This window comes from Gastrolobium bilobum, unplaced genomic scaffold (genome assembly GCF_033153095.1).
Source record: "Gastrolobium bilobum isolate Gb01-03AN ecotype WA unplaced genomic scaffold, APGP_CSIRO_Gbil_v1 utg27505, whole genome shotgun sequence".
Taxonomy (NCBI): Eukaryota; Viridiplantae; Streptophyta; class Magnoliopsida; order Fabales; family Fabaceae; genus Gastrolobium; species Gastrolobium bilobum.
The window spans coordinates 563,305-633,935 of NW_026898864.1; the positions used below are offsets into that span (position 1 = coordinate 563,305).

General features: G+C 34.3%; 11 protein-coding genes across 12 annotated transcripts in view; 6 read left to right on the forward strand and 5 right to left on the reverse strand.

The window, feature by feature from the left end:
- The window catches only part of LOC133284784 (high mobility group B protein 6-like), a 2,327-nt gene extending 1,178 nt beyond the window's left edge, over positions 1-1,149 (forward strand). The window contains exons 4-9 of the mRNA XM_061481862.1: positions 10-115; positions 211-276; positions 378-548; positions 650-750; positions 837-921; positions 1,018-1,149. Of these exons, the coding sequence (XP_061337846.1) occupies positions 10-115; positions 211-276; positions 378-548; positions 650-750; positions 837-921; positions 1,018-1,149 (661 nt within the window). The remainder of the gene's footprint in view (positions 1-9; positions 116-210; positions 277-377; positions 549-649; positions 751-836; positions 922-1,017) is intronic.
- Positions 1,150-14,105: 12,956 nt separating this feature from the next.
- Positions 14,106-19,871, forward strand: LOC133284801 (probable GABA transporter 2). The gene is made up of 7 exons (XM_061481904.1): positions 14,106-14,227; positions 14,327-14,557; positions 16,055-16,152; positions 18,136-18,322; positions 18,787-18,917; positions 19,021-19,257; positions 19,360-19,871. The coding sequence occupies exons 1-7, from the start codon at positions 14,152-14,154 to the stop codon at positions 19,747-19,749; spliced, it is 1,350 nt and encodes a 449-aa protein (XP_061337888.1). The 5' UTR covers positions 14,106-14,151; the 3' UTR covers positions 19,750-19,871.
- An 8,985-nt stretch (positions 19,872-28,856) lies between these two features.
- On the forward strand, positions 28,857-29,574 carry LOC133284807 (uncharacterized). The gene has a single exon (XM_061481911.1). It carries the CDS (start codon positions 28,958-28,960, stop codon positions 29,486-29,488), a length of 531 nt encoding a protein of 176 aa, XP_061337895.1. The 5' UTR covers positions 28,857-28,957; the 3' UTR covers positions 29,489-29,574.
- Positions 29,575-33,068: 3,494 nt separating this feature from the next.
- Positions 33,069-34,319, forward strand: LOC133284788 (uncharacterized). Its single transcript, XM_061481868.1, has 3 exons — positions 33,069-33,543; positions 33,676-33,693; positions 33,814-34,319. The coding sequence occupies exons 1-3, from the start codon at positions 33,177-33,179 to the stop codon at positions 33,990-33,992; spliced, it is 564 nt and encodes a 187-aa protein (XP_061337852.1). The 5' UTR covers positions 33,069-33,176; the 3' UTR covers positions 33,993-34,319.
- Positions 34,320-34,407: 88 nt separating this feature from the next.
- LOC133284787 (probable WRKY transcription factor 41) lies at positions 34,408-36,185 on the reverse strand. Of its 2 annotated transcripts, none has more exons than XM_061481866.1 (3): positions 35,530-36,185; positions 35,295-35,423; positions 34,408-35,169 (listed from the first exon to the last, which is right to left on the reverse strand). In XM_061481866.1, the coding sequence occupies exons 1-3, from the start codon at positions 35,856-35,858 to the stop codon at positions 34,554-34,556; spliced, it is 1,074 nt and encodes a 357-aa protein (XP_061337850.1). In that variant the 5' UTR covers positions 35,859-36,185; the 3' UTR covers positions 34,408-34,553. The 2 variants fall into 2 exon arrangements, with proteins under 2 accessions (XP_061337850.1, XP_061337849.1); XM_061481865.1 differs by having other exon boundaries at positions 34,408-35,181.
- A 3,046-nt stretch (positions 36,186-39,231) lies between these two features.
- On the forward strand, positions 39,232-40,085 carry LOC133284805 (uncharacterized). Its single transcript, XM_061481909.1, has 2 exons — positions 39,232-39,669; positions 39,785-40,085. The coding sequence occupies exons 1-2, from the start codon at positions 39,298-39,300 to the stop codon at positions 39,788-39,790; spliced, it is 378 nt and encodes a 125-aa protein (XP_061337893.1). The 5' UTR covers positions 39,232-39,297; the 3' UTR covers positions 39,791-40,085.
- Positions 40,086-42,852: 2,767 nt separating this feature from the next.
- Positions 42,853-43,212, reverse strand: LOC133284785 (uncharacterized). The gene has a single exon (XM_061481863.1). The coding sequence runs from the start codon at positions 43,210-43,212 to the stop codon at positions 42,853-42,855; it is 360 nt and encodes a 119-aa protein (XP_061337847.1).
- A 4,612-nt stretch (positions 43,213-47,824) lies between these two features.
- On the forward strand, positions 47,825-48,857 carry LOC133284799 (uncharacterized). The gene is made up of 2 exons (XM_061481902.1): positions 47,825-48,468; positions 48,637-48,857. Exons 1-2 carry the CDS (start codon positions 47,959-47,961, stop codon positions 48,640-48,642), a joined length of 516 nt encoding a protein of 171 aa, XP_061337886.1. The 5' UTR covers positions 47,825-47,958; the 3' UTR covers positions 48,643-48,857.
- Positions 48,858-49,056: 199 nt separating this feature from the next.
- On the reverse strand, positions 49,057-51,556 carry LOC133284798 (uncharacterized). The gene is made up of 6 exons (XM_061481901.1): positions 51,336-51,556; positions 51,082-51,143; positions 50,817-50,952; positions 50,632-50,704; positions 49,548-49,613; positions 49,057-49,338 (listed from the first exon to the last, which is right to left on the reverse strand). Exons 1-6 carry the CDS (start codon positions 51,473-51,475, stop codon positions 49,126-49,128), a joined length of 690 nt encoding a protein of 229 aa, XP_061337885.1. The 5' UTR covers positions 51,476-51,556; the 3' UTR covers positions 49,057-49,125.
- A 5,411-nt stretch (positions 51,557-56,967) lies between these two features.
- On the reverse strand, positions 56,968-57,650 carry LOC133284758 (subtilisin-like protease SBT2.5). Its single transcript, XM_061481823.1, has 3 exons — positions 57,522-57,650; positions 57,267-57,414; positions 56,968-57,144 (listed from the first exon to the last, which is right to left on the reverse strand). Exons 1-3 carry the CDS (start codon positions 57,596-57,598, stop codon positions 57,082-57,084), a joined length of 288 nt encoding a protein of 95 aa, XP_061337807.1. The 5' UTR covers positions 57,599-57,650; the 3' UTR covers positions 56,968-57,081.
- Positions 57,651-64,305: 6,655 nt separating this feature from the next.
- Positions 64,306-65,142, reverse strand: LOC133284786 (ethylene-responsive transcription factor ERF061-like). The gene has a single exon (XM_061481864.1). The coding sequence runs from the start codon at positions 65,140-65,142 to the stop codon at positions 64,306-64,308; it is 837 nt and encodes a 278-aa protein (XP_061337848.1).
- Between the last annotated feature and the right edge of the window lie 5,489 nt (positions 65,143-70,631).

The following is a 70,631-nucleotide window of genomic DNA, read 5'->3' on the forward strand; positions in this document are numbered from 1 at the left end:
TTTTCACAGGAAGGAAAAGGATCCATTGAAACCAAAACACCCTATGTCAGCTTATTTCTTGTTCACTAATGATAGACGGGCAGCGCTTCTTGCAGAGAACAAGAGTGTCTTAGAGGTAATTGAGCCTCATTCTTGTTTATGATAACTTGAGTCATTAATTAATCATGATTGGAAGAAGAACACTTATTTTATGGGATGCGTGTCTTTCAGGTTTCCAAGGTCACAGGCGAAGAGTGGAAAAACATGACAGAAGAACAAAGGAGGCCCTATGAAGAGGTTTGCAACCCTTTTTTTCTCATCCATCATTTGATTATGATGCCATTCTCTTTTAGTGTCTTGATTTCTTACTAAATAAGTACTTATTTTGTAACTCACAGATGGCAAAGAAGAACAAGGAGAAATATATCCTAGAAATGGAGGCTTATAAACTGAAAAAAGATGAGGACGCTGCCTATCTCATGAAGGAAGAGGAGGAGCATATGAAACTTCAGAAACAGGAAGCATTGCAACTTCTGAAGAAGAAGGAGAAGACTGAAAATATTATCAAGGTTTTTTTATTTTTTTTTATTTTCTCATTTAGTCCTTTTCCTTCCTAACTGTTTTCCCACCTTACTTTTCATTGTGGTTAATCAACCTGAGCATCCTGCAGAAAACAAAAATGAATCGTCAGAAGAAGAAACAAAACAAGGAAGATAAGAATTCTGATCCAAACAGGCCTAAGAGGCCTCCATCCTCATTCCTCGTATTCAGGTGATTTTAATTAATTAAGTTACACGAAATTGAAGAGGGTGTTGTAGTGTTCTGAAATGTAACAAGTCAAATTTAATATCGTGCAGCAAAGAAACAAGGAAAAATTTGCAGGAAGAACGACCAGGAATCAGTACCTCCACACTGAATGCACTTGTTTCATTGAAGTGGAAGGTATTGATTGCTTCCTCTCTCTCTCTCTCTCTCTCTCAAATTTTGATTTTGATTTTTGCTTAAAACATCATTCTCACTTTTCATATGTCTGTATAGGAACTGAGTGAGGAAGATAGACAATTATGGAATGGGAAAGCATCGGAAGCTATGGATGCATACAAGAAGGAATTGGAGGAATACAACAAATCACTAGTTGGTCCCAATCAGGAGCTGATAACCGAAGAATAATGAGAAATACAGAAAGCCCCTTGGATTTGACTTCGGCATGTTCAAATTTGTATTGAACATCAATGCTTTGATATTCTTGAATCGGGAATAGAACCAATGGGTGATGCTTGGTTACAATTTCGAATCGGTTATTATATGATTGTTCTAGTTTTTGTTGTTTTTGATGTTGAAACCGTTTAGGAACTGCGGATTATTCATGCATTTATTAGAATTCATATGACTGTATTGATACCATCAAAGGGTGTTTGTTCTATTTGCTCTCATTTGACTCCTAGTCTAATTCGTCGGAAATTTACAATCATTTTCAATTACTATTGCAATTTCAATTGTTAAGATTTATGTGGTAATGATGCAATGTTTAGTAAAAATTTACAATTATTTTTACATTTTAAATAATATTAACGGCATCGTCCATTCGTCCTCCTCTCCTCTTATTTAATAAAAAATAAGAGAATATTGGAATTTTAGTTAAATTCGTTGGAATTTATGATACTAGTTAAAAAAATATAAAATGGAATTTTTAAAAATATTTGATCTTATATTTTTTAAAAAATAAGAGAATATTGGAATTTTAGTTAAATTCGTTGGAATTTATGATACTAGTTAAAAAAATATAAAATGGAATTTTTAAAAATATTTGATCTTATATTTTTTTAAAAAATTGTTTAAGGATTTGAATTACTTCCACCCGTTATACATATTTGCCATGCGGATCAAATTTAATTTTAACACGAAATCTCTGGGAACTCATTTGTTTTGCTTTTCAAAAAAAGTTAGTTTTTATCTTTTATGTATTTCTTTTAAAAGTATCTTTTATAAAAATTAAAGCTATTTAATTTTTTAAAAAAATATTTGCCTTTGATTTCTGCCTTTTGTAGAAGTTAAAATTTGTAGTTTATAATTTTTTTTTTTTGACTTTTTGTGATTTTTTGCTTTTTTTAAAAAAAAAACACACATCCAAATGAACTTATTTTATTTTTGAAAAAAATAACTTTTGAAAAAAAGAAAAATCCGTCCAAAATGGACCTGTTAATCTAACACTTTCAATACCGATCAATCTTACCGTTAGATCGATTATATTAATTCAACGGTTATATTTATTTCCATCATTGTATAGTCATGATTTCCCAAATTTATTTTTACTTTTGTATATTTATGATTTCCCATATTTAATGCTTTCACTTTAAATTTGGGTAATCATAATCATACAAAGATGAAAATAAATATAACTGTTAGATCCACATAATCAATCTAACGATGAAATTAATTGGTAGTCAGTTTACTTAGTTGTCACCGTATACTTCTCCGATAACAATAAGAATTTTACCCCATTGTCTTTCTACTCTTTTGTCTTGGTGTCTTTTCCTCGTCTCTCCTCTTAGTTTTTTATAACACGTTATTATAACGTTTTAATTACAGAAGCCACAAATACACACACCCTTTTGTTCCCTCAACACCACCTCGATTCACGAACTGGGGTGTCAGTTGATTGAAAATATCTTCAATAGTACCGAAGACTCGGTACATTATTTACTCAATTTAAAAATATAATATATTTTCTTTATTATTTTATCTTCTTTATATGGTTATTTTTTCCAAAATCATCAGCAAAAAATATAATATCTTTTTTTTATCATTTTACTTTCCTTGTATAGTTATTTTTCTCAAAACCATGGCATTTTTTACTTTCAGTAAGGTTGTGTTTGGTTTGGAACTTTTCAAGAGATATCTATGTTTCTCAAGTATGGCTTTTAGAAACACCACATTTGTTTCAACATATTTTTACCAAAATCTCATATATCCAATTTATATGGATTTATGAGAAACATAGATCCGCACTGTTTAGAAACCCAGTTTGAAAGTGAGATTTTTTGAAAAACCGGTTATCTCACTTTTAATGCACTGTTAATTTCATAAAAGTTACCTAATTTTCTCAGTAAAGTTTTTCTTCACCAAACAACTTTTTTTTACATTTTTCTACCTATCTCACTTTCCAATCATTTCTCTATCTATTACATTTCCCTACTATTTCAAAAAAATTTCCTCAACCAAATGTCCCTAAGGTAGTGTTTGGTTCGGGAGAAAAAAAATTTTACTAGAGAAATGTAATTGATAGGGAAATGGTTGGAAAGTGAGTTTGGTAAGAAAATGTAAAAAAAGTTGTTTGGTTGACCCAAATATTACCAAGGAAATTTATTTAAATATAATCTTTCGGAGAAACTTTGCACCTGTTTTTTCATTTCCCCAGTTATCTCACAATACCACATCTCAAGTGGTACTCTGTAACAGTGAATTTTATCCCAAAATCAACACAAAAGTCATTTTCCCATCCATCCTATTTGCCTGGTATTTTTTGAAAAAACCTAAACCAAACGTGATATTTTTCAATATCCACTTATACTTTTTCATCAATCCTAAAATAAACCTTTAACCAGACAATACCTAAAGTAATAGATAGAGTAGCACCAAAATGTGATCCAGTTGATTGTGGATTAGAGGCACAAACATATTCCACTTTGACCTTGGAGTCCAACTGGCTCAGAGAGCTCCATCGAACGAACACCGCCGCCGGCGCCACCGCAAATGGAGTGAACTGCCCCAAGAAGGCCCAAACGCCGCCGCAAGCGAACTGCATGAACCGTCTTGCGATCTCCCCCGCCAAAGTAAGCTTCCCGGACACGAGCCGCCACCACGCGCACATGGTGGGGCCCAACCAGTGCTGCTCCGTCGTGATCCAGCCGATAGAGGCCCCCGTGTCCACCGTGTGGCAGTGCTTCGACAACCCGCAGTGATGATCTCAACGTGGTCATGCTGCCACACACCGACGCAGGAGTAGGTGGTACCGAGGTCGATTTCGATCGCAGGTCCTTCACTTTTTCTGGTCATTCTCCGACGAAACTTTGGAAAAGATTCGAGTAAACAAACGATGATTGAACTCCTGGAACCAGAACCCGATGCCTTCTATGGAAGAGTGTGGCGGTGGTGGAAAACAACACCTTTGCTCCGATGGTGCTGAAGTCAGTTTTAGAACTTGAACCCGGAAAAAGTGACCAAACTTTTTGGCAATTTTTTTTACCAATGTGAACATTTTTTTACCAATGTAAACATTTTTTACCAGAGTGTCACGCGTTGAAGTTCGTTATTATTGGTAGTAAATTTGGTAGCTAAATAATTTCGTGACATGTGGTACACTTTCACAAGAAAAATTGATTGTCACGTGTCCCAAGTTTAATTTGGTACGACTGATAGCGAACTTGGTAGCCAATTATTTCGTGACACGTGACATAATTTTGCAGAAAAAACTGAATGAACTAAGTTCGCTACCAGGGGTAACATAATTGGTGTGTTATGTTGCACAATCTCGTTTTCCGCTCAGAATTAATGTATTAATCACAATAAAAAAACGAATACCAATCACCAATCACTTCGGAAGGCTACATTTTTAATTTAGATATCTGAATCAGATGATTTTTTATTTTTATTTCACATAACATTTTTATCCTCATGCCTATAGTCTTAACCTTTTTTTTTTTTTTAATCTACCAGCATTTGAACCTCGACCATTATGGCGTTGTCCTCCAACAACTACCATATCGACCATGAATGTTAATATGGTCTTAACCTTTGTGCTAAATAATTATTCAACAACGAAAATATTTGGCTAAGTTGATTCAAATTTAAAAATCTAACCAATATATGATTAAACTTTTACATTGTGGGAGACAATGATAATTTAAAGATAAGTTACAATATTTTTCTTTGATTTGTTGGTAAAGTAGATTCCTTGTGTCTTTAGTGTTTGATGATGTCATCATCTTTTGGTTGTTGAATTCATTGCTTATGTTTCCAGAAGATATTTACCCAAGGTTGTTAGTAGATATTCATAATTGAATTTTAAATCATATAGTGGTGGTGAACTCCTTTTATATCTTTTATAATTGGTTTCTCTTCTTGATGTGATTCTGTTTTTCTTTTTTTCTTTTTCTTTTTTTTGAGATACAGTTAAAGTGAAAAAACAAAAAAAAAAAATTAGCTAATAGTTATGTTTCAGTTGAACAAGTGGCTTCAATACTCAAGAGAGGAGGTGAATTGAGTTTTATAAAATCTTTTCGCAAAGTGCCTCCTTTGATATTTTAAAGAGCGATTCTTCGAGAAAATGATTTAACAAGGAAAAGTCTAAGTGTAGGAGCAAGTGTTTGATTAATAAAGTAAGCAAGCGAATAAATAAACAATCTAAAAATGCAATTTCAAGACTAAAGTAAGGAGTTTAAGGTTAGAAAAATTGCAAACTGGATGTTTACCAAAAAAAAAAAAAATTGCTAACTGGATGTATCTTGGTTCAGTCACCACCACTGTGACCTACGTCCAGACTGAAGCCGTTCGATCAAACTTTTTCACTAGCTATCAAGCTTGACGGTGCTTGACAAACCACTACAACTTTTCAAGACTTCGGACTGTTGATGCCTTACAATATTTCACTCCAAATTTTCTTAGAAATTTGGTGACCGTGTAAAGGGTTCACTCCTCTAACTATTCAAGAAATCAAATGGAGGTGTTTAACAATAGCTAAGTACTCTAAACGTACAGATTATACAAGTTGAAGAACTATGAGTGTTGACACTATCACAAGAATAAAGGCTCAAAGAGTATTTATGATCAAGAAGAATGAGAATAAGCAAGTAATATGATTTAAATGAAGAATAATGATAAAGAAGAAGTGTCTAATCAATGGAACAATGGTTCCTATTTATAGAGGCCCCTCATGGGTGTTTATTTGACCATTTTCGCAAACTAGCCATTTTATGGCCATTATTTTTGTCTTCTGCACAGTGCGTAATCGATTACCATGCAGTGGGTAATTAATTACCATGAATGGTAGTGGATTACCATTGCTAGTGTAATCGATTACCAACCTATTAAAAGGTTGGATTTCGTCCCAAAATGATTTTCTCATGATCTAAATCAGTTTAAATGCTTTCAATCATTTGACAAAAATTTAAAAATAGATTTTCATGCTAGGAATGGATTTAAATGTCAAACGATGATTTAATACATGTATTTGAAAATTGCTTTGAGATTTGATCATGCCAGAAATCAATTCCCCTTTCAAATAATTTTAAGTCCTAAGATATATTACTTTGAGGTCGCTAGGACTTAGAGTCTTCTCTTGAAGCTTGAGTCTTGATCTTCTTTAAACTTCTTTTTGATTATTGCGCTTTGAAGCTTTCTTTTCATGCTTTGTTTGTTATCATCAAAATCGTTGAGCCTTTATATTCTTTACATAGAGTGCATTGGTTCCACAGTTTCTGGGCCAAGAAATGTCCTGAAAATCATTCTTCAGCCTCCCCAAGCAAGGAGGGGGAAGATCACTGAAGAACACAATATCCCAACTATGGAGATGAGCTTGGGTAGCAAATCAATCAACCACACTATTACTTTCTCTATAGGTGTGAGTAATCTTCACTTCCTAATTTCTATGAAGGAGAGAACGAATTTGCAGAAACAGATTGGAGAGGGCATGATGAGGGGGGACATTCTCCATTAATGAAGTTCTGAGCAGATTCTGAATCACCTTCCAAATGAAAGTTTTTATAGCCAAGATTTCAAGCCAGCTCCAAGCCAACAAAGCATACCCCAAAGCTCAACCATGATAGACGTTCCAATACCAAGATTTTTAGAAAAACCCATAATTCATTTACCAGTAGCATCTCTCAAGACACATCCACAACCTATTCGAACTCCGCCATTAGCACAAGAACCATCTATGTTCACTTTAATCCAACCATATTTCGGGAATTGACAGGAAATAAAAGCTTGTTCCCTGGGTTTAAGATGAAGACCAACTTTACAAAGAAGCTTTTGAGCATTAAGAAAATTCAGCTTAAGACTTTGTGCACTCCTAACAAAAGACTCACCAACAAGATGAGTATTTTCAAAAAAAATTCATTCCTACCAACCCAAAGTTTCCAATAAACGCCAACCAAAAGGGGCCAATTTTGGTCTATATACAAAGAAGGGGAAAGAGATAAGTTAAGAAAGAGCCACCAAGAGAAGATAGAAGGCCAGTCACAAGGATGAATAAAAGATTTTCAAATATTCTTGGACCATGAGATTTCCAAACCTCCTTGGACCATAAGTAGTCTCTAACCATGTGGAGGCAACTTTCACACTCTTGAAGGCATCTAGGTCATGTATCAAAATTCGACATGTATCTTAGATAATGACTCTGATTAGTAAGCAAATTTTCACCTTTAAGAAGCCAAAGAAAGCTTTCAATTCTTTCAGGACCTTTTTAGCTCCAAAATGAAATCCCAATGTCTTGTTGACAGGTTTCAGAAATAGCGTTTTGTTAGGTTCGGGCCGGTGGGACGAACTGAGTTTTTTAGTTCACTCTCAAAAGTGTGGCGGGCTAACTCATTTTTGGCGGGGCAGGGCGAGCTACCCGCTTTGCCACCTCTATTATCACTTTTATGTAGTCATCTCATCCAAATCAATATATCTCAAACAGATATATCAACTAAAGAAAGAAAAAAAAAATTAGTTATACTATATCTCACATCCACACCTATATCTTTCTCTTCTATCATGGCATTTTGACCATTCCAAAACAAATTAGAGAAAAAATTGCTTCATCAACGCACATTAAAGTACGAAACCAGTCTCACATGCACTGTTTACGGGATTCAATGCCACATAAATAGTGCCGCACATGACACATGCAGGACATGTGGAAGTCCTACACTAAAAGCATTTGGGACTAGTCCCGTCTTGCAAACATGTGTGACTCGTGATATTAATTTCAGATTTCATTAAATATGAAGTAGGGTTTACTTGAAGGGGCCAGAAATGCTATGGGCAAAAAATCTGTACTACTATTATTTTTTGAATGTATCTCCATGCTGAAACACATTTGGAAAGAATGTCCACAGTAGAGCAGTCAAACACGTAGGTTTGAGTGACGAGATAAGTCCCGCCAGTGAGAAAGACGAGATTAGAAGCCACATAGGAATCCGCACCAATCGCGTCAGTCCATGTCACGTGTTTTCCACGTTTCCCGTCACTTACTGTGACATGGCTTAAGCCCCGCCATGACATTTGGCGAGACTAAGCCACGTGGCCAATGTCTTGTAGCATTTGTTGACGGCATTCGTTTACAGCCGTTCATTTCCTATCCTCTTCCTGCTCAGTTCTAATCGGTGCCTCTCCCCTCTTCTTCTTCTCCGTTCTCTCCCTCATTTCTTCCATTTTCGTAAGTCAGTGAAGCAAGAAAATTTTTTGGTGGCCAAATTTCCTTCTCCAGTCCCTTGGCACCTCCGCCGGAGCTAAGTGTGTGCGTTCCCATCTTTCCTCCTTTCCGTTTAGTCACGAAACCACAGGTACAATATTGACATTTCATTACCTATTGGCTCGATTTTTATACGTGTGTGTTATGTTGTTGTTTGTATGGTGTTGTGTTTGAACTATTTATAGGTGTATGTGGTTCTTTTTTTTCGGGGACCACTTGTTTGGTTTTTATTTTTTGCATGTTGTGGTGTATTGATGTGGACAGATACATGTGTTCTCAAGTTGTTTTGTTAAACGCATAACGGTTAAAAAAATTGGCTCACTTTTTGATTTTAAAATCTCTTGGGACATAGTTTTGTAATGGAGTCCGGTGTGAAACAAAATTACGACATATGTGGACAATTGAAGAAGACAAAACACGGTGGCATGAAAGGAAACTGATAACATGAACAAATTAAAAATAAAATAAAATGAAATTGTTCTTTTAATAATTAGTAAATGCAATTTTAATTAGTAAATTTGTTTTTTTTTAATTAGTAAATAGTGGCCCATTTGTTTTGCCTAATTAATAAATAAAATAAATATTAATATTAATCAAATATAATAATTATAACAAACCTGCATATATGTTAACTTAATCATCATTAGTTTTGTAATGTCCCACATCGGTTGGAGAGGGGAACGAAGCATGCCTTATAAGGGTGTTGATACCTCTTCTAGTGTAAGGCCTTTTGTGGGGTGTCCCAAGAAACAAAACCGTGAGCCCGAGGGCAAAGCGGACAATTTCATGCTACATGGTTTGGGGCTGTTACATTTTATGGTATCAGAGTCTGGCCTTGGACCGGTGTGTACAGCGGGGACGCTGTATTCCCAGTGGGGGATGATGTAATGTCCCACATCGGTTGGAGAGGGGAACGAAGCATGCCTTATAAGGGTGTGAATACCTCTTCTAGAGTGAGGCCTTTTATGGGGTGTCCCAAGAAACAAAATCGTGAGCCCGAGGACAAAGCGGACAATATCATGCTACAGGGTTTGAGGCTGTTACAAGTTTAATAATTAAATAATAATCATGTCATTAAAGCCCTTTTCAAATATTCTGCATTAATTAAGAAAAATAATTTTGGAATCCTTAGTAGGCATCAAAAAATTATTCCTAAGATAATTAATAATCAATGTAATTTGGCTTTTGGTAAACAGTAATTAATGTAATAATTATGTTATAATTTTAATTAGTGACCTGATTAATAGTAATCATATTGAAATTATAAACATTAATCTGAAATAGTAATTTAGATTTAATATATTTATAATAATTACAATTATTAATTATTGAAATAGTAGTAATTGTTTTAATAATTATATAATTGCAGATTTCATGTTAATGAATAAAACCTAAGAAAAAACATATTAAGTTGATTTAATAACTATTAAAAAAGTAATTAAATAGCCATTACAATTTATTGAATTAGTTAAATATTATTCATGCTATTAAATCCTTTATAAAAAATATACAAATTAACATTGCAATGTTGCAAAAAATGCTTTAGGACAATATAATTATTGTAATTGGCATGATTTAATAGTAATTACTGTTTGTATTAGTATTAATAAATTTGTCTTAGCAATGGCATAGTGACCTGTGTGTAAAAATAAGATAGTATCAATGAAAATTTGTAAAACGTAAATTTAATTACTGTATATTTGCCAAGATTAATTAAATCGACATGAAACTTTAGAGTAAAGTAATAAATACTCTTGAAATTATTTAGTATATGCTGTTGTTATTACAATTGCAGTCATATTTTATTAAATAGTAATTGCAATAGTACCTTAATTATGTAGTCCCTATAATAATTGATAAATTTTACAAATTGTTGTTAGTTAAATGGAGTCATGGACCTCGCATTGACCCCGGTCCGAAAGAGTGGGGTGTACTAGATGAAGATGTGCAGCAATGTCACAGATCTCAGGTGGTGTGGAACGAAGGACATTTAAAGTCTCTGAGAGTGAGATGAGCTTCAAAGGGTAGGGGAATCAGAGATGTACATGACCCAGATGACATCCCCCAGGACCTGCAACAGCATTTGTTGCGTGCAGGTTTTTGGCATGCGACTCGCATGAGAAGATTACCGGTATGTTTCATTTATGAATTTTATTTTATTTATTACAAGTTACCAATAATAACGACCTTTATGCATATTTTTACTTATACGCTCCTCACATGCAAATTGACCATAGGCTGATTACTACACTGGTGGAGAGGTGGAGGCCTATATGACTGGTTTACACCATTTAAACGCCTCCCGACATTGACCGTAAGTCCAGAAAACACGTTGAAAAACCCTAGACCCAGTAATAACTTGTCCATTCATGACACACAGTCTATGTTGAATATGGTAAACAGACCCCGGAGAAAAATTCAACATGTGCGCGAACCATCTTGGCAAGAACGCGTATGACTCGTCCCAATCACCGGAAATCTTAGCAATTGCTTTCTGCTTTCCCTTCCACGCCTTCCTATAAGAAACATTATATCCAAAAAGGGCAGTAACTCATTCTTGTATCAAGATAACGGCCACCGACGGCGAAGCCTTCACCATGTCTGCATACAGATATAGAGCATATTTGTAATTAGTAATAATATCCACCTTCGCATGATTAACACATAAATTGTCGCAGTACGAAAACTTCAACAATGTATAGTACCTAGAATGGCCTCAGATATAAATTGTGAATCGAGTTGTTTGTGATCTTGCGAAAGGGTTGTGCTGACACAAGAATGTTTCCACCCCATTTACTGACTACCCAGCTGTTGCTATTCTTCGGTTTAATTGCCCTTACTTGCCAATTGCAGCCTTCTTCATGCTTACGACATTTCATAGACAACTTCGTGGTAGTACTCTCAACCACTACAGCTTCTTGATGCTCATTCATACAATAATGTTTTATAGCGGCTTGCACATCGCTCTTCAACCGGAACTCTTGTTTCACATACATTTTGTCTCCTCTTGTCCACGGACCACGACCTAAGCCTTCAACATCCAGTATGTCTTCGTTCCGATAATCAAAATTAACAGCCTCATAGTGTGGGATCTCATCCCAAAATGGTGTCACATCTACAAAAAAATAAAAAAAAAGATTTGGCAAATATTAAAGCGGTTAAAAAAAATTTAATCATACAACACGTTCAATGGCTAACCTGATGATGGTGGAATAACCGCATTATTGGACGCAGAGATAACTGTCTCTTGTGTTATGGGATTATCATAATGTTCATCATCACCTCCATCACTATCATTCTGATAATGGTCATTTGCCAATAGAGTGTCTTCATCTTCCTTCTCCTCTTCATTGTCAGGTTCAACATCTACCATATAGTCGCTTTCATCTCCATGCGCAATAGTTGATTGTGTGGGCTGGGGTTCCGACGATGACGACATTTGTGTCTGACTGTTAAGGTCCAACCCACGTGTCGGTGTTGACATTTCGTGTGATGTCTCAATATCCACGTATAACTCAACAAATTGAGACGTAGTAGAGTTTTGGACAAATGTTCCAAGAAAAATGTCAATGTCCTCATCATCAGTTATTTCAAAACCTGCATATTTGCGATTTCCACATGAGACTCGACCCGTTATTGAAGAAATTACCTGATTTTGTTGCACCTTCAACTTTTGACGAATCTTCTGAAGTAGATCTTCAATGGACAAGCCTCGGACAATATACATTGCTCTTTTTTCCCCTTCGAATCTCAACCCGCCTACACCGTTAATTTTAGAACCATTATAATATACAAAAGACCGATATTGTTCCATTGTAATACTGTGTATTTGCAAATAACACAAAAAGATCAGATGAAAGTGGAGATTAAAAAAAGTAAATAAACAACATTAAATCAGCATTACATTACAGCAAGTGACACAAAAAATATTTCGACATTACACAACAAGTGATACAAACAAATTACGACAAGTAAAGAAACTGTCAGTCAAAATCATATACAAAAATAGCAAACATAACCCAAATTCAAAATTTCCCATATTGAGCAACACCGGAAGACCCTATATATAACCAGGCAGGTATCACCGTAAGTGTCAGTGGCGAGATTAATTTTGTTGAGTACGGGACGCTACCCCCACGATTAATTTTGTTGAGTACGGGACGTTACCCCACGAGTATGGCGTGGGGTAGTAGAAGGACAACGTAAACCGGCATCCAATGTGGCGGGTGTAGTTACACGTGGCTGGAACGCGTCACAATAGCTAGCGGATGTGTCACACACGTGGCTTAGTCTCGCCAACAGACATGGCAGGACTGCAACATGTCACAGCAGGTGACGGGAAACGTGGCAAACACGTGACATGGACTGGCGCGATTGGTGCTGATTCCTACGTGGCTTTTGATCTTGTCTTTCTCACTGGTGGGACTTATCTCGTCAGTCAAACCTACGTGTTTGCCTGCTCTACTCTGGACATTCTTTCCAAATGTGTTTCAGCATGGAGATACATTCGAAAAATAACATTAGTACGGATATTTTGCCAATGCTATGTCTATAGCTATGTCACGTTTATATCAATAGCTATTTTTATTTATTATATTTTTCTTTTTATATTTTCATATCATTTGCATGATTCTCTCTCAATCATTTGGAAATTTCTTTAGCGCTAGTGATGCACTGAGTTTTCAGTACATCTTTCACTCATAATATGATATGTATTTGTCAAAAATAAGATACATGTCATATTATAAATAAAAAATACACTGAAAACTCAATGCATTAATATCGCTGAAGAAATTCTCGAGTCATTCACCTACTAGCCAAACTTATTATATATAAAATAAGGGAAATACTACTCTCATTTTACATGAGGTTGTTATCTTCTTTTCTCTCACTTCGAAAATCGTGCCTTCTTTTTTCTTTTTCTTTTTTGCTTTTAAATAGCGGGCCCTACTTGAATTCTCTCTGTAACATGAGAGAACTACTCTCATGTTACATGAGAGTAATATTACCCATAAAATAAAGGTTGTGGTGGGGATTGCAAACAAGCATAATATTATATTTGACTTTTTATATAACAAATTATCTTAAGCAACAATATAGGAATTAGTGCTGTAACAAGCGTAACATTACATGTTGCGTTGACTTTTTATATTATTATATATTAAAATTAATTTAAAAATAATAAAATAATATCAATCTAAAACTTCAGTTTTAATTTTGATTCGATAGGAGGTTATTAAAAAAAAAAAAAAATTATAATAAGTTACCACAAATATGTGGTCCCAAAAAGCATCGACTTTTTGTTCTCACAATTTGGCGTTTCACCACAGGTAGTATTGCGCAGCATGCAAGAAAGTGTGAGGGTCCATGTGGGTTACCCTAGATGTAGGGGGAATGTGGAATAAGAAAATGAAGCACATCCCCTTCCTCCAAAGTAAAAAGTCTTCCCAATTGGACACAGATCATGATTGATACATAATTCGTGTCGCGTGTATATTTATTTCGAAAAATAGCACTAGATGTAAGTTGGAAGTGAACGTGTGAACACGAAGATGTAATAAAAAAAAGTGTCCAAACCAAATCCTAATATAAAACAAGCCCTGCTACCTAGTTTTATACGGCTCAATAAATCATAGATTATTTAGATTCCACCACCCGCATGCTTCGGTTTCTCTTCCTCCTTCTTCTTCCTTATTCAACTCACAACCACGTCAACCATGGCAGACCCACCTAAGGAGAACCGCCGTGATGATGAGGAGGACGCCGGAGCTGCTTTCGTCCTCGAGTCCAAAGGTAAATATTCCAACTCATCATAGTACGAACAATTTTCCGTTTCTTCAATCAAATGGCCACGTGCCTTATTTTCTAACACATGTACTATGTATGATACAGGTCAATGGTGGCACGCCGGTTTTCACTTAACGACGGCGATCGTTGGGCCAACCATATTGTCGCTGCCGTACGTGTTCAGAGGATTGGGTTGGGGGCTTGGGTTCTTTTGCCTTACGGTGATGGGTGTCGTCACCTTCTACTCTTATTACCTTATGTCCAAAGTTCTTGATCATTGCGAGAAATCCGGTCGCCGCCACATCCGTTTCCGGGAACTTGCCGCCGACGTCTTAGGTGATTAAATGCTACCATACTTAATGTCACCGTATAATTTTCTGTCACCGTTTTTATTTTTGTGTACTAATCCTTAGAATCGGTTTGGTAAGATATTCATCTTTAGAGTCAGATTAATTGATTTTATCCTTATAAAATTAAAGTAGAAAATTTAAGATATTATTTTTAGGGTGGTTATATTCCATACCTATTTAGTTTTTTTATTTATTTATCATTATTATCTTTTTATTAATATTAAATTAAATTAAATCAACGATTTCAAATACAATATTTTTTTTAAAAAAAATAATTAGTTACACACCTTTAAATTTTGCTTCTCTCTCATTTATTTTTCTCAACAAGTTATACCTGCGGTTTCTCACCGTTGACTTAAATCCAATCTAATGACGATAAAAGGAAGTAACGGTAAAAAAAATTAAGTAGGTAGATAATATAATCATTCCCAATTTTAGATAAAAATTGGAAAGTTCGCCTTAAGATTTTTACTATATTTCTTAAAAGAAAATCATATTCAGTGAATGTTTGGTTTTGATTATTTTTAATATGGGTAAAAAAAATTGTCATTTTGAATGATATAATTTTATATCATTTTAAGTATAATATATATATATATATATATATATATATATATATATATTTATATAAAAGATAAAATCAACTTATATCGGTGTAAGAAATTTTTTATATTAGCCGTTGATTTTCATGTTTCAGACAATTGTAACTTGTTTGGTTACATTCATTAATGAATTATTGATTTATAATAAATTATCATTGTCAAGATATATGATAATCAACAGTTAAAATTCGGTACAAGATATATTATTTTTACATCAATGTAAGAATATCCTATCCTATATGTATATAGGAGTAATGATCTCTTGACTTCGATGTAAGTTTAACAAGTCTTACTCCACATCTCAACAGTTAATTTTCATCTATATGACAATTATAATTTATTTAGTTATATTTATTAATTAATTTTTAATAAATTATAAATATCATATGGACAAAAATCAATAATTAAAATGAGAAGTAAGATTTGTTAATTTTACTCTGACGTAAAAAATCCCCCTAATATGATAAGATTGAGTTAATAATTTTTTTTCAAATACAAAATAAATTAATCCAATTACTAAATAGTGTGAACTTAAGAAGCAATGATATATATATATATATATATATATATATATATATATATATATATATATTGATGAACTTATTTTTATACTTCAATTATAAAAACTTCAAAAAGTAAAATCAAGTAAAAATAATAATAAGATACAGAAACAACTCATATTTTTTAATAGAAAACAGTATCATAAGCAACTTTGAGCTCATTTTTTTTTTATCCCAAGATAAAAAAATAGATCAGGCATGGTTTAGGCGTTTAGCACCACTCTTTTTTTGTTTTTTGTTTTTTGTTTTGTTTGAGAATTAGCACCACTCTTTTAAAATTGTAAGTTGTGACTTTGATTTTGTCGCTTTTGTTAATGACAGGGTCAGGATGGATGTTCTATTTTGTAATATTTATCCAAACTGCAATCAACACCGGAGTTGGCGTAGGGGCTATCTTACTTGCGGCCGATTGCCTTGAGGTTTGCTTTGCATTTATTCATTTATTATTCTTATCAATTGATTTATTACTTATTATGCATTATTTATCAATTCCTCTGTCTTTTTTCACGTGAGATCAAGTTTCGGTCATTCCCCAATACATAAGAGAAAATATAGCGATTTCGCATGTCATCGGGAAAATTATTTGTCTTTTTAAATTACATAATTTATATTATTTTATTTTTATAAAAAATAAGACTCACACTTTTATTTTTTTCACTTTTTTTCTTTTTATTTATTTATTTCTTTCATTTAAAACGACACAATTTTATATCCTTTAAAATAATACACAATTTCTCCGTAATAGTAATATATACTCATACTCATTCTCACAATCCGTTATGCTTTATTATTTTATTGAAATTCTGAATTTCGTTTACTTTCCATCAATAGGATTGGTCTCTTACTTTATGAGTATCTTCACCTTATAAAGTAAAATCGTTACAGAGATTGAGCTGTGGAAGTTCCCAGACAGAATTTATTACCATTGTTGGGTATTTAATAGGTTTCAGATTTTATTTTAAGGAAAATCTTTATTATTATTAAAAAAATTCACTTTTTCTATCGTTAGTATAGATAATTTATTTAAGTTGTCCAAAACAATATTATTTTGAGACGAAAATCAAGATATTTTTATAATTATAATTTATTTTAGGATTATAATAGTCTTTTTCACTATAATTTTTAATTTTTCAACTCAAAACGATATCATTTTGTGAGCGAATGTAAATAATTTATCAACATTCTCTGTAGAAACATTAACTAAGGTTGTCAAATGTTTATATTAACTATTTATTTACAAATCTAATACAATTAATTTTTTTCGATACCAATCCTAATTATTTCTTTGAAGCGAGTTGTCCCCCGAGTATCCCAATAATCTTTAACTATTTGAACTGGGTATGATACTAATCTTGAGTCAAGACTTAATCACAATTAAAACTCTTCACACCTCCCCAAATATGTATTTGATGAGAATCAAACTAAGATTCTCTCCCCACTCACTCAGTATGTGTATAAATATTTGTATAAAATCTAATAGATTTAATGTTTCTATAATAAATGTAGATAAGTTACCTACATTCGCTATCAAAACGATATCATTTTGGATTGAAAGATTAAAAAATTATAATGAAAAAGACTATTATAACTCTGAAATAAATCTAATTATAAAAATACCTTAATTTTCGTTCTAAAACAACATTATTTTAGGCGGCTCAATGTAGATAACTTATCTATATAAACTGCAGAAAGAATGAACCCAATCTAATATAATCAAATATTTGTATAAAATAATTTTATTTTATATTGAGATAAGATAATCTAAAATAAGATAAAATATCTAAACATTAAATAACAACAAATAATTTCAAATTAAAATTTTCAATTTCAAAGTTAAATTCCAAAATTAAAAATCGTGACATTCATGTTTCAGACTATATTACCCTTCCTAAACCATACAACGTTGAAAGTCTCGTGCACTGGATTACCCTTTAATCAAGTGATTAACGAATGAACTTTCTGATTTATTTAACCTCACTGTTTTCAAGCCATCCAGGATGAGATATTCAGGAAAGGATATATTCGACTCTAAGCTAATAAATTTATTAAATCAATTGATTATTGCAAAATATTTGTTGAAAATTATTTGTCAATTTTATTTTTATTTTTTTGCTTGAAGATAGCCAATGCTAGAATTTGTTGCTCGGATTATGGAGAATTGGGATTTGAACATGGGTTCTTCCATGACCTTGTGGAGTCCTTTGGATCATTTGTGCCGTGCATATATCAAACATTTATATTCTGCTGCAGAAGTGTTTAGCAATATAATGATTTAGAATATTAACAATTTGTGTCAAGTAAATGGCCTTGGTTACAAATATTTCAATTTTTAATCTTTAATTTGGTTAATTCTTTTTTTTTTTTTCTTTTTGCTTTTTTGCTTTTCCTTTATGATGGGGAAGATCATGTACTCCAATATCTCACCTCATGGTTCCCTGAAATTGTACGAGTTCATAGCAATGGTGACAGTGGTAATGATAGGTTTATCTCAGCTTCCCACTTTCCATTCCCTGCGATACATCAACTTGTGCTCGCTGCTTCTCAGCCTGGGCTACACTATCCTGGTGGTTGGTGCATGTATTCATGCAGGTATATTATTAACTCATTGCCACTTATTTACATTTATACACCAATAATCATTCTGTTAACCTTGAATTCTTTAATCTTTTTTGTGCTATTATGGATACACTTTCAAACATAAATCTCAATTCTTCAATTGGATCACATAATTATTAGTCTGTCACAAGGACTATCCTGAAATCTGCTATAACGCCAGCACTAAGTACTTCTCATTCAATTCACTCGGTTCCCTTTAAGTTCCTCTCATTCAATTCACTTGGTTCCCACTAAGTACTACTCATTCAATTCACTTGGTTCCCTCTTGTTTTTTTTTAACTAAATATCATTTAATATATTCGCATGGACACTTTTCCTCCGTGGCTATTTAGAAGTTGCTACTAACTAGACAATGTGGTTTAACAGGATGCTAATACACTGTCTTCCTTCACAATAGAAAGTTTATTTTCTCACCAGCTTAAGGGTTCATGATGCAGGAACATCAAAAAATGCCCCTCCAAGGGACTATTCCTTAGAAACTAAGAAGTCAACAAGGGCATTCAGTGCCTTCACTTCCATCTCCATACTTGCATCAATATTTGGAAATGGCATATTACCTGAGATACAAGTACCTACTGTTCCTCTTTCTAAGTTGAAATATTCTATTTTAATGTTAGTTAACAAATGAAATGCTTATTGTCCTTACATTGACCATGTCATTATGAATACAGGCAACACTAGCACCACCTGCCACTGGGAAGATGGCAAAAGGCCTTGCTATGTGTTATGTTGTTATATTTGTGACTTTCTACTCAACAGCAGTTTCTGGATATTGGGTATTTGGAAACAAGTCCAACTCAAATATTTTAAAGAGTCTGCTACCAGATGATGGACCTTCTTTGGCTCCAACTTGGGTCCTTGGACTTGCCATCATCTTTGTTCTTCTTCAGCTCTTAGCAATTGGCCAGGTTAGCTCACAAAGTTCTCCCTTAATGGAAAGAGCCATTGACCAGGGTTAAGTTTTGTCAATGTGGAAATTCTCTTTGAATGTTTCTACCACCATATCACAGGTTTATTCTCAAGTTGCTTATGAGATAATGGAGAAGAAATCAGCTGATGTTAAGCAGGGGATGTTTTCAAAAAGAAATCTAGTTCCTCGCCTAATTCTTCGAACAATTTACATGATATTGTGTGGGGTTTTGGCAGCCATGCTGCCATTTTTTGGAGACATTAATGGTGTGGTTGGTGCTATTGGCTTCATCCCTCTGGATTTCGTTCTGCCCATGCTTCTATACAATATGACATACAAGCCTCCAAAATCATCCTTTACTTATTTGATCAACATCTCAATTATGGTGGTCTTCACGGGTGCAGGAATTATGGGTGCATTCTCTTCCGTAAGGAAATTGGTTCTTGATGCCAACCAATTTAAGCTATTTAGCAGTAATGTTGTGGATTAAGCCAATGCCTGCATGAATCATGATTGCAAGCATGTAAAGTATATGGGGATATGGAATAGCACACCACATAAACGTTATTTCAATTTTGTAAAACGGGAGACAGCAGAAAGATAAAAGCACCGTCCCCAGCACTGGTGTTGTACTAACACCAAGCTCAGCTCATGAGAGCTTGTAATCTATTAAAGTTCAATTGCATTATAGCAAGTAGAAACTCGAGTTCAAGGTAGCTTAAATCTTCTTGCATATGCTTCATAATTTGAAACTCGAAGCAGGGATGTTTGGTTTGAATTCTTTAGCAAAAAATTTTAAAATATGAAACAAAATAAAAGTAATATGGTATTCTTATAATTATAAATAAAAGTATCAAATGAAAGTAAACAACAGAAAATAAATCAAACAGTCTTTTTTTTTTTTTAAGTTTTGTCCACATACACTTTTGTGTACCGATTAAGGAATTAAAGTAAAATCATTAAATAAAAAAATATTTAACATTTAATTTTTTTTAAAACATTTAATAATTTTTATTTAGATAAATAAAATTATTTAATGAAGGATAATAAAATTTTCCTAATATGTGTTTTTGTGTATAAGAGGCTACGATGTCCTGTTTGTCACGATGAAAGTCCAAAAGTGAGAAGTCTCACATTGTTAAGTGAGGATTATATAAGTGGAACAATCCACAAATTTAAGATCTTAAGATTAGGGGTTGAACCAAAGGGAGTTGATTTAAATAATATATGCTTGATTCCGCTTAAGTAAGGTCTTGAGTTCAAGTCTTATGAATGTAAAAAATCTCTTTTGGGAGAGCTAGCCTCATCATGACATGATATGAATGTTCCCTGTTCAAATAGAATTGCCTCCCGTGAGAATACTTGTGATTTATCCAAAAATAAATTTGTGGTTAAGATGTGGTGTAACGCTGAGACCATCCAAACATAAAATCAAATTAAAGAAAAATGTAGCTTAAGTGAGGACTATGTAAGCATCGATACCTTAATGCTTACAAATTACTCAAATTTAAAGGTTATATTTCATTATTTTATCTTAACAATCCTGGTCATTCTTATATAAAATGTAAGAATTATTTTAACCCCAAATCATGTATATAATTATAAAATACCAAACAATATGAAATCAAAGTTGGGATTGTGCGTACCTTGTTGGGTCTTTACAAAACTGGAAGAAAGGAGGGACTGTTGAAAATAAGGGAACAAAATGCTAGAGTCTTCCTCTCTATTACCTATTTTGATAAAGACAGCCTTAGCAATAGGAGCTTGATAGCTTATGGAGTTTAACTCCAATATAAATAGGCTAGAGAGGGGACCTAGCCAATAACCCATAAAAGAGTCTGTATCCACTGGATCCACCCATCATGAAAAACCAGGGTCACACTAAAGCCTACACTGCTGTCCAACTAGGCCCAATAACAACAGATGTCAGAAGCCCAATTCAATGTGATCACAATGGGCTAGTTACAATAATAATATTGAAATATCCATTAACCCGATTAATATTAAAATACAAAACTAATTAATTAATATTGTCCACATATAAATAAAAATTCTAATTAACATTCATCCACTTGCCAACAATAATAATGTTGATTTATTTGCTAGTAAGATGTTGATTTATTGAATAAAACAAGAGTCTTTTATCTAAAAGCTTTGATAAGAAAGACCTTAGAGTAGCCTCCTTCTTGTATAGAACATGAGTTTAAATTCTTTTGATTTTATTAATTAGTGGGAGTAATACTCAAGCTTGCTTTTGAATATTTTAGATTCCTTTGGTTAGTAGGAGTCATATTCAGTTTGTTTGTTTTTTGATCATTTTTCTATGCAAACTGATAATTATTTTGTGATATTTGTTTGAATTTTCGTAATTGATGATCATCATCATTATTATTTCTCCTGTCGACTGAGAAATATATGTATGGAATAATAGCTTAAATGTGGTTGGATGTCACAAATTTTGAGACCTCATGTTGTATTGTGACATATTGATTTATCCAACCTCATCAATTTCATGTCGTTTGGAAATTGTGTTAATTCAATTTCATGTTGCTTGGAAATTGCAGTAATGTAATTTTATGTTGTTGAGAAATTACATTGAGGACCGATAAGAATTAGTGTGTTATATTATTGATCACATTTTGACACTAATTCTTACTACACTGCTAGGCCTTGATTCATGAAGATGTAATACTCATTGTATGTGAGTAGGGAAGGTATGCCATGATATTTTCGGTATATTGATCGCCATATTCCTATGATGAGGTTATGTTGGATTGAATTGTGTTGAGATGCTGGAATTGGAATATTATTTTTCAAAATAAAATGATTTTCAAAATAATATTAAATTAATTAATATAGCCCAAGTGGGAGAATGTTAGAAATTTTATTTTATGGACAATATTAATTAATTAGTTTTGTATTTTAAAATTAATCGGGTTAATAGATATTCCAATATTATTATTGAAACTAACTCATTGTGATCACATTGAATGGGCTTCTAACATCTATTGTTATTGGGCCTAGTTGGGCAGCAGTGTAGGCTTTAATGTGACTCTGGTTTTTCATGATGGGTGGACCCAGTGGACACAGACTTTTTTCTGGATTATTGGCTAGGTCCCCTCTCTAACCTATTTATATTGTAGTTAAACTCCATGAGCCATCACAAAGTCGGAGAAGAACAGTTGAAAATAAGGGAACAGAATGCTAGAGTCTTCCTCTCTATCACATATTACGATAAAGGCAGCCTCAGCGATGGAAGCATGATAGCTTATGGAGTTTAACTCCAATATAAATAGGTTAGAGAGGGAACCTAGCCAATAACCCAAAAAAGAGTCTGTGTCCACTGGATTCACCCATCATGAAAAACTAGGGTCACACTAAAGCCTACATTGCTGCCCAACTAGGCCCAATAACAACAGATGCTAGAAGCTCTATTCAATGTGATCACAATGGGCTAGTTACAATAATAATATTGGAATATTTATTAACCCGATTAATATTAAAATACAAAACTAATTAATTAATATTGTCCACATATAAATAAAATTTCTAACATAAAAAGGAAAAGAAGAAGAAGAATGATTATTTGTATAATGTTAAAGGGCTTTAAATTAAGTCCAGACGACAGTTTCGAACAATCTCATCTCTAATATGTTTAAGTTTGGGTTGCGTTACTCCTATTTTCTATATATTTGCGTTGACTTCATAATCACAATTAGAAGTGCAAAACAATCTCTACAAAATAAGTGTAAAGTAATTGAACCTGGGATGACAAAAAGAAAAAATTCACTGTAATAAAATTCTGAAGTAAAAACTTTTTTTGATCTCCGACATTTTACTAAAGTTTCAATTTGGTTTTAATTTTTTTTATTATGTTCACATCTTAAATATTACCTTTTCATATGGAGCCTATGCAGTGAACTATAATCAAGTGTGGATTCCACGTCTAATTTAAAACTAAATTAAAATTTTGGTCAAAGGTTAACAACAAAAATAGAGTTTTAACTTCAAATTCATTTAAAGTTACCCGGATTTCTAACTCTTCCTCTAAATTTAAGAAGTATACTTTTGTAATTAAGAACTTAATAACACTTCAAAACAAATTTAAAAATTGAAATGCTGAATATATTTAAATCTCTAAATTTTATTAAAGTAAAATGAAAATTCGTAGGACTTTTCCATATCTTATTATGAAAAATCTATTGAGTTGTATCTAAATTGGGTAAGAAATTCGTAGGTAGGCACGTGCTACTACGTTATTTCTTATCTACTTAAGTAAAATTTTAACATGAATGTGAAAGTACTTTTAACGATATGTGCATTTATACTGGAGTTCATATTATCCTATAACGTTGCACATGTTAAATAATAATTTGAATGCCTATTGTATGCTATAGTGCCCAACTAAGAATTTTCCTAGGAGAGCATTTTTCCACTTGAAACCACTGTTCAACAACTGTTGGTTTGAATAGCCTTTATCAATATTTTCCTCTCTTTTTTGCTTGAATCTTCGTTTTAATTTTAGGGGTTTTGTTTTGAATGAATATTAAAATGTTTTTAATTGGGATGATAATCGCAAGTTACTTAAGCTGGTCATGGCATGCCAGTCAGAATGAAGATATTTAAACCCCTCTCAAATATGATATGTGAGAATCGAACCGAAACCCTTTTCTTTCTATTACTCATCTCTTATTACCAACTAAGCTACTACCGTTTGGTAACATTATAAAACGTTTAATCCTAAAAAAGAATTCTAGTTAAACTTTTAAGAAAAATGAAACCCGCTTTATGTATAAGAGTATTTTTATTAGTCATTTGAAATTATTATACATAATTAAAAACCGAAGATATAAGTAAGTATATTTAAATCGCGCAAACATTCTTTTAATATATATAATACTAATAATATCCAATAATTTATTTTATTCTTATCGTGGAGCTCGTTTTGTCTTGTTATAATCGATCAACAGATACCGGACGAAAATGACCTATTTTATTTTTAACTCAAAGTTGACTGACAGCACTTCCTATCCAAACATATTTATAGAGACCTTTGAATCCAACTCAAAGTTCCAAATTTCAATTTTACAGTTGTTAAGATTATCCATACTTTCCATGATATCACGAGTAGATCAACCACTTTGAACTGTCTCTGTCTGAATGTGTGAAACTGGAAAGTGATGGTTGCGATTTGAATATTTCCACTCTGTTCTTAATTAAGCTATTGCGTATTCCAGCTTCTTAAGCCGTTAACTGTTCCTTTCTCCACAAAACTACCGGTAATCTTAATTATAAATTAGAACGGTTATTAATTAGTTTATATATTAATTAGGCACTCTTTAAATTAATCAAAACTAAATTATTCTCCGAAAAATCTAAAAAATAATAATATCTTATTAACCTAGTGCACTTAAACAAACTAATTCCCACAAATGTCAGCAAAAAGTTTGAACCAAGTTGTCACGATAATGCATTATCAGACGTTACATTTAATAACTGGAGAATGAGAGAAAATGATTGAATCGTTGAAACTCTGCAACCGCATTAATTATAGAGTAAATACCCTTTTTCGTCCCTGGAAATATTTGCGAAGCACAATTTAGTCTATCGGTTTAAAAAAGTCACATTTCAGTGTTTCATTTTTGAAAAAAAGGGCCACGTTTGTCCTTCCGTTAGTTGGCATCTAACGGCCCAACTAACGGTGCACATGTGGACCGTTACTTTGCTGAGTCACTGTTAAGTATGCCAGCGTGGAAGTAAAACGACGCCGTTTTGAAGGTGCCTTATGTCTTGTTGGAGTTTTGAATAGCTGAAGGTCCTATTTAGTCCTTGACAAATTTATCGAGGCCCTATTTAGTCCTTAACACTAAAAAATCACCATTGCAGTAAACCTTTCAAACCACCATTGCAGCAAACCAAGGCTTATGCTATTCGATCAGATTTCCCATTGTCAACAACCACCTGAAACCAAAAAAAGGATTACAACAATCTTTTACAATATATAACGAGCTTTCTACAGTACATATGAAGTGCCAATATGGATACAACCTTACCCAATGAAGCAGTAACCAACCCCTTTGAACGTCTAGGACATCCAATGACCAGTGCCCAGTACCTTTTTTGTAGGATTCTCTTTTTTGTGTCAATCTATTTAAGGATCAAATGGAACAAGGTCAGAAAAAAATGAAACAGATATAGCAACTTGAGATTGTGACCATAATAGACCAATGCTCTGGAGGTTATATCATCCAGGTCAGCCAGCATAAAGCATTTGATGAAAAAGTACAATTATCACTCACATCATCTGACGCCCTGGAAGTTTTCTCGCTGAAGATGGAATGCAAAACTGCAGCACTTGTATGTGTCCTTCCCATCACCAGAATGCCAGAGCAGTCTCTGTCCAGTCTATGTACCTTAATATATACAATCTTGTTCAAGTATCAATCTAATATCTAGTTCATACTTCATATATCCAAGCAACCATCAATAATATTGGCACAGAACTAAAACACAAGGCAAACAATCTCACAAATTTCATGGATGTTCAAGCTTTGTAATGATGATAATAGATGCAACGATCTATGAAAAAAATAATAAATAATTAACTTTTACCATTCTTTTTTACAAAATACCACTTTCCAAAATCATGGCAACTGTCTTGAGTAACAATAAAAGTGTTGTCTAATGAAAAAGGAGAACACATGAAAAAAGAAAAGAAAAGAAAAAAGAACTCATTCTTCCTTTTTCATTTAACGCATTGTTTGCAATTGCAAGGAACTCCTTTAGAAGTGATACCTCTAAAAGGTCGTAAGAGTGAAACCTTTGTAATTAAACCCTGATGCATGAAACAATATATTGCTTCAAAGAGGAAAAAAGTTTCATTGTGGGTTCTTATATTATTGTCATTATTACACAGCCAATGCAAAACTTGAGCAAGTTGAGTACACGATATGATGAGCTCCCCGTCCTCTCTGGACACAAACAGCTAGTGGTGGATTGTGATGTTCAAATCATTAACGAAAAAGTACAATAATTTGAGTCAATGTGATTTTCCTGCGATGAAATGCAGTTCTCCTTCACCAAATACTCTATTCGACTTTAGTTTCATTTTATCATCATCATTTTTATTGAATCAGAGCATAAGCCTTGCCAATAGCATAAGCCTTGGTTTGCTGCAATGGTGGTTTGAAAGGTTTGCTGCAATGGTGACTTTTTAGTGTTAAGGACCAAATAGGGCCTCGATAAATTTGTTAGGGACCAAATAGGACCTTCAGCTGTTCAAAACTCCAACAAGACATAAGGCACCTTCAAAACGGCGTCGTTTTACTTCCAAGCTGGCATACTTAACGGTGACTCAGCAAAGTAACGGTCCACGTGTGCACCGTTAGTTGAGCCGTTAGATGCCAACTAACGGAAGGATGAACGTGGCCCTTTTTTTCAAAGATGAAACACTGAAATGTGACTTTTTTAAACTGAGGGACTAAATTGTGCTTCGCAAATATTTCCAGGGACGAAAAAGGGTATTTACTCTTAATTATATAAGCATATATATTACGCAGGGAGTAAGCGAAAATAAATATGGTTTAAGCATTCATATCTAATTGCCTTGATGCAGTGGGTAGGCCCAGAAAAAAATTGTTTATGTCTGCATATCTTTCGAAATTTTTTTTAAAAAAATTTAAATACATTAAAAAACAAAAAATATAAATAAGAAAAGAAAAAAAAAAACTTTAACTTAACATAAAAAATTATTCTCTAACACCTTTTTTTTTTAATCAAGCTGATTTGTAGTATGACATCATAAAATATCCAATAAAATATATGATATCTCATTTCATCCCAGTATATTCCATTTATTTCTATTTCACCCTTCATTATATATTCAAACAAAGTCTAACCTAACCAATATCATGCTTTACTATTATGCTTAAAAAAAAAAAATTCAGAAATTTATGTCCGCAAGTGGAGATATAGACTTCCAAACAAGTCCGCCACTGGGAAATTTCTAATATACTACCGCCGTATTCAATTTTTTGTACAATCGTCCAATAGAAATTAAACAAGTAAGCTCGCATAGTAATATTTTAAAGAAAAAAACATTGTTTAAGTGTAGGTGTCTAATTTTGAGTGGTGGTAGTACCTAAGACCGACGTACGAAAGATGTTCTCCCGCCACTGCATTAACGGAGAAGCACTCAGTAACTTGCACAACAATGGAAATGTAAAGACTTAAATCTATTGTTGACTAAAAAAAAAAAAAACTTAAATCTATTGAGGTATATATATATATATATATGAAGGAAGATATTCTTACTACCAAAAATTTTCACTACCAACTTACTACCTATCTAATCACCGTTGAATGAGTATTTTCTCTCTCTTCATAAACTTTTTAGCATTCTCTCTCCTTGATCCAATGATGATTAGATTGGTAGTAAGTTGGTAGTGAAAAATTTTGGTAGTAAAAATATCCCTTATATATATATATATATATATATATATATATATATATATATGAGGTAGGATCATTTGACGCCAGTGTCAAATTTGAAATTTGACACCTCATCTGAGAGTCGTTAGATCAAAAAAGATCTACGACTCTGATTTGTAAGCATGTGACACCGTTGATCTTTTTTTATCTAATGACTATCAGACGAGGTATCAAACTTCAAATTTGGCACCGGTGTCAAAGGATCCTACCTCTATATATATATGTGTGTGTGTGTGTGTGTGTGAGAAAAACTACTCTTATGTTGCATAAGAGAGCAAATTTATCTCCTACACACTCATCGAAAATCGTGACATTCATTTTTCTTTTTTTCTTTAAATGACATGTCCCACCACATATGTGTCACAACATGAGAGAAGATCTCTACTTCAACATAAGATTAAATGAACCCTATATAATATATATATATATATATATATATATATATATATATATATATATATTAGCAAAGCCACCACCACATGACATGTTTTTTAATTTAATTTAGTAATCTGGTGGATTATTAATTAAGTAAAATCATACCATTAATTCACGATTGTATATTATTAAACTCCCTCTCTCGATTACCAAAAAAAAAAAAAAAAAACTCCCTCTCTCTCCACATATATGTATGCATACGATACTTACAACACACTTGATTCAAGGGGCCACTTTTATTCCACGTCCAAGTGTCCCACCTTTTCCCACTTCTTCTCAATTATTTATATATTTATAATTGTTTTGAATCCGCATTCCACTTAATTAAACACGTGATCGAAGATTGCTTTTTAAAGTTTTTGTAATTAAAGCTTATCTGGACTGTAATATATATATGTGCCCAATATTGACCTAGCAGCTAGCAACAACACAACAGTGCTGGCACACACACATATCAATTGGGAAAAAAAAAATGAAAAGTTTCCTCACGGATTTAATGATAATGGTCAATATCCGCGGGACGTGAAACGATTATAAGCATAGTATAGCCTTTGAAAGTGACTAGGCATAAATAACTAACGCGTTTCATCCTTTACCAAGCATTACAAAAGCGATCAAAACTCACCCTTGCTAACTCTCTTCTCTCAAACCTTCTCTTACATATATAGTACATATACATACAAAAAGAAACCAATATTTTCACAAGTTCTCTATATTAATTGCAGTAATAGCTTACCCAGCTGATCAAATAAGATACAAGTTATATATACAAAATGGAGAAATCCGGTAAAGAAAAGCAGAAGCAATCTTCAAAGGCAAAAAAGTGTTCCTCTTCGTCGACCAATATTTGGGATTGTGGCAGCACACTATATGACTCGTTCGAGCTCAACTCCTTCAAACGACAAATAGACTCAGCGATAGCTAACTCGCCCAGAACCCTTTCCATGCCTCATCTACCTGAAAGTCATCTTTCACTTCAACCTCAGCCACCATCCTCCAATTACAAGTCTTTCAAGTTCTCTCACCCCTTCCAGAAACTCCTTCGTTTTATTTTCAAATCTAGTAATAAATTTAGGATTTCTAGAAGTTGTAGCGGCCGTGGTAATAGTTTCCAAGTGTCAGAGAAATATTCCAAAGACCGTTTCTACGTGGTTTATGATAAGTCCGAGGCTGTTCTCTCCACAATCCCGGAAGTTCCAGAGTTTGAGATCGGTGGTCTTTCGCCGGAGATCAGTTCCTTGGTCAGAAAGTCAGCGTCGGAGCGTTTTACGGCGCCCACCACTGTCGGTATTTCGTGTGCTTAATTCAATTGTCTCGGTCTTTATAGATCAAAATAATAATACTGTATCTACTAATTAATTACTGTCATTGCTGTCATAACGTAGCAATTAGCATAGGTCTATAGCGTGAGCTAGATTTTTGTTTTTAATATACGCTTTGATGGTTCACGATGCATATTTTTATTTTTATTTTTTAATTTGTGTATGACGTAACGCGTAGGATTCTGCAACTTGGAGGATTATGTAGGATGAGCATATCATTTCTAGTACGGTTTTAGAGAGGGATTCAAATCATTAATTTCGGAACTCAACACGAATCGGACTAGTTGTGAAGTAATAAATTGATTAGAATATTTTAAATAAATAAAAAATGATTATGTGACTTTGTTAATAATTAATAAAGAAATACTGGAAAATTCTAACAGCCCATAAAATAAAACGAAAATGAATTGTCTAAGCACGCGATTAGAATTCAGCGTCAGGTAAAGGACATGTATGTATAGTTTTACTTTGATTATACGAAGAGGTTCGCCGTAGTATCCCGGTCGATATATCATATATCCAATTAATTAGCATTTAGATATAAATATATAGGAACAACTATTATTAAGATTAAGAGTACAATTTATTAAAATCCTATTGTAGATCACCACTTGACCGGTCAAAGATTAATATTGATCCGAACACCTAGTTTACTTCAACCAAAAGCAAGCAACAAGAGCGAAAGATGAACCATCGAGAAAGAACAAGTAGCAAGACGGGAACAATGATGACCAACGAGACGAGCATGGGCAAATATGAAGACAAAATTGTGATCGGTGAGTGTCAAACTTGGAGCGTATAATACTTTGATGTTGATGGTAATACAAATTGTTGAGGCTCCACAGTTGATTAGTGATTTGCAATCTTTGACCTGCAATTTCGTGATTTGCAAATCTTTGATCCGAGTGTTTAATGCTGATGGTGATGTGCAAGGAACTGAGTCCATCTCTTACTGTGACAAATTTTAATTTTTGACCTAACTAAAATTGATTAGTGTGAATTTTATTTTTAGGTAAACCCACCCTAACATGTAATTACCCGTATATACATACTACACCTGAAGTCATTGAATTTACGTACAAATGACTTTATTAACTTAACTGACTAACTAGTACCTTCATAAATCATAATACATATATATATATATATATATATATATATATATATATATATATATAGGGGAGGGTTCTTTTGACTCCAGAGTAAGACTTTTAAGTCTTACTCCAAATCCCAGCCGTTGATGGACGAAAATCAACGGTTGTCATTAATAGTATAATTAATAATTAATTAATTAATATAACTTTCTAAATTATAACCGTTGGATGGACGGAAATCAACGGTTATGATGGAGAGTAAGACTTATAAGTCTTACTCTTGAGTCAAATGATCTCTCTCCATATATATATATATATATATATCTCTTTGTGAATAAATCACATTTATGAGTGTAAATTAAAGATAGGCATATGCAAGTACAGAAATTTTTTTCAATACTATAGGAATATCGAATTCGGTATTCACTTTTATTAAAAAGGAAAAAATATTCATTTTAACCCATACTTTTTTATATAATTCCTTTTAAGTTCCATTTTTTTTTCTTTTTTAACGTGAATGTACCTACAACTATTGCGTCAAAGATTTTCTCGCAATTACGAGCCTTTGTGGATGGCAATGGCACCCATGTAAATTAAGAATATTGGACCCACAAAGTAATTTTACATACCCATTTTATGAAAAAAGATTTCGTGCCTACGTGCCAATTTGAGCCAGCTAGGTCCATTTCGGTCAACTCGTTATAGCTTGAGTTAAATGTGGTTTGATAGGTAACTATTGAAATATATTTTGGTATATGATAAATTGCTAGTTAAATTTGGTTTTATGTGAGTTGTAGACTATTTAGATGGTTTGTTAATTGTTGTATTTTCATAACTTTTTTTTTGGTAAAATGTATTTTCATAACTTATTTGTACTATCAGAGTTATAAATGTTAATTTTAAACATTTTAAAATTAACTTGTCTTAAAAACTCAAATTAATTTATATTAAAAATTAATTGTTACTTAAATTAGATGAATCTTTGTTTTAAAATAACATCTAAATAAATTTATAAAAATGTAATAACTATAATAACTAATTATGACATTTTCGATTTTGCTATTTAACTTGATCCAATGTGAGTTTACTAGTGTTAAACTAGATCAAAGCAAACCAACATAAGTTTAGTCAATTTTGTTCTTCAATTTTATTAGTTTAATTTAAACATATCAAGTTATTTGATCCGGCTCAAAAAAAGGTTGGTGCAGAGATTGACGAGTTTAATAAACCAATTTACCAGGTGTGACGAAAAAAATGATAGAACGAAGGAGAGTTCAGGGAATCATTCATCTTTGAAGGTAGGTTCGTTTATTAATTGGTACTTTGCCGGTGGGCATTGGCTGCCATTCTGCAAGGATATTCATGGATGTTTACTTTGATATGAGTCGCACTTATATGGTTATATTAAACTGCTACGAAACCAGACTTGGTGCTAGTTTTAACAAGTGACAGCTGGTTAATGGGTCACTCTTCAATAAGGGTGTGTTTGGTACAGGAGAAATTTTTTGGTGACCGGGAATCATGATTAATGGGAATTCAGTAGAAATTGAGTTTACTTGGAATCTTACGAAAGATGTGTTTGGTTCGCCAAAATATTACCGGGAATATTGGGTAAAAATTACTGATTCCATATTTGGTTTAGAACGAAATATGACTTGGAATATGAGGTTATTTTACAAAAATAACCCCAAACTATTTTTACTTTTGTAATTGATAGATTGGGTCTAGATTTTTATGTGTATTGGGGTATTTTTGTCTCAAAATTTATTGTTGTGCTTTCCTTTCACTTGGTATTCTGATTGGTATTCCGAATTACCATATTATTTTTGGTAATCTGAATAGTGACTTTTCTTTATAAATCAAATTACCGGTAATCCTTGGATATCCGGGAATCGTAATTTATTCCTTCTACCAAACGTGGTAATTACATTTACCAAAGAAGGATTACCGGTAATCCTCTCCAAAAACTTGAACCAAACACCCCCTAAACTTAATTAATTCAAACAACATATGGTTTTAAGTGAACCGAATAAATCAACAGAAAAATGTTTCTGCAGTTAATACAGATAAGTTATATGCATTTATTTTCAAAATGACGTCGTTTTGGTATTGAAATCTTAAAAAATTATAAATATAAAGACTATTATAATCCTGAAATAAATTAAAATTACAAAAACACCATAATTTCCGTCCCAAAACGACGTCGTATTGGCTTACTGCAAATAATTTATCTGCAGTAACTGCAGAAAAAACGAACTCATAAATCAAATGTTAAAGTCATACAGAACATATCACTCAACTTTAACTTTACTAAATTGCACATAAAAAAGGAAAATATAAAAATAAAAATTTACTTACAATTATAATACTGTATTTGCACAACCTTAATTGATGACATACCATGTATAATTCCCATGAAGATCCGAAATATTTTATTATAAAAATGGGGCTCAACTGGCTCGGCCCAGCCCATTTCGTTAACGCCTTGACAAATTGAACGGTCCCAAACCAATGTTGCATCAAGATATTAGATAGAAGTGAATTCAGTAATGAATTGAAGAGTTCCAATTTGCGAAATGGCATCCACTATTACTATTAATTTCCCACTTGTGTCCCTTTGTAAATCCCCAAAGTTTCTGAACCCTCCTTCATCAAGTTTTGTGCAATACGATTATGCAGGCAGCGTCATAAGAAGCAGGGAATTGAAAAATTACAGAAAGAGAGGAGGGATGATTGTGTGTGGGTTGCCATTGCCATTGCCATTGCCATTTGGTGTTGATCCATGGGCACCCACCATTGACTCACAGAGCATTGCTTCCCAGCTATTTGCGTTTTCCTTGTTTCCTTACATCGGCTTCTTATACTTCATTACCAAGTCCAAGACTGCTCCAAACCTCACCCTCTTTGGTTTCTATTTTTTGCTTGCCTTTGTTGGCGCCACAAGTCAGTTTATTTCTCCCCTTTTATTTTACTTCATGCTTCTTTCTTGCTTTCTTTAAAAATGTCAACTTTGCTGAATTGCTCTATTTTTTTTATTTTTTTTTTGAACCTTTCTTTTATGACACAATTGAGCAGTACCAGCTGGAATTTATGGTGAGTTTTTTAAGTTCACTTGCTGAAAATGAAGTTCATTTGATAGGCATAAGCCATGTGGGTATCTGATTTTTTTCTTTCTTACTTTTTTTCTTTTCTTTTAAATGGCATGCATGACAGCAAAGGTGCATTATGGAACTTCTTTGTCCAATGTGGACTGGTTACATGGTGGGGCTGAGTCGCTTCTCACTCTCACTAACTTGTTCATTGTTATGGGTCTGAGAGAGGGCCTTAGGCAAGCTGGAAATTCAGAACAAAGTGCACCCAATCCTGACTCAGGCTTGAAGGAGGAGGAGTAACGTTGGATGCAAGCTTCATATTTGAATTCCTTCTTACTATTGGCACTATTGTCATTTGTTCTATCAGCTCAGTTGTGGCTCCAAACTTTGGCTGGGACTCTGATTATCCCTGCAGCCTCTTGTGTATTTTGTACCAATCTGTAAATAAAATTTTTGAGTTGTTCCCTTTCATGCTAAAAGAATAACGGCTTGCCCTTCAATAATGTTCTAAAAGCTCTCTTTTAATATTGACTTTTCTTTTTCTTTTTCTTTTTTAGGAATGATGTAATCATGTAACTTAATTTGCTTTAGTTATTTGCTCTCATTATTATGACTGCTCTGCCCTTCTACTAAAGATGTGGATTATAGGTTGTATTTTATCAATGCAAATTCGGAGCACTTATCTATTTGAATGTAAGTACTGCTAAACGGTGCCAAAATTGTAGTTCTAATATTGACTATAAGGACATTTATTAGTGCTACCATTGCTGATTCATTGTTCTACAATTCTAGTACTGTCTGAAGTTGTCCTATTCTATTATGACTTTATCCTTATAATATTCCATTTATTCTTCAGTGCATTTAGGAGAAAAATCCTGGGGTATTGAAAGGGAAATTGGGATCAATTCCCACTGGATCAAGTGAGATATTGAAATCGGGAATTGGAGAATTGGTGGCTGATGTGTTGGTGGAAATGATCTCAGTAATATCAGATTCCGAACGTGGCTTCTTGTAGTCCCCATCAAACTCATTCATCTGGAAAGTTGGAGATGAGAAATAGTTTGATTCCGGTGTTGTTTGAGATAATAAGTGTGCTTGGAAAAGGCTGCTCAAGAAGGAATCATTCTCTAGGGGCAAAGGAATCAAGCTGTGGTTTTCTCGTGGCATGCATCCAAATGAGGTCGAAGGGAAAGTGAAAGGATATGTCATTTCTTCATTTCCCAGCTTATCCGTACTGACAGTCAAGATGTTTCTGAACTTTGCAAGGCTTTCTTGTGATGCCTGTGCATGGTGAATATCATTATTATGACTTTGTGGTCTCTCTTGTTTGTCCGGTGATTTAGTTGGCTGAACGGCATTGTTTCCCTGAGAACAGGTGTGCAATCCTCTGTAAGTTATGTCAAATATAGTGGGATCTTCATCTGATCTCTGTACTTGCTTGGTGGCCCAGCAGCCCTGAGTGTTGCGGAAGGTGCACCTATAGTAACTTCTGCAAATGTGATTATGGGTTCTTAATTAGATGCCCACAAAACTAAAGGAAATTTTTGTACTTAGGAATTTTTGTGATTCCTTTCTAAAGCAGGAAGGGGGAAGTCCTCTCACCTGGGATATTTGGTACCGAGGATGTCTTTCTGACCATATTTTCTCCAGTTGTAGCCATCTTCATATGGTCCTTCGAGGCCACTCTCGGAGCTCACTCTTATTTGATCCACCCATTTGGGAATTATCTTTCTGAAACCCATTTTAAAAACAATTTGTTAGGAGCTTTAGTATAACCAGACATAGCTGATGTTTATGTAGTGGAAAACTGATACCAAGTCTGTCTAGTAAAACTCACCTTTTCTTTGAATCGTGTTTAACCTCCTCGGGATCCTTGATGGCCCCATCAATGTCCTTCCTCAGAGGACTTCCGTTGACAGATATTGGGGACTCTGGTAACAAAGTTGATGTTGCTTGACTCATGCCCTGCAACTCGGAAGTTGATACATTCCATCTTAGAATTAGTAAAGCTTTTTCATAAGAAGATAATATCCTCTGAACCATCATATCCCTTGTGTCAACTGAATATGGTGTCCTCAAGTCTGCCTTCAACTTCCTTGCTACCTCCATCCCTTGAACTAGCTCATTGATGAGTGTGTTCTGCTCCCAGCTCCGGTCATTCTCCATTTTGTAATGTTTATTCACCTTAATAATGTCTGAGTATGATGGTGCTTGATATCTATTTCATGCCCAAGAGCATCACTTTCTACTCTGGAAATGCACTTTTCTCTAGAATCAATAGTTTCTTGCTCTGCAGCAGAGTTGGAAACTGAAGAAATTTAGTAGATCCTTCGAATGGTAAAGTATTATAGTAAGCTATGGACATGGACTTGGCCTGAACGACCTTTGAAATTTCAAATGGATTTCTTATGGTTGAATGGTTTGATGTTTAGAGCAGACAGGGGAGCGGGAGTGGGGCTGAAGAAGCAAAGCTTGGGAGCTAAGTTTTTTTGTTTTTTTTTTTTGTTTTGCTGAATGAAGGAATTGGAGGCCTTGTATTTAAAGGGTTGGGGTTTTGAGTTGCAAATAAGGGAGCAAAGGAAAGGAGTGTATATGAGGGTAGAAAGTCCAAGTTTGACTGATAAAGCGAGTTTTTCAGCCAAGACTAGCATTTGGTCAGTGAATAGTGACCAATAGAATGCTGACCAAGTCCACTCCAACTCGATAAATTATTATTGGTTGATAAAAGGTCCGTACTCTTGCTAGGCATGATTTAATTGAAGATTAAAATGTCAGAGTTCGAATGAACAAAGGAAGGGACCAGAGAATTTTCAAACCTCATGCCGCGTAGTCGCTTGGGTCCTTTACTATCATTACCTCAGAGAAAGAGAGAAATATAAACGATTGCTTACGTGACTTACGGTTGTTGCCATCTACCCGATTTTTATTTTCGCTCTCTTCATCGAAGTTGTCCGTATAGGGTAAAATATGTCAATCTATGGATACTTCCCCACCAGCCATGGTAAGGATTAGAGGTGACAAAGTAGGAAGTGCGATTCGTCCCGTCCCGCCATCAAATCACCAAAAAAAAAAGTTAACTCATCCTATCTCGCTTTTGAGAGTAGACTAAAAAACTTAGTGGGTCAGGGCGGGTTGGCTCGTCAGCTCAAATTTATTTTACACTGATTCGTTCGAGCCAAAAAATGAACTAACTCTTTCTGTTTTGCTTTTGAGAGTGAGTTATAAAACCCACCCCTTCCCACCTCGTTTGACGGGTAGGGCTTGTCAGCCCGTAAAGTCGAGCTCGTTTTGTCGGCTCGATTAAGGACCAAAGCTCTGTTAAAGCTTCTCATGCATTGTTCGTCGAGAGAGAGGGGGGGGTGAAGGTGGCTAGAGTGGCTCTACTAATGTACAAAGTAACAGCTTATGAGATGGATAGAGAAGAAGATGATGTCCCTTCAAGGTGAGAGGGAGTATTTAGAGAGAAAATGTCTCTCTCAAGCGTGGGAGAGAGAAAGTAGAGAATTGCCACCTAGCTAGAAAAAGTTAGACATGCCGAACCTACTGTTTGTGTATAGAGACAACAATACAGGAAAAGAAGAGAAATTCTCCGGTGATAAGTCAGAACAGAAATCAACACAAATACACAACTAAGTTAGATACTCTCTAGTGCCTATTTTACTCACCATTATGGTGGAGTTAATTTTAGTGGTGATTTAAAGATTATAAAAATAACAGTTTAATATATTTAGAGAGAGATATTTTTCTTATGTATAGACTCGATTTCCTCGGCGTGGGTACAATATAGCCAATCGGGTACTTGATAATTGATATAACGTTGGCTGTTACCAATCCAACAAAAATATAATCGTGGTGATGGACTTTGAGATTCCACAATGAATTCTAGAATTATTAATTGTACCCCAATATGTGTCTAATGAGAACAAGCTCATAGTAAGTCAATTTTCATTCGTTGAATTTGGATGAAACATTTTTTTTTTTTTAAATATACGAGAAACTTGAGAGTCTATTATGTGATGGTCAATCCTTTTCAGTTTATTTTTTTTCCCTTCTAACTCGTGTTCTTTTTTTATCCCTTATTGTCGAATTATTATTTGTTCGCGACGGACAAAGTGTGAGAAATTTAGTAAACATAATTTTCATATATTAATCCTCATATTTTGTCTTTTAAATCTCTTATTCGCTTAATTAATTGATCTTGATTATATTTGATTTTTGGTTAAAAATTGGATTTAATCATATTTTTTTTTATATAATTAAGTCATTGAGGAATAACTTAAGTTTTAAAGATTTGATGAATATGAATTTTATATTATGAAGAACATAAAAAGAATTTTACAACTCATGAAGAACCCAAAATTTGGATGGACATCTAGAGAATCAAAATGGGCTTATATGCTGAAGGATGAATGCTGTTATCGAACCTGAACTTATATGTAGTGATTGGTCTATTTTGAAGTTACAAAAACTCCGTTCAAGTTGAGACCCGTTCCATTGAAATGATAATATCAGGATTATAACTGATGCAAAGAACACGTTTTTAAATTATACAATTTCAATGGTCAAGAATGAAGATAAGAGAAAAGTCAAGAATAAAGAAAGAACTTTTGACAAAAATGCACCTATAATTTTTCTAAATTCTCTATAAATCACAGCACACACACAGGATACGGAACTGGAATTTTGAAAAAAAAAAATATAAAAAAAATTAGAGATGAAAATCTCTTCCCTTAATAAATAATGATTTTCTTTATTTATTTTTTTCTCTGTGTTTCATGCATAAAAAACAAAAACTTATAAAATCATTTTTTTAGCAAATAAATCATTTTTACGTATAGTATAAGTGGAAGAAACTTTATCAGGCGTTTACATATCGATGGAATAAATTAGTTAAGTACATCACCTCACCACTATTCATTACCTTTCTGGAGCTCAAATAATGTGGACAAATCAAGATGATTCGATACGTTTTTCAATTGCATGTTCCGTATGAATCGGAAGGTTGTAGAATTGCAAGTGTGAAGTGGGCTAGTTAGGGAAATATCTAATATAATAATGTTGCACTATTTTTTTTTAAGTTACCAGCCAATAAAAATTTATGAATGACTGTGATATTTGTAGATATAGAAGAGAAAAAAAAATTATTATCCAAATATCAGTTGCTCAATAAAAGAGTTACCTATTACAGTTGTATATGGAAGATGTTCTCACTAGCCGGGGACTCACAATTGATCATTACCACAACATACATATATTGGATTCTCATATCTCCTCTATTTTTTTATTTTTCTGAACGAAACTAATTTGGTATATATTCGGTGGGCAAAAACGATAAAAAGTTAGTGACATGATAGAATATAATACAAAGATTCTTGCCATATTATTCGACCTATCAAGAAGAAGAAAAATTAATATTCCAAATTGTGCATTGATGTAACAATTCAATCGGAAAGAGATGGAAGCCCATTCAACCCCACCAATGCCTTCCTATATATATATAAAAGAGCTCGCTCCCTAAACTCTCAAGCATCAAAAGCAAGCAAACAACAAACGATCACAAGCAACACACAACAACAACAACACCACCCCTTGTCTAATTATTACCATGGCCTCCGTTCAGTGCTACAAAACCTGCGAAGAAAGCTGCCAACAGAAAAGCCAGCACAGTTCATTGGGGCAGAAAGTATCTGAATTGTTCAAAGGGCATCATAATCAGCAACCCAAAACCCAGACCCAATGCTGTAGCCAAACCGAGGTGCTGTCCCAATCAGGGCATTTAACCGCCATAACTCAAACTCAATGCTGCCAAACAGAGACCACTCACACCAATGGCACCCCAACTAAAAGCCAAGGGAGAAGAACTAAAAGGGAGCACAAGAGAAATCTTTTCCAGAAGATGAAGGATGGTTTATCGGGTCATAGCAGTGACAGCAGCAGTGACAGTGAAAGCGACAATGAAAATTGCCAAAAGAGGAAGGCAAGTAACCCTCATAATCATATATTATACTATTAATTGATTTCTCTTGTATTGTACTCAATTTGACTTACTGATACTTTGGCACTTTGTTGTATGTGTATATGCACTTATGCAGGACTGAAATTAAGGAGCAGCTGTACCAATAATAAATGGAATTCGAGGATCAGAATTCACAACTCACAGGCCAATGTAATGTTTGGTGTTTGCTTCCTACTATAAACAAACAAGAATGGCAAAAAAAAAAAAAAAAAAAAAAACTAATTAATAGTACCTTAATAATAAAAGTCAATGTATTTTGATGAAAATAAACCAATGTACTTCGCTTATGGTGCAACTCTGAGATTGAGACCTATCAATAAATAACAAATGCTTGTACTATGATAAAAAATCGTTCTTCCTATTATGAATAAAATTGTTTGGTGTTGAAATCAGTTATTCCTCTATTTTTAAATTTTTCTTTGTAATAACTGTATCCTGTCCAATTTATAAGCAATCTTGCCCTCATGACTCATTGACTCGGATATATCCCTCTAAACCTTCGTTAAAGGTGGAAGTAATTGATTAATTGTATATTGACTAAAAAAAGATCGAGCTATATATTATCGTTTGATAACTCATCGACTGAAAAAAATTTCGATCTATAACTTTTTTGTAGTAAGATATTTATATTGTTGTGGTATACAATTTATAATATGTGCCTCTGCATTGTATCACATGCCCGGATTTTGCAAATTCCAGAAAATAAATGAATATAATTGAAAGTGGATTTCTGAAGTGCTTGAAATTTGAAGCTCTGCAATTGTGCTTTAGTTTCGTTCTAAGATTTGGCAAGGTACACTACCTTGATAGAAATATAGGCGCAATTAGATCTACGGAAGTGGTTTAAACCATTGCAGTTTGGGATGCAATGGATTATCATCGTTCACGATTATCTCTTGTAATGCAGATTTGAGATGATCCTACATGAACTGAAGTCTCTTGCGTTACAGCACGAACTCACAAATCAATCTCCCTTGGGTTGTACCACGAACAAATCTCTCTAAGTTCTGGTAAACCTTCCAAGTTATCCCTCGAGTGGAAGGGGAAGGGGAAGTGTGTAGGCACTTTTCAGATCTGAGCTTACCTCTTCTGTTCAATAATAACTTTGAGTAGGGGTGGCAATACGGGTCAACCCGACACGACACGACCCGTACACTATTTGACACGACCCGTTTTGTAAACGGGTCACAAAACACGAACCCTGACACGACCCGTTGCGGGTCACGGGTTGACACGACACGATCCGCAAAATTTAAAATTTAAAAAAAAGTGGGATTTTTTGAAAAATAAATAAATTAAAAACAATAAAAAAATAAAAAATAAAATAAAAAAAGATTAGCTTCTGTTTCTTGAGATTTTTAGTTCCTTGTATTCTTTTCTATACTAAACAATGACTATAAATATCAATATATAAATGAATAAAAATAATATATAATAAAAATTTAATTGAAAATTAAAAAAATGACACTGTGCGGGTTGACACACGAACCCGCAAGTTGACACGTGACCCGACACGAAAAAAAAACGATTCACATTTACACAACCCTGACACGACCTGCGGGTTGACACGACACGTGATTTGGCGGGTCGGGTCACGGGTCAACCCGCGGGTCAATACCTGTATTGCCACCCCTAACTTTGAGGCTGATGACTTAAGTGGTAGTATACATATGGGTGCCAAGAAATCCTAGCCCAAAGCTCTATATGGGGTCTAGGCTTCTTGGACTCTTCTCACACTCTTAGCCCAATTAGGCTTAAGTAAAAAAGCACATGGCCTATTTGGCTTCTATTGTAAGACATGTGCCGGAGCACCCCAAACCCAAATATGGTTCAACTTGGGCTTGTACCCTTTCCATAATTTATGGGTGTCTTTGAAACAGATTTGGACGGAACTAAGTTCAATAAGTACATGACAATTTGTAAGGTATATCCCCAAAAATGAATCAGACAGAGACGAATAACTGAGCATGGACCACACTATTTCTAAAAAGGTTCGATTTCTCTTTTCAGCAACTCCATTCTGCTGGGGTGTACTTGGAGAAGATAGTTGTGAAATAATCCCTTCCTCAGTCAGGTAGGGCCTGCACTCTCCAGATAGGTATTCACCTCCTCGTTCAGACCGAAAAGTCTTGATTTGAACATCAAGATACTTTTATGCCTCAGCCTTCAACTCTTGAAACTTTCCAAAAGCTTCAGGCTTATGACGCATCAGGTACACATATCCAAACCTTGAGTAATCATCAGTAAATGTGATGAAATACTCATACCTGCCTCTGGCCTGGACATTTATTGGTCCACATACATCATATGTACCAATTCCAGCTGAAGTGTGGCATAGTTCCCTTTGGCCTTTAAAGATCGCTTAGTCATTTTATCCTCTAAATAAAATTCACATACTGGTATCAATTCAAAGACCAGGGATTCTAAAATCACACTCTTGACCAAACATTGTATCCTCTTAGAGTTAATATGACCCAATCACAAATATCAAAGATAAGTTTCATTCGAAACCTTTCTTTTCTTAGATAAATGAATATGATTATCGTCTCCTAATTCAACATGATTAACTTCATGGGGTGTAGGACTAAGGAAATAAATAACATTAAGCAATATACTGGAACAAATAAAAGAAGATGAACTTCTTATTGAAACTAAGGAATTAAACTGAACTATCAAACCATGTTTAACCAAACAACTAAAATAAATTAAATTCTTCTTAAAATTCGGAACAAATAAACAGTCTTCCAAAATCATTTACAATTATCAAATGATAAAACAACTTGTTACAATTATCATACTGCTAGTGCAGACACAATCTCCCCATTTCAAGCTTCAAAACTCCTTGTCCTTGACTAATAGGCAAGCTATGTTTGAACCACCGCAAAGAGTAACAAATATGGTTAGTGGCTACTGAATCAATGATCCATTTATTATTGTAATTCTTCACTAAGCAAGCCTCAATCACAAGTAAATTACCCATACCTGGTTAGTTCACATGTGGACAATTTTTTCTTCCAGTGCCCCTTCCGTCCACACTTGAAGCACTTGCCTTTTGGCTGCTTCATTGTAACTGGTTTGGCAACTGGAATACCTGATCTCTTCTTCTTACCTCCCTTGGGTTTCTTCTTAGGTTTAACAGAACTCTCAACGGCAAAAAAATGCAGTTTCCTGCTTGACCAGAAACTGTTCAGCATTCTCAAGCTCGTGCATCAGTTGAGTAAGATCCAGATTCATCTTGTTCATGTTATAATTCATTTTGAACAGGTTGAAGTATTCAGGCAGTGACTGCAGAAGGAGGTCAACTTTTACCTCTTGTTCAAACTTGATCCCATGGTCATCCGCTCTTTTGAAGTTTGCTATCATTGTCAAACAATGATCCCGCACAGTTCCTCCAGCCATCACGGTGTTGGTGACCGCAGTCAGGGCACTCTGCCTAGCAGAACTACTAGAAGTAGCAAACATGTCATCAAGAGTCTTGAGCATTTCTGTTCTGCTCTCAATCATGCTCACTTGCACCTGCAAGTGATAAGCGAGACTAGATAGAATATAGTAATGAACTGCAACATTTGCCTTCTCCTAATTCAAAAACTGCATCTTAGTTGCCTTAGATGCATTTTTTGCAGGCTATTCTGGCCTAGGGATAGTCAAGACAAAGTTGAGCTTTTCATATTGTATAACAATATCCAAGCTGTACTGATAATAAATGGAATTCGAGGATCAGAATTCACAACTCAGAGGCCAATGTAATGTTTGGTGTTTGCTTCCTAGTATAAATAAATAAAAATGGCAAATAAAAAATAATTAATAGTACCTTAATAATAAAAATCAATGTATTTTTTTACCAAAAAAAAAAAATCAATGTATTTTTTACCCCTAAAAAAAATCAATGTATTTTGATGAAAATAAACCAATGTACTTCGGTTATGGTGCAACTCTGAGATTGAGACCTATCAATAAAATCGTTCTTCCTATTATGAATAAAACTATTTGGTGTTGAAATCAGTTATTCTCTATTATTAAATTTTTCTTTGTAATATATGTATCCTGTCCAATTTATTAGCAATCCTGCCCTCATGACTCGTTGACTCGGATATATTCCTCTAAACCTTCGTTAAAGGTGGAAGTAATTGATTAATTGTATATTGACTAAAAAAAGATCGAGCTATATATTATCGTTTGATAACTCAGACTGACAAAATTTTCGATCTATAATTTTTTTGTAGTAAGATATTTATATTGCTGTGGTATACAATTTATAATATGTGCCTCTGCATTTTATCAGATGCCCGGATTTTGCAAATTCCAGAAAATAAATGAATATAATTGAAAGTGGATTTCTGATATGCTTGAAATTTGAAGCTCTGCAATTGTGCTTTAGTTTCGTTATTTACCTTGATAGAAATGCAGGCGTAATTGGATCTGCGGGAGTGTTTTAGATCATTACGGTTTGGGATGTAACTGGTTCACAATTTTCTCTTATAACGCAGATTTGAGATGAGTCCTTTGCGTCACAGCACGAGCTCACGAATCAATCTCTCTTGGGTTGTACCACGAACAAAACTCCCTTGGGTTGTACCACGAACAAATTTCTCTAAGTTTTGCTAAACCTTCCAAGCTATCTAAATGGGGAAGTGTATGGGCACTTTTGAGATCTGAGCTTACCTCCTGTGTTCAATAACCTTGAGGCTGATGGCTTAAGTAATAGTATATATATGGGTGCCAAAGAAAACCCTAAAGTTCTACATGAGCTCTAAGCTTTTTGGACTATTATCATACTCTTAGCCCAATTGGGCTTAAGTAAAAAAAACACAAATCCAACAAGAAAATCAAAATTATATGACATTATAAACAATTTAAATTACCATTACTGGACGATTTCGTAAAATATGATTTGCCAAACGTAGTTCTGCTCGTCCAAATGAATCTTAATTAAAAGACAATGTTTAGAGCTCATACAAAAAAAAATTAGTTGTATTTAATGATATGTTATTACATTATTTAATAATTTTGGTATTTCATATATATATCAGAAAAATATTTCTGCTGCATATAAGTTATCTGCATTTACTTTTTAAAATGACGTTGTTTTGCGATTGAAAGATTAAAAAATTAATGAACCTCATTTAGTAAATTACCAAGACAAGATTATATGGTAATATTATATGAAAGTTATCTGCATGTGTTCGAATCTTCTCAGTACCACCTTTGGGAGGGGTTTAAAGCCTTAATCCTGGACCCGCCCTGAATCGGATTAGTTGCGAAGCAATGAACCGATTGAAATATTTCCAAAAAAAAAAAAAAAGTTTTACATTAATAATGTCAAAATTAAACTCCATATAGTTGCATCTTCCATAATCAGCCCACAAAAAGATAGCACGTCTTTGTTGACTAAAAGACAACCAAATTTTGCTGATAATTTTCTCAACCACATGCAAGCAAAATAGATTTCAAAAAACTGGACTAGTCAGGCAAGTTATTAAATCATGCAACAATGAGACCTCCCGGCCAGTGTTAATTTATATTACACTATTGAAGTATAATATTTATTTTAAACATGAGGAAATACTGCCACTTTTTTTGAAAAGTCAATAGAGGTTACTGGACAAGTTATTGTGCATGTACAAGATTTTCAGTGGAATTGCAATCATTTAAATGTAAAATTTTCTTGCGTGTTTCCGGCGGAACCTCGTAAGAAAGTGTAAGGTCGAAATTTTGCCTGATTTATCTTCTAATCGTCTAGGGGGGGAATTCATAGTGTTTCTCCTATTTTGTAAAGAGATTCAACAATTTTTAGTATGTGTATTTCGTTCTGTATGTCAAAATTAATACTGCTTGTACATAGGGGTGTAAATGGGCCAGGCTGGCCCAGCCCAGCCTACGGCCCAGCCTACATTAAGCCCAGCCTAGGCCCAGCCTTTCAGAAAAGTAGAGTAGGCTTAGGCTTATAAAAAGGCTTTTTTAATAAATAGGCCATAGGCCAATTTTGTCAAGCCCGGCCTATGGCCTTGTAGGCTGGCCTATTTAATTTATTAAAATAAAATAATAAAATAATATTTATTTTATGTGACAAAGACACAAAGTACCAAATACCAATATCTCTTACTTTTTGTGCTATTTTATTTTACGAAAGGAAAACTTGTCTAATGTCTCCAAATTTTATATGCTGTTGCAGCTTAATACCATGGAGCAATGGGTACCTTGCTGGATTATGATGTTATTGATGAAGATCTTTCAATAATGCTCTTCTTTCCCTTGTCTTGATGGTGGTTTAAAGATTTTTAGATGAATGACATTCTCTTGTAGACTTTGTTTCAGCATCCACTAATTGTATTTTTTTTATTTTTCCTATTTCTTTGACTCTATTCCTCTATGATATACATTCTAGAGCTGAGGTATTATGTTGACTCTTTCTTGTTTGTCATTTTTTTCTTATGAGAAGTACTAGTGCATGCATGAATGGAACTTTCTTTGCTCTATACAATTATTTTTTTTTGCTTAGTATATATAGTGGGAGGCCTACAAGGCCTGTAGGCCATGTCAGGCTTTCTTATTTTTGAAAATGGGCCGGGCTTGGCCTACAAATAAAGCCTTTAATAGGCCAGTAGGCCAGATAGGCTGAATTTTTTTTGACGTAGGCTTGGGCCAGGATGGCCAAAGCCCAGCCCAGCCCAGCCCATTTACACCCCTACTTGTACATACTGAAATGTTCTTTGAATAACAACACATGCTTGTTCTTTTTTCTTTTCTTTTTTAGTACATACCCATGCTTGTTCTTGGTCTATATGGTTTAAGAAATATCCTTTGTTAACCTAGACTGATGGACCCAAAATAACAAAGGGACAAGCAAAAGAGGAAGTCCAATCAGACCTTCAGATTTATTTCTTCCCCAACCAAAAATAACTACTGTTTGTTGCTTTGAACTTCAATGGTGTAATTAACCGAGCACATATGGAGTGTTACATTTTATAATAATGTTTTTGTTCTTTCCTTACATTTCAATAGAGATTATAATTTATTTCACTCAATGAAAAAAATTTCTACTTTTGTCCGTAAATTTTCCTTGTAATATGTGTCACACAAAAAAAAAGGTTTTCTATGTAAAAATTATGTGTTAATTCCAATTTTTTCTTAAATCTACTTTAGTTGAGTAATCTATTTCCATAACTATGTAACTGTAACCAATATAACATATGATCTCCAACAAGTACACCTTGACTTCTTAGGACACTATTGAGAGTGCTTTACATTCCCATATAGTCAATAGAGAAATGGTTACAAATGGAGTTCTTAAAATAGGTCCCGACTCATACACTAATTAGTTATTGCTTTAAATTTGTTTATTTAGAAGTTGGTTAGCCTTTAAACAATTCTTTTAATAATTTAGAGAATTTTGACTGGATGGGAATTTTTTTTGGTGCTCCAGTCTCCATGTGATTCTTTCATTCAAGAGGTGATACTTGGACAAAAAATTATTTTTTATTTCTTCTCTCTGTTCATTAGTTGTATGATTTTGATTGGTCCGGACCACTGAATAAATGGTGATCCGGAACCGTTGAAATTCTTCTCGACTCGATGGTTACTAAAACTATGTCTATTTATAAGAAAGGTCAGGCAAACAAGAGGCTTATTTTCAACGTCGAAGATGAGATGTTAAAAAATATTTGTTTAGCTGCATCAAATTAATAATTGAGATTATGATTCTAAATTTGAATTATGAGCTTAGTTAAAGTTCTAATTACCTAGTTTATTATTGTTAATACGCTGGATAAAATACTTTTGAACAATTATTAAGACACCGTATAATTAACTGAAAAGAAACAATTGGAGAAATTTTCATAGCAAATATGCCATATGAGCTGTTTACCAAAAGCTAAATCGCCATACTAGCTTTTCTTTTCTTATATTCTTGGTCTACAAATTGAGTGGGAACTTATTCAACCTGTCAGTGTTATCTACGGTGCTAATGCCACGAAATTAGGTTCTTTCACTGAAATCGTATATCAATATATTTTCAAACGACCCAGAGAATAAATTCCTATTTTCTATATTATTATTTTTTATATAAAAACGGTAAAGACTACTTTTATTCATGGCATATTTCTAAAAGCATAATTGAATGGTTATTTTATTTCTCCACTAGAGGGAGTGGAAGGAGGAGCCTCACTCTCGTTGTGCCAATAAAAGGCCCTTAATGCGTTACCATGCAACTGCAAGGAAACAAATCAGGGGTGAGCAACATAAGCTATTGCAATGGCTTCGGCTCAGTGTCAGAAACCCAATACCACCATTGAAGTTTGCCAACCAAAAAGCCAACACAGCTCGTTTGGCCAAAAAATTTCTGAGATAACCAACAAGGCTTTCAAAGGGCATCATGCCCGCCATGGTAGCAGCCAAAATCAACTTCAATGTTACAGCCAAACTCAGGTTGAGTCGCACGGTCACACTGGCTCTGAAACAAAGACTCACTACTATGACCAAACTCAGACCAAACACGACAAGAAGCATGGCGTTTCCAAAACTCAGATCACAGTTTGTGTGGTCCAAGCCCAAATCACCCAAACCAACGAGGATCCTCGTCCCTATGGTACGACTACAAATTGCTTTGGGGCTCATGCCAGGAAGAATGGAGAGCTTAACAATAAGAAGGAAAGGAATCTGTTCCGGAGGTTTAAGAATGGCAAGTCCCGCCATAGCAAGGAAGGAAGCAGCAGCAGCAGCAGTGAGAGCGAAAGTGATGATGAGAAGTGCCCAAAGACAAAGGCAAGTGCACTTAAAATACTCAAGAATGCTCAAGTCTATCCTGAAGAATAATCACATGGAAACGAAAATCTTTTACATTAAATGCATGCATGTTTTTTGGTTAGAACAAGATTTAACTTGTCTTATTGATGAGTCTTTTTATTTTTGACTCTTTTATTGCATCTGCAGAATTGATGAAATGAGCAGCTGCAATGGCATGCAACTCAACAAAGCTTGGTTAACGAAAAGAAAGACCAAAAAACATCTTTATAAATAAACAGTGTCTTTATGATTTCATAATGCCATTCTTGTACCCAAAATAGTTGGGGGGAATAAATGCCAAGATTTCATAAAGGTCTTATTGTTGTTGTATTTCAATTGGCTATGTGTACCTTATGACGAATAATATATGTTTCTGCCTATTATTACTGGTCTGTTCTCTGATGCGATCTTACCTAGTCCAACACTGATATATAAGACTGCATTTAGCTAAACTTACACAGTCCTCACCAACTAGGTTTTTCAATTCTGTTAGCAAGGAATTAATATGTCCACTCTGCTAAACATAATTACAGCCCACCTACAAGAACAAGGCCTAGATTACTACCAAGCAAGATACAACAAATCATATATACAAACCTTAACACACTACAGGAGCAACAAATGCAGGGGCACTCATCATCCTTCAAGAGACCTGGAAATGAATGCGGCAATTGCCTGCACAGCAACATCTTCAGCTTCATGTTGGGTGGAACCCTTTTCTTGCAGATGCTTCTTACCAATCTTGAAAGAGTGATCACCACCATTGATGACATGCAGCTCATTGAGCGCTTTCATCTTCTGCCGAGTGGCTTCTAACTTCTCAAGCGGGCAGAGACCATCCTTGCTTCCCTGTGAAGACACACACATATAAAACTAGAATTTGGAGAGAAATTAGCATGATACAAACAATTTATGCGTGCAGTATGGAATACCATGCTGATAGAAATTGAAAACATTGACAGTTCATTCAATAGACTAATAGTATGAAACTGGAGAATTATGACTACATGACTATATCATAATATAATGGTTAATGGCATTAGAAAAGAAAAAACTACCTGTACGAACATTGTAGGAACTGTTAGCTGTAACAGTGTTTCATCTCTAACAGCACCATTCATTCCCTGGAACATTGGCAACTAAATTAGTGTAATTCTTAGTTTCTTACGTTATTTAAAATCTGTTTTTTAGTAGCAAGGGCATCTCTGTTTTGCTAAAACACCCCAAGAAAACCAATGTGCCAACCATAATGGCCCAAGAGTGGCATGCCAAAAATTGCGCAAACAGAATTGAAGGTATCACAAGGGCAAATGATAGAGCAAGTCAGGAAGAAATGAAAAGGAAAATACTCAAAGGAGTAGCACAGTAAATATTAAGGCCAAATAAATATAGCTAGCTTAGGCCAAACTGAGATATGAAGTGAAATGCTAAAGAAAGGCACGTTTGAAAGAATAGAGATTCATGACTAAACTATAATTATCAACAAAGGGATAGGTGGATGTTGAATTATCAAGAAAATCACAAATGATGCAAGGAGTATACTCATAGTTGTCAATAGCAGTTAGCGGCCAGTAGCGGCCGACCCCGAAATGGTATAGCGGTGTAGCGGGTAGCGGTATTACCGCTACGGTGAAGTATTAATTCCACATATATTATACTAACAGTCAAGAAACAAGGCAATACCCAAACACATAATTCCACAATCAATGTCAAATACAAGGAACATAAAGGAAGGATCCAAAATTAAACACAACTGAACAATAAAATTGTCAAATAGCCAAGTACAAGAAGTGAACTAATAAAGAAAATCATCATCATCTTCGGATTCTCCATCAAATTCCAACATGGGAGTGGTGTAGCGGGGTAGCGGGTGTAGCAGGTAGAGGTATTGCTGCTACGCTATGCCGCTACCTTCCGCTACGGCCAATGTCGCGTAGCGTCGCGGTTTGTAGCGGCCGACCGCCGCTACCCGCTACGGTAGCGGTTTAGCGGCGCTACGGGCCGCTACTGACAACCTAGAGTATACTCTAATGATAAACAAATAGTTTGAAAATTTATTCAGTACCCCTACCCGAGGTTAAAGGAGCTGAAAATCATACGCAGGCAGTTGATGGCATGAAATTATCAAAAAGAACATCAAACCTTTAATGGGTAGCCCAAGCATACAACAGCATGAACATTAATGTCTTTCAAGCTAGCCACCATGCAGCCAACTCTACAATAAAATAAATACAAGATACATCGTGTCATAAATATCTTTCTACTAATCATCCTAATCGGGACTTCCCCAACCCAACATGTAAGTCGAAATAAAAAACACAACATACCTTGAACCCATTGATTTGCCGGCCAGTATCAGGGGACGACCGGGATACTTAGTTGCAGTTTCCTTGACAATATTTGAGTGAAACTCCACCAGTTTTTCTGCCTTAGGAGGAGCCCTCTTTTTCCCACCAGACATGTCTAGCAAATGGCAAACCCGTCAGATTCACTTAATACATCAATTTCATCAAACCCATCATTTTTTTTTAATGCAAAATCTGCATGATGTAAGAAATGGAAGACAAGGAATTTAGTTGGAAACAAACTCACAAGGATAGTCAAAAGTGACAACATCAGCAGCGTGCAGTGCCTCCTTCAACATAGTCTTCCATCTGTAAAAAAAAATTAGATAGAGCTTTCACTAGAAAGCCTATAACAAGATCTAACCCATTTTATAATTTTAATTTAAAAAAAAAAAAAAAAAAAAAAAACTTGGAATCCTAAAATTAAAAATCACCTAGTTATATAGTTAGAGCTACATGCGAGTGGTTTAAAGCTGCAACAAAAAGGAAATGTTATGTTACCTTAGCATCCAATCAGAAGAGGAAGGAGCACCAGCACCATGAGCGAAGATGACCACTGGTGAAAACTTTTCAAGTGTTGATACTTCATTCTCGTCGTCTTCACTCTGACGCCGTCGCTTTGTAGGAGGTAATGAATCCATGCCTTCGGAATACAAAAATCCCCAAAATTAAAACCACTTATGTTGTAATCGAAACCCTAACCTATTCCCCATACTGCTTATTTTCGCGCCAAATGCGAGGAGGGAGAAAGCTGCATTGACCACCTTGATTTGATTATTTTTGAGAGAAAAAAATATCATTAAAATATATTATATTAAAACTAATGACAACCTTAAAGTTAATTAAAAATTAGGTAAAACTGTAAAAGTTAGTCCTTTTAATTATTAAAGTGTTATTAAATTATAAAACCGACCATTCCTTAAAAAAAAAACATAAATTATTTACTTTTAATGAATAAAAATTATAGAGATGAACATCCAAATAACTACAAAAATATTAGGATTGATACTTGACACAAAATTAAGTAAATAAAATTATACAGACTAAAATATAAAAACATATTATAAAAAATCTAAATTAGTGAAAATTATAGGGACCAACATTTATTTTAAATGTGAAAATTATTAGATAATAAATTTTATGATAATGTATATGTATATGTATAAATATAATTTTTTTGTAATTGATATGATTTATCCCATTTTTAATCTCAAAGAAGGCTTAGGGAGCAAGGAAATGTTTAGAGATTGGATAACAACATATCAGAATCCGAAAGTTTCCTCAACAAGCAATGATTAATGAAGGATAAACATGTGGTTCCATCTAGATCTAAGAAAAATAGTTTATAAACAAGTATCCCATAAATGAGATAGGCTACATAAGCCATCACTATAAGCATGTCAAGCCATCACTTTATAAAGAAATCCATCATAACTTAAGTTCATCGGCGAAGTATTAATTTAAGTGTCGAAGTGTCTTGCAGATGTCCCTCTCCATTTGTCCCAGTTAAACAAAGACATCAAACACCAGTATATTTATTATCTCACAAGAGTATTCCACATCAAGTCTCATCCCCCTAGATTCACTCCAAATTCCAAATAAACTGATACAACGTATGTAATTAGACTCAATATATCTCTTGGACTAATAAGAATTGACCTCAAATATGATAATTTTAAGAATTTCAGAAAAATTCCTACATAATGATGACTCCTAACTTGTTTATTTTATTTTTTTGTTCAACACTCTTTACTTGTTTATGTTTTTATTTTTTAATGAAATAAAATATCAATATTTGACTAGGAGTGTAAGTTGAAGTTAGCACATTTGTGAGTCGAGTTAAATCGAATTAAATATAATTCAAACTATAAATTGTAGGTGTGACTTACTATTCAAAAAAGTATTGGTGCAAGAACAACGTAACAACGGTAGTGTGCAAATAACACTAAATGAATACCCCCTCCACCTCCAGTAACTTTTTTTTTTTTGTGCATTTAAATTATTTTATTTTGTTTCATTTCGTGGAAGCATTCTGAAATTCGCAAGCAATCTCTTTAATTCATTATGTCGCCTCCATGACTTTTGCTGAAAATTTAATTTTCCATGGCATCTTTGGTTTGATAAGGGAATTAGACTACTCTGAATTAACATCTTTTTAATCAAGGTAGTTAAAATTAAAATTTTACATAAAAATAAAAGGGGATACAAAAAATCATAAAACGTAAAAAAAAGCGTAAAAACATAAAAGCGTTTGAAATATTGATAAAAATATTTTGATAAAAAAAATCGTAAAAAACATAATAATAAATTGAGATTTTTTACTACCATATTTTTAACTATCTGGATTGGTTCCAGTTAATGACAACTTTGGTTAATCAATAACGTGTATGTAATGTGTTTAATTCACTTTAGTGTATATGTGGCCAAGAGTCCGACACTTAAATTGTCAAGTAATTTAGGATTAGGGTTTTTTTTTTCTATATATAAATATTGGAAAAAAATGTTTATCCTTTTAAATGACACAATTTATGTCATTTCACTCTCACAAAGAAAAAAGAAATGAGATCCACACCTTTATTTGTTTTTGTCCATTCTCTCTCCTCTTTATCTATCTCTTTCTTTCACTTAAAATGACACAACTTTATATCTTTTAAAATGACATATATTTTTTCCATAAATATTTTACTTTTGATCTTGAACCACACAAGTTAGATAAAAAAGTGAAATTCTAGAGTGCCCACATACTTTTCCTGATCCCCTTGCTTGAGAATAGTTTGAAAAATTCTTCCACATGGTAGCTATATTTTACGAGGAGATTCTATGGTGGTCATTCTCTATAAGAGACACAGAGACAATGAATCACAACACTGAACGAGGGATATTTCGTCAATCTAAACTACAAGATTTTTTTTATTTTTATTTTTTTGTATTAAAGAATCATAATGATTCTTAATATTCCAAACCACAATCATTTTTTACACTTCCGTCGATCGTATTATTCCCACGGACACTTAATTTAAAACTCATGCGACTTCAGAAAACACAAGCATTATAATAAAATTTATATATATATAATTTCGCCTACGGGTAAATCTACATAGTTAAACCCTAAAAATCTATTTTCGACAGAATTTATCAACGGGAAAATCTTTACAACCATTTTCGATGGAAATTCATTAATTTTTGGTTGAAAGTTCATTCCTTGAATAAGCATACTTGGAAAGACATTTAACCTTCATCACACTTGGGTTAAATTGAAAAAACAATGTACATATCTAAAAAAACCATGCGATCTTTAACTTTGTTCTTGCTTCTATTTAGGTATATTCGATGAATTATGCTTATGCTTCCTAGGTTGCTTTTGTTCTCTTTTTTGGTCATGTATTTAAGTATGTAAACCATCATGTCTAACATTCAAGGGTCAAGGGCCATATTAATCATCCTCTTGGGGGAAAACTAAAAATAAAATATTACCTTTTTTGTCAAACCCCTCTCAGCAAATAGGGCCTTTTGGATTTAATATTATAGTCTTTAAAATATAAATGAAATTGTCCTTAATGAGTAAGGCAGGGCCAAGGCCTGACTGCACGCCCGGGGGGTCCCCTTATAGTTTGTACTTTACATGATCCAGACATGTATGCTACACACGCAAATTAAGTGCTATACTCCATAGGAGAAAGTAGTTCTTTTGTTTTTTTGGCGATGAGATACAAGAGAGGCTTTGTTTTGAGTAAGTTAGCACTATCAATAAAAGGGGCCCCTACCATATATGCGTCATGTGTATATTCTCCATAGAAAAAGAAATGGAAAATTTTTAAGAGGTTATGCAGACTGCACGAGGATTCAACCTGGAAAGAGGGCCAAAATCAACCTTGGTGTAGTGGGGAGGGGGGGCATTGTCAGTGAGCTTGAAGGTTGAGAAAGAAATAGCTTCTGCATGTGAATGGTCTGACCCTTATTCCAAGGCTTTCTTTTCAACTTTGTTGAAAATTGAAAGCAAGTGACTCTAGCTCGTACTCCTTTATTACCTTATCTAGCAATCCTGGTTGGGAATTGGGAGTTTGCATTTGCAGTGTTTTTTATTGTTCCATGATAGACGTGTCGCTCTAGCTGTCTCTTCTTTATTTGAAAAATGGTAACTGTTATTTTCAAAAAAAAAAAAAAATGATAGCTGTTTTTCTAAATCAATTTTTACCAAGAATTATTCGTTCACATGTGAAGAATTTATTAAAATAATTAGAGTAAATACATTTTTATCCTCAACAAATCTCACGATACCTGCTTTAGTCTCTAACAAATAAAAAAGTTATTCGTGATTTCTAAGAAATTCAAAAAAAGACCCATTCAATTGAAATCGTGGTCCCTTATAAATTCAAAAAAGATTCATATTAGTCCCTCAAAAGGACTAAAATGAATCCACTTTGAATTTCTTAGGATCACAAATAGCCTTTTCATTTGCTAGGAATTAAAGTGAGCATCGTAAAATTTGCTGAGAACCGAAAATAGTATTTACTCTTTTAATTAAAAGTCTCGGGTTTAAATCCTAGGAATGGAGAAAATAATCTTTGGGAATTGGGATAGTCGCCCCAAGATCCAATAGTGAAATAAGTTTATTATATTTTATCAGTTAATGAACTTTTTTATTAAATTAATTTTCAAACTAAATAACGTTGATGCTTTGATGTTTGTCTCGTATGTTTCAATTTGCATTTTTGTATGGGCCTGAGGCAATTCATTGGGCCTTTAGTGGACCAGAAGGCACCAGCTTTAAACTAATCGATATTGCGTTAATTAGGTTTACTTAAACAAAAGGTTTAAAGAAAACGGAGCCCCACGCCCCACCTTTGGTATTATAGTGAAAGAAACTTTGTGCGGATCTAGAAAAGGAATTCCGGTCCAGTTGTTATCCCTGCCTGGCTGTTTTAAGTACCATTTTCAAGCTTTGTTATCATATTGTTAATGTGAGACGTCGATTCACACTTTCTTTGCCTGACATGTAATTATCCAGAACTGGCAATGGACAGCTAAGTATTTTTCTATAGATTTAATATTTCGTATGATATAAAAAATAAATTTATCTCCTACACACACATAAAAGTGTTTGGGTTCATATAAAAAGAAAAAACAAAAAAAACAAATATGGACTATAAAATATAAAATTATCTCGTATAATATGAGAAACATTATACCATTTCTTTATAGTGTGTCCTCACTTTTTGTTTTCCTTTGTTTTAGTAAAGTGTTAAAATTATGTCGTTTAGTGCAAATGCTAGCAATTTGTTATTTTTCCTATGTATTGAAACCATGTTAAACATGAATTAACCCTCCCACACAGTGGCATGTAGCATGCAGCCAAAAATAAAAAAATGAAACGGAAAAATATAAAATGCAAAGAAAAACAATGGGTAGCTGAAAATTTTTTACTTGTGAATATTAATGATGATAGAAATTTTTTAACCATGTACACCGTTATAAGTGTCTGTAGTTTTGTATCAAAAGAGCCCGTGTGTCTTTATTTTTACTCAAATGAAACCTATGAAAATCTTTCCTCTTTCTTATTTTTTAGAGACTCTATTGTTGTAGCATGACGCTAAATATTTAAATAACTTTGAATACATTTTTCTTTCGTTTGAGTATCTTACATTTGAACACTGATGAGCTCAACATTGTATTAATTTAGAAATAATATCAGAATCATAAAGTTCAAACCCACTCACTTTAAAATGCATGATTTAGGAGGGAAGAAAGAACACACTTTACAAAAGAAATAAAATTCCGATTTTTTTTTTAAATTACATTTTCCGGTGAGGTCCATCGATCATCTATTTTCTTCTTAAACTAAGGAGGTCTTCGATCAGTTCATCACATGCGTGCAGTTCAATTAATCGGATGCGCGCGGAAGAGAGTTGTTCTCCTATACGATGCATAAACATATATATATATAATATTCTGGTGGTCACAAGTGTTCTTTCGCTGGTATCGAACCGAGTTGTAGCATGATATAATTAGAAATACTCTAAACCAACAAGCAACTCGGGACTATATAATATTCAGGTATAGATGATAATTACCAAACTCATGCTTCATTATACCCAAAATAATTAAACTCTCATGAGAAAGTTCACAACTTCATAATCACTGACATAGCAAATTAAACACCATGAGAAAGTTCAAGAGTAGAGAAGCTAATTGAACAAAACTCATTTGATTTTTCTCCTGAAAATTAACACTGATCTCCTACTCTACACTAAGCTACTTCTTCATTTTTCTCCACAACCCTCACTCCTTTTGCAGATCTGAGCATATTGGCCTGTTTAAAAAAAGATAGCAAATTAAGACACAGAAGACAAACAAAAGAAAACAAAGAAACAAAGAAAGAGGGCAATTTATAAAATAATAATCGAGTGGTTATAGTTATGCATATATAATTACTTGATCCTCGGTGATTTCCACTGCAAACCCATCAACAATGACCAAAGAAGATATCTTCTTGTAGCTTCCTGGCTCTAGGGTGCTTGCTAAGACCTCATCGTGCTTTCTACTAAGATACAAATCAAGTTCATGCGCCCCCCTCTTGGTTCTAGCAAGAACAAACAACAAAAATCAAAATGAACAATATTTAAGAAAATGGTGTAAGTAATATATTCTTACTAATATTAATACAAAGGAGAAGTGATGAGAACAGACCGATCAGCTCGAAGCCTCTCGTATTCTGGATCATAGCTCATAAAGACAAAGTAGGACTCACTTTTTGTGCTCCCCATTAAGAAAGAGTGTTTCTTTTTCTTTCTGTTATTTTGATTGGAAGGATATATTTGCAATGGTTATCTTCTGCTCCACTTGCTAGCTATTTATACAACAAAAGGCTGAGTCATGACTTCCAAACACCAACAATAATAGAGAAAAATGAAGAGGCCAGGTTACAATTTATTTATTTATTTATTTTGAATAAATCAAATGTATTCACCACCACCGGAGATAATCTTGTTTGAGCTGGTTACAACTTTACATAAGAGCTAATTAGAGGTAACTCTAACTTCCGTTACGCGCACTGCGAAGGAATTTATAATTCGATCGAACATACTACATTTAAATTATAATTTAAATTATGTAGCTGTAATTGAATAATAGAAATAAAGACTCTGATTTCTGTGGTACCGCTCAAAGAGAATATCAAGTTACTTTTTAATACGAGTCGCGGTGATGAATGAAGCACCATCGTTCACACTATTGTACTAGTAAAAGTCAAATAAAAAAAATCTGACGCGTTTGTGCATGAAAGTCAAAGCTTACGCCTTTATTTTATTACTAGTACGGGCTACATCTATGCATTATTTACAATTTTAAGGGTGCCCGACATATTCAAGTCAACTGGCTTTCCTGAATTTATTTATTGTTTTACTAAGTCTTTCACAATTGTTGCAATGTGAATCCATAAGATATTTACTAACACAGTATATGGCTCCAGTCACGTGGTCAGTTCCGCATTACCCTCGATCTATTGGTCAATGCTCTCAATCTTCCGTTTTCTCTTCCTTATTTATATTTTTGTTAGTGTGTCATTTTCCAGTTGAAATTTATCACTTCACCATCGTCCTGATTTCTGTGTCTCGTCTTGACAAAATATCATGATTCTTTTTCATACTAATTAATACAATGTCTAGGATTACAAGTTTGATCCAGTAACCACCACCACCGCGAGAACAAACACACTGGATTGATGAAGAGGACACTCAAGTTTTTCTAATGTGGAGTTTATAAAGTCTTGGACACTTTCACCCTTTGAGCTAGCTTCTGAGGTGGTGACCTCAAGGTTCTTAACATTTTTCAACGACTTGATATGCACATTATAATTGGGAAAAATATACTAGCACAAATTATATAAAGTATATAGTAAAATCATAGTCTTGTTAATAACAACCTAATTGAGTTTGAATATGAATGAACGTGTATATGTTTAATTTATGTTAGTATAATTACTCGTGTAAGTTATAATTGTACACTTTGCTTCTTATTTTATTTTATTTTTGTAATAATATTATTTTATTTTTAAATATATGCATGAATGTCTATTATGATTGCAGATTGATAGTATGGGAGAGTGAAAACCATTGTTTGAGATATTTTTATTAAATGGGTCAATAGAAAAGTTATATTTACAACTTATTATAACTAAATCTTAACTATAACCCCCAAGGGTAGCTCAGTTGGCAACTGAGCTCCTAAGGGTTTGCTTGAGTCAGGAGTTCAAACCTTGCCTCAAGCAAATTCTTGAAAAATCTTTGGGGACTAGAGTAGGAGTGTTCATCAACCGATCCAAACCCATTCAAACCGCGGTAACCAAACCGAATAAACCGAAGAAAAATTGCAAATTTTAATTGGATTGGATCAATTTTTGGATTGGTTGATGAAAACCGATCCAATCCAAACCGATCCAATATATTAATTTCCCTCTACCTACTTGGGTCTTTCCCTAATCATAACCTAAAAATTTCTAAACCCAAGACCCATTAACCCATTAACTAAACCCAAGAAAAATTCTAATCACATCTCATCAACAAAATTTTATCTTTGTAGAGCTTCATATCTCATTGTCCAAAAAAAAAACTATATTATAGTTTACTAATGTTTTTGTATTTCAAAAAATAATAATTTACAAAGACAATATATACAAAAGATGTTATTTGCACAATAATCATGAAATAAATTTTAGGATTTTCAAAAAACCGAAAACCGATCCAATCCAAAGCGAAAAAAATTGGATTGGATCGGATTTGAAAAAAAAATCCAAACCGAATGAATGATTATATGATCAAACCGAAGGGATTGGATCAGATGATTTTTGCTTCCAAAACCGATCCAATCCAGACCGCGAACACCCCTAGGCCAGAGGATGTGCCTCCCTCCTCGAATGGGGGGATTAGTCTCATCCTTCCTCCGGTAGCGAAGCTTAATGCACCAGTTGTTCTAATGAGGGACTAGCCTACAGGGGTGTATCCCGAGAGAGGTTGAATGGGGATACCTCCAGGTTATACAAAAAAAAAAAAAATTAACTGTTGATTTTCGTCAATCTAACGATTATAATTTATTGAAAATAAATAATTAATTAATAAATATGAATAATAGATTGTAAATAAAATAAGTTGTAAATACAATATACTTCAAATAATATTATTTTAGTTTTTTTCTCATTCTTAAAAGGTATGTCAAAGCCCAAATTAAACATCACATTCTATACCCAAAAAAACCCATCACATTTCACCCATAGATATCGTTGTTAAAATGATATGGGAAGCGCAAACTGCTTATAAGGGACACTGCGAGGGTATTTAGTAGAGAAATTTATTTTTTTTTTATCGAGAATCGTGATTTTCGAGAATATGGTGAAAAATGAATTTTCTGAGAATGTTACTAAAATATTATTTGGTAAACTAAAATATTACTGTAATTTTTGTCAAAATTTTTGCATCTAATTTTTCATTTTTTCAGGAAAGTGATAATGGTATTTTGGTTTACATTTTACACACAAAATAAAATTCTGAAAAAATCACATTATCGAAAAAAATTCAAAAATCTTCTACCAAACATGGATAAATTGGATTATCACCCTCATAGTTCCAATTTTTTTGAAAATCACTAATATAACAAAGGGACACCATAAGATTTTTCCAAAGAGCTTAAATTAATCATATCCCTCCCTAAATAGAGGGCAATTCTCATTATTTTCGTCAACAATGTGAGATAATTAATAATCCCAAAGTCTCATACATCATGAAAGTGATTTGGGCCTATTATCAAATGTGAGGCACCTCAGCCCCACTAGAAACTAAATAGTGAACATAGTATATAGACAATTGCACGAGAATAACATTTGGTCCAGGCCTCTTTGCTCTTGACTCTCCAGTAGTGGACATTGCGGGGGAATGGTTAATTTATCCTAATATTGATAATTATGTACCAAATTATTTTATTTTTAAAATTATTTACTAATCTATTCTATTTTGATAAAAGTTCATTATTATTTACCATATAGATCCCATAAATATGACATATGTCATTATCATATCACTTACACATATTAGGCTCGTGGAACTCGCATGTTCAAAAGTGACCAATTTTTGATAAAATATAATAAATTGATAAATAATTTTAAAAATAAGATAAATTAATAAATAATTTTAAAAATAAGATTAAATTCGTCCATCAACCTAATTTATATTATAGACTTTGACTCATTTGTAATTCAATTATCGGAGTTTGGAAAATTAGCAATGACTATTACTCTTCCTAAGCCGTTTGATTTAAACTTAAGTGAAATGATTTCTAAAATAATTAATTTTAAAAAAAATAATATGAAAATAATTAATTTATGTATAACAATGATATCTTAAAAGTTAATTTTAAAAATTATTCTATTTGAATGCTTTTAAAATGCAATTATAAGTATATTTTTAAAAAATTTAAAAAAATTCCACCTAATATAAATATTTTGAAAAAAGTATTTTTCCTGTAACAAAAAATAAGATCATCTCCAACAATTGTAAAATAACTCCGTTTTGAGGTTTAGGAAAGAAAAATATGAGGTATTTTAAAAATTTTACTTTATTCAAATATTATGAATTTTATTAGAACACAATATATTTTTTTCCAAACCTCAAAACAATGTTATTTTGAGCTTCTAAGAGATAATTTATCTCCTATTGTATGAGAAATGTTAAATCCCTAATTTTTTTTTAACAAATAAAATCCAAAAAACACCGAAGACAATTGGTTCAAAGTTTTGAAGGCTAAATATGTTACTGAAGACAACACCTCTGAGGGTTTCAACTGTTCTTCTGGTCACTCTCGACTTTGGAAGTCTCTTTGTGATATTTGGCAGAAGCTTAAGCCACGGTTGGTTTGGGATGTAGGAGATGGCTCTCTTGTTGATTTTTGGGAAGATAATTGGGTTGGAAATGAAGGTGTCTTGGCTAATAAAATTATTTGTCATATACCGCAATCAGAGATTGGCAAAAAGGTTTTGAACTATGTTGCTCCTGATGGTTCTTGGGACTGTCACAGGTTGGCCGACCTCCTTCCTCAGGATACAATCCAAGTTATTCGAAGTCAACTTCCCCCTCATGAATCTCATGGAGTCGATAGAATTAGTTGGAACCTTTCTGGTTCAGGTGCTATCACGGTTAAAAATCTGTATGGAACTCTTTCAAATCAGCCTGTTGAGGTTAGTCATGTTGATAATATTTGGCCTTTAATTTGGAAGATTAAATGTCCAAACCGTATGAGTTTATTATTGTGGAAAATTGCACATAACCGTTTACCTACAAGGAAGGTATTGGAAAGAATGAATTTGACTTCTGCTATTTGCCCACTGTGTCAACTAGAAGATGAAACAATAATCCATATGGCTAGAGACTCAAATCAAACGCCTATGGATGGATGTGCTGAATCCTGAGGCAGTGGATGTGTTTTTTAACACCGATTTAGATATGTGGCTTTTGAATAATCTTAAAATTGATTCCACTGATATTTTTTCTGTTCCTTAGTCTCTTGTATTTGTTGTGATAATATGGAATGCTTGGTTTTCGAGGAATAGCAAGGTTCATGGTACAAATATTACTTGGTTTGCTTACAAAGCTGAGACCATTTATACTCACGTCCGTGAGATTTCCCAATCTTGGACTCTTGCTAATGGTACTATCTTGAGGAAAACTCAACATTTTATTCCTGTTTGTTGGATTCCTCCGGAGGCAGGTTGGATTAAAATTAATACGGATGGAGCGGCTAGAAATGCTGGTGGTGGGGCTGCTTGTGGAGTCATTATAAGGGATGATTCAGGCAGATGGTTACATGGTGTGGCTTATCCTATAGGGCAGTGTTCAGCTTTTGTAGCTGAACTATGGGGTATCCTAAAAGGTCTTCAAGCTGCTTGGGATGGTGGTTGGAGAAGATGTATTTTAGAAAGTGATTCTAGTTCGGTTATCACTTTGCTCACCAATGGTGGAAGAGCAGCTCAAGAGTCTCGTCTGGTGGCTCATATTCGAGCATGGTTACAGAAGGACTGGGATGTTCACCTGATTCATGCTTTTCGAGAGAGCAATGGTTGTGCTGACTGGCTCTCTAAGTATCCCTTAGACAATTATTTAGAGAATAATGTGTGTATTTTTTTACCCCCTCCTGGTATTTGGCCTTTGTATTTGTGTGATTTTTCTTCGGTTTGTTTTTTTCGTAAAGTTGTTTTGAATTGATCTTCTGGGGTTTTTCCCCCTAGATTACCAAAAAAAAAAAATCCAAAAAACACTAAACTTCTCTTAAAAGAAACCGAATTTATTACTATTTGGACTTAAAACTAGAATTGGAATGTATTACATCATGCATGAATAGCACAATTGAGGCAAAGAATTTAACCTTTCACTAAGAAGAAAAATATTTATCATTTTAAATAACACAAAGTTACGTTATTTTTAATAAAACTATGTCGTTTTGGTAAGTTTTTTTATATTCTCTCTCTTCCATTTTCTTTTTATTTCTAATTTTATAAATTAGAGAAAATGACAAAACACACCAAAATGACTTAGTTTCATTAAAAATGACACAAACACTAAACCTCCTCCAAAGGTAGCTCAGTTGACAACTGAGCTCCCAAGGGTTTGCTTGAGTCAGGGGTTCAAACCTTGTCTGAAGCAAATTCTTGGAAAATTAGTTCCGGTAGCGAAGCTCAATGCATCCCCTATTTCAATGAGGGGTCGATTGGGAGTTTAGTCTCATCCTTCCTCCGATAGCGAAGGTCGATTGAGGGTTTAGTCCCATCCTTCCTCCGGTAGCGAAGCTCAATGCATCCGCTGTTTCAATAAGGGACTAGCTTACAGGGCCGTATCCCGATGGCAAGGGGACCAGAGGAGGTTGAATGGAGATACCTCCGGTTTATACCAAAAAAAAATTTAAATAAAATGACAAACACTAAACTCTAAATAAATTAATGGTTATTGATTGTTCAATTAGATTGTATTAAATCATGCACGAATAACATAATTGAGGCAACATAATATAATGGGATGAAGTAGTATCCTCGGTTCCCATGGACATTGATAGTATCCTCGGTTCCCATGGACATAATATGCCATCAATGGGCAAAATTTATAAATTAAACATAAAGAAGGAGTGATAAGGAGAGACAGAGAAAGAGAATCAATCAATATGAAGACAAACTGTTATAGAAGACTCCTAAAGCCTTGAGCAAAAATTCAAGGCCGAAATAACACCAATCACATCCTACCTTAAAAAGCTAAAGGACATGTCCCCATTCAAACAAACAACACCTACAGCTAAGCAGGCATAAGCTTACCCACTAAGATCACATTCAAAATATTAATTTCCATTTACAATTCAGCACTCATTTGCATTGTGGTAAACCTGAAAAATAACTCATAAGCTAAGATTCTCCTACATTCAGTCATGGTAACACGTTTTTTTCCTAATTGGCCAAAACTTCCCAAATCAACTCAACATCAAAGGATGGCATCCTTGCCAAGGAACAGTCTTCAAAATCCGACTCCTCTATTACCTTTGACGGCAACGAAGATGAAGAACAAGAACAAGAAGATGACTCTATCTTCTGTGCCTGTGGTTTCTCACTCTCACTGTTGTCAACGTTATTACCAGAATTTAGTTTCTTCGAAGAACGCTTCTTGGCCTTGTCTCTCTTAACCTTTTGACACATGGCTTGAATTTTAGCATCCACGGAGCTCTTCAAAGCGTTCAATCTCGTGGAATCTCCGAGTCCTAATAAGTTACACGGGTCCTTCACATCTGGGAAATTCAAACGAGCATATTCACCTCTGAGCTTATAAGCAGCACGATCATAAGCATAAGCAGCAGCTTCAGGAGTGTCGTAAGTGCCCAACCACACCCTCATTCTGTTCTGAGGGAGTCTAATCTCTGCGACCCATTTTCCCCACTGTCTCTGTCTCACTCCCCTGTAAACCTTTTTGTTACAAGGGCTGGTGCATATGCTGTTTAGGAATTTATTTTTTGAGGAATTGGGAACAGAAGAACCATTCAACCGGTTTTCCTCATAGAACTTTTGCAGGATATCTCTCTGGCGATGGTAAACTGAGGATCCCAAAGTGCTTAATGGCTCCATCGTAGAGCTGGTAGCAATAGTAATAGTGGTATTTGGTGGTGTGTAATGAGAGAAAATTGAGTCAAGGGTGTTTGTCCCCCCTGATAATATGAGATTTGATAAACAGGACCCCATATAAACACCATCGTGGTGTTCAAGCCCTGCGTTTCTTTCTTCTATTCCTTCCATGGTTTTGGCAAAATAATAATGTGTACGGAGAAAGACACACACACACAAAAAAAATGTTCCTTAACTTGAGAAGTTAATTCTCCCAAGACAGAGCAAAGGATGAATGATATAAATTATCAAGGACGCCAAGTATTTATTCTAGCTTAGGAACCAAGTGAATCACCAAATAAAACATGGGTTGGGGATCGGGGTCAACGAAACAAGGTGCATATTATGTGAAGAAACATCGAGAGACCATATGAAAAGGGAAACATAAGAAGAAGAGGATATTGTTTTATTGGTGAGAGGTTGGAAGTTGAAATTAACAAGGTGTTGTGCTTCTAAGTTTCTAATCCTATCCCTGTGCATTTATAGCTGTAGGATAAGCGCTTCCTATGGATATTTTTCATATCATACAAGGAAGCTACGTATAGCTCACCAAAAGAGAAACCCCGTTCACATTTCACAACTTCTGTCTAATTTACTCTGAAGCCTCCTGGCCATTATGACTAAACTGCCCACGCTGGCCTAATGCTGAAACGTGTGTCTATTGAATAGGAGATTCGAATTCAAATTATTGTTGTAATCAGAAGATACAGAATTAGGATTATTAGGAATTTGTTAGTTTGTTAATATTTTCTTATTTAGTTTGTTAATATTTTCTGTTATTCCATCTCTGTATAAATAACTCACGTGATGAGTATTCAATTAATGAGAAATATGGATTATCACAAATTGACATGGTATCAGAGCGATGGTTCTGATCTTGGGTAATTACCTCTTCGTTTTTTTTAATTTTTTTTCTCTCTCTTTGAAAGATAATTTTTTTTAACCCACCCATATCCCGACCCGGTTTTCTTCATCTCTTCTCACCGTTCCTTTCCTGAACTCTTTTCTCTCAACACCTAATTCGTCTCAACAATGGCTGACAATCCTGATCCTCCAGAAATCAACCCCACCATACCCATCCCTCCTCCTCCACAGAATATTGTCATTCACCAGGACCACTCTTCTCTCCCGTTAACTGTTATTCTTGATGAAACAAATTTTCCTCTTTGGTCCCAACTCATGGATATGAGAATTGGGGCGCGTAACAAGACCGGTTTTCTCACCGGCGACAACCCGCGGCCAGATCCCGGAGACCCATCCCTTGAATCATGGATTACGGACAATAAACGGGTCAAAAGCTGGTTGATTGACTCGATGAGCCCTAATCTGATGAAGCGGTTCATTCGGTTGGAGACGGCTTGCGAAATTTGGGAGGCTGCTGCCAAGACGTTCTACGATGGCTCTGATGAGTCCTGTTTATTCGACCTTAACCAGAGGTCCTTCACCACAAAGCAATCTGGTCGTCCCCTTGCCACGTACTACAATGAACTCTTGGCCATCTTTCAAGAAATTGATCATCTCTCTGCTTCCTCTGCTTCAGTGGCTGATTTGGTTCACCAACACTCAGCACTCTCTCGCCTCTGTGTCCACATCTTTCTTGCTGGTCTCGATTCGGAGTTCGAACATGTCCATGGTGAAATATTACGCAAAGACCCCAAGCTTGATCTGGAAAGCTCTTATGCGTATGTCCGACGAGATTATCAACAACGGCAGACGATGAATCCCCCCAAACCCTCCTCTGACACTGCTGCCTTTCTGACTCATTCCCCTCGTCCCAACCCCAGACCTCGCCGTGACAATGCCCCTCTGACAAAATCCTCTTCCTTTACTTGCTTGCATTGTGGGGAGTCTGGCCATTCCAAGCAGCGCTGCTACGAGATAATTGGTTACCTCGATTGGTGGGACTTCTCTAAACGACCCCGTAAGAAGATTCTTCCCCAGAATAAGCTCTTTGTTGCTAATGCGGACACTCAAATTCCCAAGGCCAATGTCGTTCAAAGCAGCATCTTAGGTAAGTCCCTTGTTCTTTCTGCTCATTCTATGAATACTAGTTGGATAATAGATACTGGTGCTTCTGATCATATGGTTCATGATTCTACCTTATTATCGAATTTTGTACCTTGTTCGAAATCATTTATTACTACTGCAAATGGTGGTACATCTCCCATTTCTGGACAAGGCTCTATTTCACTATCCTCTGACTTGTCTCTTTCTCATGTTTTATGTGTACCTTCCCTGGAGTTTAACCTGTTGTCTGTGACACGATTAACCTCTGATCTCCCGTGTGTTATCACTTTCTTTCCTTCTTATTGTATTTTTCAGGACCCCCTCCGGCAGAAGATACTTGGTTATGGCATTAAGATTGGTGACCTCTATTGCTTGGACCTCCATCGAATTTTATCCCCTTCTACCTCTCAGACTTGCATCTCTGTTTCTGACTCTCCAGCATTGTCTCAAGTTTGGCTGTGGCACCGTAGATTAGGCCATTTATCATTTCATTATCTGCAAAAATTATTTCCCCATTTATTCTCTTCCATAAAAGTGTCTCAATTTCAATGTAACACTTGTGAATTGGCTAAGAGCCATAGAATTCCCTATTTTCCCAGTATGAATAAAAGTTTAATTCCCTTTGAAGTAGTTCACTCTGATATTTGGGGCCCTGCAAAAATTCCTTCTATTTCGAAATCTCTTTACTATATTACTTTTATTGACGAATGCACACGTATGACATGGATCACTCTTTTATCTCATAAAAATGGTGCTTCATTCCCAGATTTAAACGTTGTTGTCCCCAGCAATGTACAAGGCTCAATCCAGGAAACAATCAATTATTCCAACACAATATCACACAGACAATCAAGAGATCACTATGCTAAGCATGATTGAATCAATGCAAAGAACTCCTAACAATGCCTTCTATTCTCATGAAAATGTCAGAGTCTAACTTGAACACCCCTCACCAAGATAATCATACAACGCTCAGCACTCAAGTGTTTAAGGGAGTAACAATCACTCAATCCATCACAGCAATAACATTACCATAAGCTTGATCATATTCTCAAGTTCCTAAAGATGAGGAACATTAACACATGCATAATTGATCAAAAGGACTTCACAGGTTGTAACTTGGTCGGGTTTAATGGGTAGGAATATATGGAAAGTAGCTCAAACAACACTGAGATTGAAAACTGATATTATTTCATTTTTAACACCTTCAACTCAATGATTTTGCTCCACTAACATTCCCACAGAATTTCGGGAATTAATTCCTTTCAACAACCTTTTCTTTACATTCACCCTTTTTTTTCTTTTTCTTTTTCAAACCTTTTTGTTTTAAGGGCACAGATGAAATTTTACCTCCCCTAATTATTTGACCTCTGTGGAGCTTACCTCAATTTATTTGTTTTCTTTTCAACATTTCAGTAATTCAATCTCAATCAAGGTAAGTCATATGGATATAGGCTAAGCCATCAATCAGGCCACAGGTCATTTAATAACAAATAGGTTCAGGCTCAAGGGGCTAACAATGGAAAAATTCATTCAGGTGAGTTATTTTTGGCCAGTAGCTAACAAGAACAAAATGTCTTTATCATATCAATCAATACATGCATAACAGAGAAACAGAGCAAGTTCTAGAATGCTATCACAGTGAGGTCTCTCAGAATAAAATAAGTGTTTAAGCACAAAACCTTACCAGCTATGATGTTAAGCTAGACTTCTAAAAGAACATCAGGCATCATTAATCATTCAAGCACAAAATTCAGACAAACGAGCAATCATGAAATCTACTCATGCCAATACAATATTATGCCAGAAGTACATACAAAACATGATTCCTAGGATGAATCAGGCAAATTAACTAGGGAAAACATATCTAAACCTGGGACTTGCTCAGAAAACATGTTCAATTTTTTTTTTATATATAGCACACAAAATACTATAAAAATAACTAAGAAAATTAAAAGAGTTAGAATATCTCCCCTGATAGAAGAATTGCAGCAGTTCTCAGGTGCAAGCCTACCATTCCCAGATTTAGAGAATTGCTGTCCTCAGCAATAATTAAACCACGAGAAAGAAGAAAAACCTGTACAATAGAACAAACAGTGGCATATAGAAGAAACTATAATGCGCACATTAAAACATCAAAGAAAGATATACTAACACAAAGTAACTAAAAAGAAAAATACGAAACAGAAAAATAAACTAATATACAAGATCTCCATTAGCAAGGAGATAAACTCAACCCTCCATGTCATCCCCCTCAGCAACGTGGGATGACTCAGCAAATGGAAGGTCTGGTGGTACTGGTTGCCTTGGTGTATGAGACCACTATTCCCAGATTTGCTCCAAACCATGGAGCCATGTTAAGAACTCTTTGAAATTTTGATTTTTCCGAGAGATAGAGTCTCGGTGTCTCTTGTCAAACTTCAGCTCTTGATGTCTCTTCCAACTTGTATCAAAGAGTTTCACTACCTCCTTTCTTAATACCTTCTTCATTATAGGATGACGCCTCCTTTTGGATTTCCTCCCATGTTTGTCATCATCCTCATTGGGGATTTTGTTGGTATGGGAAGAGGGATCTTTATTTTTCAATTCAGTTTCCTCTTCCTTCAATGCTTCAATCACCGCCTCCTTATTAGTCAAGAAGACATTTTTCTGAGGTTGAGGAAGCTCCTCCAATTCCACCTTTATGGCACCATCTTCCTTGGCATCATCCGTTGCACTTTGTTTTTCTTTTACTTCAAGGCTAAAACAATCATCTTTGTGAGAAGACTGTTTTAGAGAATCAAAGACATTGATGGTAACGGTCTCATCATTCATTCTTAGCTCAAGCTTCCCCTTTTCAACATCAATTAGTGCCCGAGCAGTGGCCAAGAAAGGTCTACCCAACAAAAGAGGCATTTCAACTCCCCCTTCCATATCCAACACTACAAAATCAGCAGGAAAGATGAACGTGTCTACCTTCACAAGAACATCTTCAATAATACCACTGGGCTTCCTCAAAGACTTATCAGCAAGCTGAAGAGATGCCAAAGTGGGTTTCAACTCGGTGATCCCCAAGGAATTACAAATAGAAAGGGGCATCAAATTAATGCTAGCCCCTAGATCACATAATGCTCTGCCAATTTTTTTTGTTACCAATTTCAACAGAAATATTGAAGCTCCCTGGATCATGACGCTTAGGCGGGAACTTCTTTGTAATAATAGCACTACACTCCTCAGTGAGTGTCACCGTTTGGCATTCTTGCAACTTGTGCTTTCTTGATAACAAATCCTTCATGAACTTGGCATAATTTGGCATGCTAGCCAAGGCTTCAGCAAAAGGGATATTGATATGCAATTTCTTGAATATATCAAGAAACCTTCCATAATGTTGCTTCTGATCCTCCTTCTTGAATCTGTCAGGATAAGGTGCTATGGCTCTCACATATTCAGGACTCAACTCAAACTTCTTCTTTTCAACTGGCTTCTCCACTTCAGCAGGTTTTTTAATTTCTTTTTCTGGCTCCTTAACCTCCTTTAGCTTCTTTTCAGCTTCCATATTTATTCTCGGCTTTTCTGGAGCTGCTACCACTTTTCCACTTCTAGTTGTGATAAACATACAATCCTCCTTGGGATTT

What these genes read in the sequence shown, in the direction of transcription:
- LOC133284801 (XM_061481904.1), top strand. Translation starts at nt 14,152, where the DNA reads ATGGCAGACCCACCTAAGGAGAACCGCCGTGATGATGAGGAGGACGCC. An exon ending in TTTCGTCCTCGAGTCCAAAG is followed by an intron (nt 14,228 to 14,326) that starts GTAAATATTCCA and finishes TGTATGATACAG; the next exon opens with GTCAATGGTGGCACGCCGGT. An exon ending in GCATATTACCTGAGATACAA is followed by an intron (nt 18,918 to 19,020) that starts GTACCTACTGTT and finishes TTATGAATACAG; the next exon opens with GCAACACTAGCACCACCTGC.
- LOC133284807 (XM_061481911.1), top strand. Translation starts at nt 28,958, where the DNA reads ATGGAGAAATCCGGTAAAGAAAAGCAGAAGCAATCTTCAAAGGCAAAA.
- LOC133284788 (XM_061481868.1), top strand. Translation starts at nt 33,177, where the DNA reads ATGGCATCCACTATTACTATTAATTTCCCACTTGTGTCCCTTTGTAAA.
- LOC133284787 (XM_061481865.1), bottom strand. Translation starts at nt 35,858, where the DNA reads ATGGAGAATGACCGGAGCTGGGAGCAGAACACACTCATCAATGAGCTA. An exon ending in AAACACGATTCAAAGAAAAG is followed by an intron (nt 35,424 to 35,529) that starts GTGAGTTTTACT and finishes AATGGGTTTCAG; the next exon opens with AAAGATAATTCCCAAATGGG. An exon ending in CTCGGTACCAAATATCCCAG is followed by an intron (nt 35,182 to 35,294) that starts GTGAGAGGACTT and finishes TCACATTTGCAG; the next exon opens with AAGTTACTATAGGTGCACCT.
- LOC133284805 (XM_061481909.1), top strand. Translation starts at nt 39,298, where the DNA reads ATGGCCTCCGTTCAGTGCTACAAAACCTGCGAAGAAAGCTGCCAACAG.
- LOC133284785 (XM_061481863.1), bottom strand. Translation starts at nt 43,212, where the DNA reads ATGATTGAGAGCAGAACAGAAATGCTCAAGACTCTTGATGACATGTTT.
- LOC133284799 (XM_061481902.1), top strand. Translation starts at nt 47,959, where the DNA reads ATGGCTTCGGCTCAGTGTCAGAAACCCAATACCACCATTGAAGTTTGC.
- LOC133284798 (XM_061481901.1), bottom strand. Translation starts at nt 51,475, where the DNA reads ATGGATTCATTACCTCCTACAAAGCGACGGCGTCAGAGTGAAGACGAC. An exon ending in TCTTCTGATTGGATGCTAAG is followed by an intron (nt 51,144 to 51,335) that starts GTAACATAACAT and finishes TTTTTTTTACAG; the next exon opens with ATGGAAGACTATGTTGAAGG. An exon ending in TTCCTACAATGTTCGTACAG is followed by an intron (nt 49,339 to 49,547) that starts GTAGTTTTTTCT and finishes GTGTCTTCACAG; the next exon opens with GGAAGCAAGGATGGTCTCTG.
- LOC133284758 (XM_061481823.1), bottom strand. Translation starts at nt 57,598, where the DNA reads ATGGGGAGCACAAAAAGTGAGTCCTACTTTGTCTTTATGAGCTATGAT. An exon ending in GAGAGGCTTCGAGCTGATCG is followed by an intron (nt 57,415 to 57,521) that starts GTCTGTTCTCAT and finishes TGTTCTTGCTAG; the next exon opens with AACCAAGAGGGGGGCGCATG. An exon ending in TGGAAATCACCGAGGATCAA is followed by an intron (nt 57,145 to 57,266) that starts GTAATTATATAT and finishes TTTTTTAAACAG; the next exon opens with GCCAATATGCTCAGATCTGC.
- LOC133284786 (XM_061481864.1), bottom strand. Translation starts at nt 65,142, where the DNA reads ATGGAAGGAATAGAAGAAAGAAACGCAGGGCTTGAACACCACGATGGT.